The sequence below is a fragment of the Esox lucius genome, chromosome 14, assembly GCF_011004845.1.
Source record: "Esox lucius isolate fEsoLuc1 chromosome 14, fEsoLuc1.pri, whole genome shotgun sequence".
NCBI lineage: Eukaryota > Metazoa > Chordata > Actinopteri > Esociformes > Esocidae > Esox > Esox lucius.
In genome coordinates this window covers 28,323,286-28,375,824 of record NC_047582.1, presented here as the reverse complement: position 1 = coordinate 28,375,824, position 52,539 = coordinate 28,323,286, and the positions used below count along the sequence as shown (strand labels likewise).

The 52,539-nt window shown below is 41.4% G+C and overlaps 3 protein-coding genes across 23 annotated transcripts; all 3 read left to right on the top strand.

Annotated features, from left to right (window-relative positions):
* The first annotated feature begins 2,742 nt into the window (after positions 1 to 2,742).
* dpm2 (dolichyl-phosphate mannosyltransferase subunit 2, regulatory) lies at positions 2,743 to 5,537 on the top strand. The gene is made up of 4 exons (XM_010904900.3): positions 2,743 to 2,830; positions 3,413 to 3,502; positions 4,128 to 4,230; positions 4,368 to 5,537. The coding sequence occupies exons 1-4, from the start codon at positions 2,828 to 2,830 to the stop codon at positions 4,418 to 4,420; spliced, it is 249 nt and encodes an 82-aa protein (XP_010903202.1). The 5' UTR covers positions 2,743 to 2,827; the 3' UTR covers positions 4,421 to 5,537.
* Positions 5,538 to 5,846: 309 nt separating this feature from the next.
* Positions 5,847 to 14,933, top strand: pip5kl1 (phosphatidylinositol-4-phosphate 5-kinase-like 1). Of its 4 annotated transcripts, none has more exons than XM_029124929.2 (11): positions 5,847 to 5,956; positions 7,672 to 7,872; positions 9,596 to 9,646; positions 10,099 to 10,253; positions 10,631 to 10,755; positions 10,861 to 10,895; positions 10,996 to 11,051; positions 11,150 to 11,262; positions 11,496 to 11,658; positions 11,779 to 11,817; positions 12,914 to 14,933. In XM_029124929.2, exons 1-11 carry the CDS (start codon positions 5,942 to 5,944, stop codon positions 13,374 to 13,376), a joined length of 1,416 nt encoding a protein of 471 aa, XP_028980762.1. In that variant the 5' UTR covers positions 5,847 to 5,941; the 3' UTR covers positions 13,377 to 14,933. The 4 variants fall into 4 exon arrangements, with proteins under 4 accessions (XP_028980762.1, XP_034152649.1, XP_034152648.1 ...); XM_034296758.1 differs by having other exon boundaries at positions 11,496 to 11,662; positions 12,914 to 13,183; XM_029124930.2 differs by lacking the exon at positions 5,847 to 5,956 and adding an exon at positions 6,352 to 6,488.
* A 1,827-nt stretch (positions 14,934 to 16,760) lies between these two features.
* Positions 16,761 to 44,019, top strand: sh3glb2b (SH3-domain GRB2-like endophilin B2b). Of its 18 annotated transcripts, XM_013137208.4 has the most exons (15): positions 16,761 to 16,909; positions 21,105 to 21,246; positions 21,529 to 21,540; positions 25,384 to 25,512; positions 30,275 to 30,408; positions 31,774 to 31,866; positions 32,493 to 32,504; positions 33,696 to 33,758; positions 34,034 to 34,108; positions 36,882 to 36,905; positions 38,649 to 38,738; positions 39,697 to 39,797; positions 40,168 to 40,182; positions 40,936 to 41,182; positions 42,809 to 44,019. In XM_013137208.4, the coding sequence occupies exons 1-15, from the start codon at positions 16,847 to 16,849 to the stop codon at positions 42,914 to 42,916; spliced, it is 1,308 nt and encodes a 435-aa protein (XP_012992662.1). In that variant the 5' UTR covers positions 16,761 to 16,846; the 3' UTR covers positions 42,917 to 44,019. The 18 variants fall into 18 exon arrangements, with proteins under 18 accessions (XP_012992662.1, XP_012992665.1, XP_012992664.1 ...); XM_013137211.4 differs by lacking the exon at positions 40,168 to 40,182; XM_013137210.4 differs by lacking the exon at positions 21,529 to 21,540 and having other exon boundaries at positions 16,762 to 16,909.
* The last annotated feature ends 8,520 nt before the right edge of the window (positions 44,020 to 52,539 follow it).

The following is a 52,539-nucleotide window of genomic DNA, read 5'->3' as shown; positions in this document are numbered from 1 at the left end:
CCAAACATGCAGATAAAGCATTAAATCAGGAAATGTTTCAACCTTTCTGTGCCAATATCTATTGCTGAACTAAGACTGACATCTCCTTGACTTGCAAGTCCATTGCTGTCCAAAATTTCTATCCAATCCAGTGAATTGCATTGAGGCCATGGAACGTGCAGATAAGACAATCCACACATTATCCTTTCCCAGAATAAATAAAGCCGTATCAGATTCTACAGACCCTTGTGTCTAACCCCAATTAGCACGCAGTGAACACTTCGATCATTATATGTCAATATTAGCTTTATACATATAGTCACAATTAAAGTTTCCAACATTTTATTTTATATGGAATAAATAAATTAATACAATTTCTTAGATATGTTTCTGCTATAACCCGGGGAATTTATATTCTATCAGCGTCTTGTGAGCAACATTAAAGAAACACTTAAGGGTCACGAAAATTAGGACTTTTTCTAAATAAAAGAGACCAACGTATTACTTCAAAACTGAGATAAATAGAGTTTGTTAATTGTTTAAGAAAATGTACCTCTCAAAACATTGACAACAATTCAGATATGATCATATTCTCTTTCCACACTAAGTTCTCCTTCTCCACTTTAAATCGTTGTTAATATGAGAAATGCATTTTCAGAATTTTCCCAGTCTCCTCCAGTTTTAAACTTTAGGAGGACATGAGGTCCTGGTCCACACCTGCGGAGTACCTGGTTTGGGGGGCCCGTTGCTGTCCCTGTCCTTGTCCACCTGGTCATACTTTTGACCTAGTCTAAAATCAAGTAGACTCTGGATTTAGCCCAGAGAAATGTATTAATTATTCCAATTGGACTCTTAATATCTCACCCGGCACAGCCAGAAGAGTACTGATCACCCCTCTGAGCCTTGGTCCTCTCTAGGTTTCTTCCTAAAATTCGGCCTTCATAGGGAGTTTTTCCTAGCTACTGAAATTCAACACTACTGTTGTTTGCTCCTTGGGGTTTAAGGCCGGGTGTCTCCGTAAAAGCACGTTGTGACAACTGCTGTGGTAAAAAGCACTTTATAAATACATTTTATTGATTGATTGATATTTAAGAGTAATTTCGATAAAAAGTGTGTATTAAAACACGTTCCAAGGGCAAAATTCAGACAATGACAATGTAACTCAATGGATATGAAATATATATATATATATGCCCCATAAAAAAAGGCAATGTTCAGGAGAGTCTATAGAGTAAATATATGCAAAGAAATCAAGGGGCACTGTGTATTTGCAATTATTGCTGGCATTTTACTCCTCCCATCCCATTGGCCACAGTGCAAATGACTGTATATTAAATGTACACTCACCTAAAAGATTATTAGGAACACCTGTTCAATTTCTCATTAATGCAATTATCTAATCAACCAATCGCATGGCAGTTGCGTCAATGCATTTAAGGGTTTGGTCCTGGTCAAGACAATCTCCTGAACTCCAAACTGAATGTCAGAATGGGAAAGAAAGGTGATTTAAGCAATTTTGAGTGTGGCATGGTTGTTGGTGCCAGACGGGCCGGTCTGAGTATTTCACAATCTGCTCAGTTACTGGGATTTTCACGCACAACCATTTCTAGGGTTTACAAAGAATGGTATGAAAAGGGAAAAACATCCAGTATGCGGCAGTCCTGTGGGCGAAAATGCCTTGTTGATGCTAGAGGTCAGAGGAGAATGGGCCGACTGATTCAAGCTGATAGAAGAGCAACTTTGACTGAAATAACCACTCGTTACAACCGAGGTATGCAGCAAAGCATTTGTGAAGCCACAACACGCACATCCTTGAGGCAGAAGACCCCACCGGGTACCACTCATCTCCACCACAAATAGGAAAAAGAGGCTACAATTTGTACGAGCTCGCCAAAATTGGACAGTTGAAGACTGGAAGAATTTTGCCTGGTCTGATGATTCTCGATTTTTGTTGAGACATTCAGATGGTAGAGTCAGAATTTGGCGTAAACAGAATGAGAACATGGATCCATCATGCCTTGTTACCACTGTGCAGGCTGGTGGTGGTGGTGTAATGGTGTGGGGGATGTTATCTTGGCACACTTTAGGCCCCTTAGTGCCAATTGGGCATTGTTTAAATGCCACGGCCTACCTGAGCATTGTTTCTGACCATGTCCATCCCTTTATGACCACCATGTACCCATCCTCTGATGGCTACTTCCAGCAGGATAATGCACCATGTCAAAAAGCTCGAATAATTTCAAATTGGTTTCTTGAACATGACAATGAGTTCACTGTACTGAAATGGCCCCCACAGTCACCAGATCTCAACCCAATAGAGCATATTTGGGATGTGGTGGAACGGGAGCTTCGTGCCCTGGATGTGCATCCCACAAATCTCCATCAACTGCAAGATGCTATCCTATCAATATGGGCCAACATTTCTAAAGAATGCTTTCAGTGTCAATGCCACGTAGAATTAAGGTAGTTCTGAAGGCGAAAGGGGTTCAAACATAGTATTAGTATGGTGTTCCTAATAATTCTTTAGGTGAGTGTATATTGCCTATATAAAAAAAAACTATTCTATAAGCCGCAGTGAATGTATTGTAGGAATTGTTAAGCAGACTCAATAGAGTAAATATATGCAAAGAAATCAAGGGACACTGTATTTGCAATTGTTGCTGGTATTTTACGCGCAAAATCCGAAAACCGGAAGTCTTATTGTTGCTACGGAATCTCTAATGTTGCCAGCCTGACGCTACTTTATATTCACACGTATTTTATCACTTCCTGACCCGGAAGTAAATTTAGTAGTACTGGTGACGTTTGTCGGATACGCGGAAACAGCACTATTGATACTCTTTTGGAAATGGTAAGACATATTTTTCAAAGCCTGAATAAATTAAGATGTGTGATTAATCCTGCATAATAATATAATTTGAATTAATATCTATAAATCTATTTAATTAAATAGGGACTAGCTTATTAGATGTCGGTAGGGAAGCTCGATATTTAGATAGAAGAGATGCATGCTGGTTAGCTTGAAATTATGTTTGAATAGTTTAGCAAAGCGACTTTATACATTCTGATTTGTGGAACACACAACAATGCAATACTTAGGTGTTTCGTGACATGTACCAAATGAGCTACACGGGACCCTGCTAACCACATAATCTGAAACGTGTTCGAATACTAGTTACAGCCAGCAACCACACTATTTTATGTCATATACAGTTTGTTTTATTTCTTGGCCCGATTATGAAATAAAACGTTGATGCAGACTTTAGTTCTATAGCAGTAATTGTTGTAATTGTTGCTTTCGAAGCTAATCTAACGTTAGCCATGCCCATTAATGTGTTCTTAGTTGGCTAATAGAAATGTTCTAATTTTATGCGTAGTTTCATGCAGTAGTTATTTTTCCTAATCTAATACACAATATTTTGTCTTGATTTAGGCCACAGGTGCAGATCGGGCAGTTGGCATGGGCCTGGTAGGCTTCAGCCTTCTGTTGTTTTCCTACTACACAATATGGGTCGTCATACTGGTAGGTATAGCCTGGAGATCGAGCAACTGTATAGAGTGAACTCTAGAATTACTTCGACAGTGCCAATTTACTCTGCTTTCCAGCAGATTAACCATTTAGAAATTAAAGTGGGTTTTGTACATAGTCCCACCATTTTAAGGTACCAAAGCTTTTGGGAAAGTTGCCTTCGTAGCTGTTTTTAAGGGCAGGTGTGTTGGACCAGTGAGCTGTCAAGGTGTAGTGATGATTTTAGCGTTTTAATTTGGAGTTTTGTTGCTGGAATCTGTCAACATGATGACCAAAGAACTGTTATTGCCAGTCACGCTGGACATCATGAGGCAGATAAATCCGAATAAATTGATCAGACACATAACCGTAACAGGAGGCATGCCAAATCAAATGTTTGGTGCGTGAAGAAGAGATAAAAAGCCTTGGTAACAACCTCGTAGACCATAGTCTTTCTGTCATTTAAAACCCAAAGTGCTAAAATACAGAACCAAAAAAATTGTTGATGTCCAAATACTTCTGGAGTTTAGTATTTAGATCCTAGATTAAATCAAACTTGCTAATTACAAATAAAAAAATATTGAGTTGATTTTAATTCCACATGATGTTGGACTGACGTTGGATATTGTAACTTTTTCAGCCATTTGTGGACAGCGATCATGTAGTCCATCAGTATTTCCTTCCTCGGGAGTACTCTGTTATCCTACCTGGGATTGCAGCATTGATATTGCTGCTCTTGGTTGGTGAGTGTTGGAGGGAATGAACAGATCTATGACTACAATCACTGTTGTATCCATGTGCGTTCCCATCTTCATCTGCACTTTATGAACAGTACATTGTTTTCCTTTTATGAGAAACCTCAGACATTCTATCTCCTCAGGTACCTTCATTGGAGTTGTCATGTGGAAGAATCGCAAGCCTAAGGTGGCTTAAGAGAGATTGGGTCACGGAGCCACTGTCAAAGGGGTCAGAACAGTAGAACTAGCACTTATGTTACAGTAGCTTATAGAACTTGCCTGGTTCCAGCGTCTTTCCAGAATTCCATTCGGAGTAAGTCTGATCCGCTTCTTTGGGATGAAAGCTGATGAAAACATCTTATGACTGACTGACTTGGGACATGAAAAGCTGCTGTCAACCACTTTCTTTTTACTCATATCCACAACGAGCCTCAGGCTTATTTTATATGGAGTATGTATTTGGTTTTCCTGAAGATTGATGACTTGTCTAAAAATGGACATTAGCGGATTTACACGCAAGCCTTTTTACACATAGGGAAGAAATCAGAAAGTTCAGATATCGGAAATCTTACTGTCCTGGTTGTTATCAGTAAAGCAATAAACCCAATAGACTCGGCATGCATGACTGCGGTAATTGCCATATATTGTTTTTCACTTGCAGAGTACGGAGCAACCAGAAATATCATCTTTAGGCTATTGCAATGCAAATTTTTTCTTCATGTAAAATAATTGCCTGCTTAATGGAGAAACCACAGAGCAGGCTCAGCTTGTGTGAGTGCTGAGTTCCTTAACCCTTTATGACAATTTCTGCAGGGCTCTGGACATTATCAGTTATCCATTCACTGTAACTCTATTCACTGTCCACATTATACATTTCTTTATAATGTGGACAAGATGGTTTTTTTTTTGTATATCAGATTTCACCAGATTTTGGGTTGATTTTGGGCACTGTTTCAGGGTTTTCCAGTATATTATTAGTAAAATCGTCTTTAGGAATTAGTAATTCCAGTTGTTTGAATAGCAACTGTTCTCTACACAGACTGAAAAGTGTCCCAATGAACATACAGTATGTCATTGTTTGATTTCCAAGTAAATATTTTATGTCCACACACCAGTACCTGACATTGTAAATACAAATGATAGAATCTTAATAAATAATATGAAATATGTTGATGGACTAGCAACATGCTCAGTGAGCAGTTTCCTATGATAGTACATTTTCTAAAATATGTTGAACAAAACAAGGTCTGAAAATGTGGAAGGTGTATGTGTTGAAGTTCCTTCGGGTTCATAAAATAAAATGTTTTTATCGAATATTCTTGCACACTTCATTCCAGATATCAGTGTTTACAATAGGATCCATAATCAACATGCTTATAACTTCATTAAAATAATCTATATATAATATATGGGAATGCAGGCTTATACATTGATCATATTAAACGACTCCGTGGCATTAAGATACATTTGATTAAAATACATTGAGATTTTCGTGTTCTTTGAGGTGTTTCAGGCACGAGGTAATGGTTTGGGATTTCTGGTGCAGCGTTTTGTTATGGGGGTTCCGTACAGCAGTGCTGTATCACTACATCGCCGCTTGCGCGCATATATTATTGAAAGAACGGATTGCAGTGTCATTATGTCAATCGCGGAGAGGAGGAATGCGCTGATCTCGGGACCAGAACAGACACGGAACTTGAACTGAATAACGGCATCGATGAGCCAAACTGAGGCAAGCATCTTCATATTTCAATCTATTTACAATGAATGTTAGCGCATATATTGTTGGAATATTGCTTGTTTTCTGTGAGATGTTTTTGACCACATGTCTAGTTATTAGGTGTGGTAAACATGTCAGTATATTCCATGAGCGGAATAAGAGGTAGGGAACCGACAATGCGAAAGATGCATTCGAATTGTGTGCGATAAGTTACATTTAGGCAGCGTTTCATCAAATTCGAACCATTCCCACAACAGAATCAATATTCTAATGCCTCGCTGCATCTTCGCTATGGGCATGCAGTAGCAATATGTAACCGACTGTTTTTGCTGTAACTCTTATGGAAAGAGGATATTCCTATAATTGCCAATTAACCATGTCATTTTATACCCCCAATGCGCAGTGTATTTATGTATTTGCAAAAGATGGATCCACTTTATTGGCCTGCCACCCTAGAGCCCAACTGCTGTGGGTGTGGTGTAAAGTCGGTTCCCCTGGACAGGGGGTCATTATAGATCAACTCAACTGGAAAAGATACTGATTGGTAAAATATTTTATCCTTGATTTGTGGGTTTTCCCTGAATCGTCTCAACATTGCCGAACTATTGAAACTGTTATCATGCTGTAAATGCCCTGAGCAGAGTAGCCTCCTAAACAAGGACCTCATTAGTTACTGCCACTGTACTTGCGGTGTCGCATTGAGACAGCAGCAACATCAAGGCCCTATGGACTTGAAAATACATTTTCATCACCTGCTTGTTGTCAAGGAGACAGCTGGTTATCCGTAATCAACGGTGGGTTGTATTTACATACCCCACGCTAGTGAAGGAGAATGGGAATACACCAGCATTTTACAACTCTACTCCTCGAGTACCCGTAAACGCACACGTTTTGTTGATTCAATTCAACGAAATGCATTCACGGAAACACAGTGTTAGAAAGCCGTTAAGGCACGGAACTCCTAATTAGTCAAGCAAACATCATAGTCCTCTTAAAAACAGTTAAAATAACATTTTAAGCATTACCAGGTCTATGAAGAGACACCTACGTACACAATCTGGATACACCCGCCCATTAGTGCTTTAGATTTTACTGTTGTGTGTTTCTTTAGGATTTTAATGGCTGGTTTCAGGTACACAGATTAGGCCTAGTCTAGGACACCAAAAAAATCAAGCTCATTGACCTTATTTTTTTGTCCTAGACTAGGCTTAATCTGAACAATAGTAGCTGTATCAGCAAAAGCTAATGGTGAACAATATAAATCATTGAGGGCTTCACAGTTGACAGGTTCAACCAGTGTGTTTATCCGGTAACAAACATTTGTATTTTGGTGAACACTCTAAAAGTGCATTTGCGAAAACAAACTCTGGCCTGTACTCCGTCTTAGTTAACCACCTTAGTTACCCCCTGCACTCGCATGTACAAAACATAGTGACATTTTTCTTTTCCAAATACATGTGGCTGGTATGACTCTAATGTCAATCAATACGAGGCCAGTAAAAGCTTTTCACTATCTGAGGCCCATGAAGGCATTGCGCTTTAATGTTGCCGTGTTTACTTTCGGAGTGTGCCGCAGGCACCTCACGTCTCTCTTGGACACGATTGTTGTCACCCACTGATTTGCCCAACTGACTGGTTACACTTAACCGAGAGGACGTCCGCCCTGCATGATCCAATGGCTCTAACAAGCCTCCTTCGTGTGTGTGTGTGTGTCAATTCCACTCCAGATGGAGATGTCCGGCAGTCCGGCTGAGGGCCCACGGAGGACCAGGACTGTAAAAAGGAAGATGTGGGGGGGGCTGAGGCAAAAATGGAAGCTACTGGGCCTGTTTGAGATCGACCAGCAGCATGAGTTCTACAGCCTCACCTGCATGATGAAGGAAGGGCTTTCTGCGGCCGTGCAGAACGCCATCGACAACCCGGCACCGGTGAGCGAGGAACCTCGGGTCGCGTTGGCGTTACTCGTCGTATTTACACCGCGTTGCTTACATTTCTTCCAGCATGGGACGAACGCACAAAGCAAATGTGGAATATGAGACTCCATTTACATGTCCTTTGTTTGTAAGCCTCTGGGTTTAATGCCCTTGGGTGATACATGTAGGGAAGGTCCCACCCAACGTAAACACTCAGTAGATTCAGATGTTCTGCCGGCAAGCCTTCAAGGGATTGACAGTGTCATTCTTGCGGCCTTGTTGTCAGCTTGTACAGTCACTTACAGTCTGAAACTAGTCGTGTTTTAAATTAACTAAACATGAAGAAATATACAAACGCCGGTTATATACAAATTCCCAATGTTTCAGGTTTTGGTATGTGTAATGTAACTGAATTCATTTTGGATTCGCTGGTGGCGGGTAGTGGTTGTCTCTCACGCTGCCGTCACCCATGGAATTTCTCAAGAGAGCCACAAGACGTGTGAGGACTGGGGCCGGAAGTGTCTATATGACCAAAAGGGGCTTATCCAATGGAGCTGGGTACATGTCCACCTGTAGCCTGACACGGTGCAGTGCACTCCCAGTGAGAATGCTTTGCCCCCCAAAAATGGTTTGGGTAGGATGCTTCCCAACACTGTACTTAACTAATCACTGTTGGGAATGTAGCTCTCTTGCCTTCATCTGCGATCGAAGGTGTGCTTTATTAAGGGATGTGACGTAACTATTGCAGTTACTACAATTTGATTGACAGCTGTGTATTTTGCTATTATATTGCCTCTGAAAGTCATGCAATCTAAAATAATTAGCTGTCCGTCCCTTGTCCTGAAGTTACTATTCTACATTGGTAAGTAGGATTAACGTGCCCGGCCATGGAAATTAAATGCCCATCCAACACGTTTGTTCTAGTGCCAGGCTTGCCTGTTGCAACTCTTGGCTAAAGGCCCCTGACAGCAAAGCACAGGGTCATGTTCATTACACAGAAAACAGAAGAAACAGACTCAGACAGGTAGGCAATACCTGAATTTCTCCAATAAGAATCGTTAAAAATATTACGGTGCATTGTTTGTTTCCCACTTGTTACCTTGCCGTTACTTGTTGTCCGACAAACTCAGCTGTTGCCCATACAGACGAGGAAGGTGACCGAATACAGGTTAATGTTAGTGACAGGTGGGTGGATTGTGGAAAAATACAGAAATACTCTTACCTTTATATTTAAATGGACATTTTATTTGTGGGTAATCATGAGGTCTAATTTGCAGTGACCATTTTCCATTTGGTTACCGTGCTGGGCCCTATGGTGGTGAATGAAAGGTCACAAGGGAGTTGTCTCTCTCTTTCGAACAAACACACACACAGACAGACACACGTGACAATGTCAGTTCCATTGAAAAGGAGCCTGCTGACTAAGCATTGTGATAAATGTCCAATCTGTTGTCTCTTACTCATGGATTCCAACGCACGCACACACACAAACACACACACACTTCCTGTTGATCCTCCTTTTGTAGCCTGTTAGCCTATTTTAGATTGCTATTTTTATATTTGATATAAATGCTGAGAGAAGTTCCTTATTATGTTGTTCTTGTTTGAGATTTTCGGTCAAATACACATAAAATGATTGCCTTCTTTGACCTCTAAAAGCAACAGGTTTTATGTGTGATTGTAAGACTGTTTTGCATTAGTACATTGAGATATATAGTTCCTTATTTCTTCATCATAGGATGAATTATCAGAAGATGACTACAGACTGGAAGTCACTCAAATACATAAGGTAGGTCAATTTAAAGAAAATACCATACATGCCAAACATTGCAACACCAATAAGGAAATTCATCAAAAAGATCTGAACGATTACATTTTTACTCTGTTATCGGTTACCTTCAATTATTAGTAGTTTCCTGAGCTAATTAATGAACACTATTTTCCCCTCTCTCTCCCTGTCTGTCTATCTATCATCTATAATAAAGCCGTTTGTCTATGCAAATTGTTCAAAGACATTTCGGATCTTGGTCGTTTCTGACGTACCTCATGGTTACCGCATTTACCACCAAAACCTCTGATACTGTCGATTTAGGACCATAAAGGGTGAAAACCTTTAGTGTTTATGCCTTGAGACCATTTGCCCCCGAGCACCTCAAACCTGGAGGCGTTGGATTAAAAACGGGAGTCACATTTATTGGGAACTGACGCGAAAAACTAATGTGTTCCCTTGACTCGTCTTAGGACTTTGTGATGGAGACTTTTGCCGGGCCAGTGTTTGCCAGCCTGCGACGCTCTCTGGGTATGACGGAGAAAGACTACCAGGACTCACTCTCCTCCGACGGCTCGTACCTGCAGTTCATCAGCAACTCTAAAAGCAAGGCAGACTTCTTCCTCACGTGCGTCAGCGTATTCTGCTCCTGCTTTGTTGCTCCGTGTTCTGCCATGTGGGGGTGTATCTCCCCTTCACTTCACAGCAACAGACACAATGATGCGCTAAAATGCAAATGTAGAGAAGTGCCCAAGGCACTGAGCGCATGAAGGTCGTTCGATCATACGCATGCACGCACACACACAAACGCATACGAGCATGCTCAGAGAAAATTACATTACAATTCAATACCTGTGGGGGTGGGGGGGGGGGGGGGGGTAATGGTTCCTGGGATTTTCACTATTTTCACAAGCATGCTCATAGAAAATGAGGTCAAAAGTGACCTGTCCCGCCCCAAATCCACAACCCTGCCCGGGCTGATAACAGCATGTCTATCTCTTCCAGGAACGATAAGCGTTTTTTCCTGAAGACGCAGAACAAGAGAGAGGTGCATTTCCTCCTGTCCAACCTGAGAATTTACATGGAACACCTAGAGAAGTATCCCCATTCACTGCTCGTCAAATTCTTGGGTAAGTCACCGCAGTCTCATCTTAATGGGGGGGGGGGGGGGGGATAATTCTCTGAACATAGCTCCACATTTGATTGGTCGTGGTGTCCATTTGTTTGTTTCCAAGGTGTCCACAGGATCAAAATTCCTCATAGGAAAAAGGTAATAACTTATTTTTTTTTACAATATTACACATAATAGTTTTCTGTATTGTGAGATTTCTCAAGATATAATTTGAATCCGTGTCTTGTGTCTTTCACAGAAGTACTTTATTGTAATGCAGAGTGTTTTTTACCCTGATGATCGAATCAACGCCAGGTAAGTAGAAGTGAAAATGGTGTGTGGAACGGGACACCGATGGCGCTGTTTGTTCCCGGGATATAATGTATGGCTGCTTCTGTGCTCTGTGGTCGCAGGTATGACATCAAGGGCTGCGAGGTGAGCCGCTGGACTGACCCCGCCCCAGAGGGAAGCCAGGTCATCGTGGTCCTGAAGGACTTGAATTTTGAAGGCCAGTTTATCACCCTGGGTAAGAGTTTCCCGAGCCCGTCCATAGCAGACTACAGCCAAAGCCAAGGTGGCCGTCATTCATGTGCCCAGTAAAAATAAGGAAGTTACAGATACGCTGCGCCAGTGGTAGAGGGCCAGTTTGGTCACGCTGGAAATGCATGCTGGGAAAATAACAGGGCAGGTAGTACTTGCAGTTGGTAGCACGCACAATTGCGGAGGCCTAACCGCTTATGCAAATACATGTGCTTGTAGACCAGCAGCGCCCGTGGCTGCTCCGGCAAGTGGAGATCGACACGTCATTCCTGCAGAGACTCAACGTGCTGGACTACAGCCTCCTGGTGGCCCATCAACCCTTGCACCAGGACGAACGCCACCAGGGCCACTCTTTCGCCACCCTTATCATGCGCACGAAAAAGTTGGTGGGATTTATTTTTCTGTTTCTTTTAATTTTCTTTTCTTTTTTTTTTTGTTCTTTGTGTTTTATTCTTTCACGGTCTCAGACTTGCTGTAATGTCAAGATCTGTCTTGTTCCCAGGTCTTGGTCTTTCATCACAACAAAACAAATGACTTCCAGGCATGTAGTTTCCACAAATATACTGCTTGGCCGTACAGTAACATGGCTCACTCACAGATCTCTCCCTTGGTTTCTGCCTCGCCTTATAACTTCCTCAGGTGGTCATGTTGAGTTTATTGACTGTTCATCCTCCATTGAGATGGATAGAGAGCATACTTGGCACCAAGTTTGTTTTAACATGGCCAGCTCTATTGACTAAAAGAAGAATGCCATGCGATAAATCAGTCAATAACTAAAAAGGTGTAGTGGGGTTGCGCTCTAAAAGCAGTCGTAGAGTTCTCAATTCTTAATTCAGTTTGTTCTAGATTTTCAGTATTTTTCAAATATTTTATTTATTTTATCTCTGTGTTTTGAACCTAATTAACTAAGCTAAGAAACAACAACTCTATGACTCCACTACATTATTTTAATTATGGGCTGACGACACAGGTTTTTACACACCAAGAAATGGCTTGGGTAGATGCGATGGTACTCTTTCTATGATAAATCAATCAAATTTATTTTTTAAGCCCTTTAACCTCTCAAGTGACCATGCTGACTTTAATACATGTTTATCCCCTCTCCCCTTTAACCTCTCAGGTAGCCATGTTGGCTTTAATACCTCTGTTTATCACCTCTGTTTATCCCCTCTCCCCTTTAACCTCTCAGGTAGCCATGTTGGCTCTAATACCTTTGTTTATCCCCTTGCCACTTCAACCTCTCAGGTAGCCATGTTGGCTCTAATACCTTTGTTTATCCCCTTGCCACTTCAACCTCTCAGGTAGCCATGTTGGCTCTAATACCTTTGTTTATCCCCTTGCCACTTCAACCTCTCAGGTAGCCATGTTGGCTCTAATACCTTTGTTTATCCCCTTGCCACTTCAACCTCTCAGGTAGCCATGTTGGCTCTAATACCTTTGTTTATCCCCTTGCCACTTCAACCTCTCAGGTAGCCATGTTGGCTCTAATACCTTTGTTTATCCCCTTGCCACTTCAACCTCTCAGGTGGCCATGTTGGCTCTAATACCTTTGTTTATCCCCTTGCCACTTCAACCTCTCAGGTGGCCATGTTGGCTCTAATAACTCTGGTCACCGTCTCTCCTCTCCTACCCGTCAGGTCAGTGATCACTGGCTCAAGCCCCACCAATGCGGGGACACCCACGGTTCCAGGGGCAGTCCCAGAGGAAGACTCCACCCTGTTGCTGTCGGAGACAGACAACAGAACCGGAAGTCGCAGCGCCGCGGAGTCACAGCGAGGGAGCGACCTCGGCAGTGCCTTTTCAGGAAGACCCTGTACTGAGCAGCCGGCCGGCACGGTAACTGATTCGATGGAGCTGCCGGATTTCCAGGCCCAGAACCGCCGGCTGCTGCCCAACTTCAAGAACCCTCTGCATGTCATTGATGGACCAGACCAACGCTACTTTGTGGGCATCATTGACATCTTCACCGTCTACGGCTTCAAGAAGAGGCTGGAGCACTGGTGGAAGAGACTGCGGCACCCAGGAAAGGCCTTCTCCACCGTCAGCCCCCCCGCGTACTGTCTAAGGCTCTGCCAGTGGGTACGGGACCATACCAAGTAGACTCGGAAAGGGGGGTGGCAGCGTGGTTTCTCACACTGTTAGGCTGCCTGGTTATTTTCATGTTTTCAGATGTCCAGACCAAACCCAAAACAAACTTAAACCATCACATGGAAATATAAAATTACCTTCCACAGACAAACGAGTTCTTCTTTTCATATAATTTATTATTTAACAAATAAAGAGGTGCAGCATGAAAGTCAGGTGCTATAAATAGAATTTCCTAAGTATAATATATTAAAAGAAAATATATATTGAATTAATTTAAATTAGCAAATCAGTGATGAAAACCAAAATGATTTGACAGATGTGCCACCTGTTTTTTTGTTTTTGTATTTTATACATTAGACTTGTGGATTATATATATATATATATATATATATATATTGTTTTTTTACAATTTAGCTTTGCAGTGTTGATACCTGTACAATATGGTTGTCTTTTTTTTCTTATTATTTTTTATTTTTAAAGCTGACCAAGTGATATACTCACCCAATACCACTATCCATGATGGTGGTTCTGCAAGTATATACCTTATATTGTTTTCACACTTGGTCCCTTTCAGACAATTTTGGAGAACCCATTGTGGTTCCCTTATATTTTTGGTGCAGTGTGAATGCACCAAAGAGGTGGTCTGAGTTCGGTTCACTTGAAGTCCCTGGTTCGGTTCTCTTGTCTGGTGCAACGTGAACACAAGGCTTGTCAGGTTTGCTTATGAATATTCCTATACAAGGCTACTGGAGTGCCATTTTTCCTGCCTTGGCCCCTTCAGTGCCATGAAGTAAAAAAATATGGTGTGCAGGTTGGCAGTACAATTTGTTTTAGTTGTTTGTCCTGTAACGTTTTCATTATAATTAGTCTACAGCATGTTTTTTTTTAAAACAAATGCGAAGCATTCTCTTTAAAAGTTTAGTAATTACATCCATAGATGTCCAAAAACTGTTTCTGACAACATGGCTTGTCTTGTACTCTGCATTTACCCTGAAAGCAATGAGTGAATGTAGAAAACTCAGACCGCAAAAATGTTGAAGTGAACTGGCAAGAGAGCCAAAATAGTGTGAACACAATGACCACTGACACTAGAGGTCAAAGTGTGTAAACACCCATTTATTTATTTATTTATTAATTGTGCGATTATGGCAAGGTCAGCATGAAGACGTAGGTTTAAAAGTGATGACAAATGCCATTTTATAAGACTACCTGATTGTTTGGATCAATAACACTTTCTTTAAAAGGATAGTTCACAGTTGTCCGTGGACAGAAATGTATTCTATTTAACAGAATTCACTTTACTTCCTTTTTGAATGTAGCAAAATGTCAATGTATAATATAGAAAAAGAATAGGCCTTTATTTGAAGACTGGGATATGTGGTACTATTCATCACATACTTAACTCTTGTTAAGGTACTCCATCCATGCTGTAATGGTGTGGACGGCTAACTCTTGCCACCACCAATATTTTCCCGGCTCAGTTTGTTCACTCCTTCTGTGCCTGTGCCTTCTGTCTGCAATAGAAATGTGTTGAAACCTCTGCCCAATGCATAAAAAACTTTTAAGGAATACGTTGTGTGTGTTTCCTTTGTTAGGAACTCCTTTAGCTATTGCACACATAGCAGCTACTCTTTCTGGGGACCACTGGATGTGTGCACATGTGAACCAGGTCTATGTGTACATGTGGGGACCAGTAAAACCAGATACTTTTTCCCCCACAAGGTTTTTTGGGACGGTCCCACTCGGGAGCATTTTGATTTCCAGCCTTGGGGTTGGATTTAGGGTAAGATTTTAATGGGGCATAGAATTGTCAGGATTAGTGAATATTTTCTGACCTCTAATCCTGTCCATTTAGGTGGAAGTCAGGCCGTCCTTTAATACATGTAGCAGAACTAGGCAGATTTTGACATGAACATCTCATATAATGCCAGAGATCCTTTAAGCTCTGTGGTTACAGAGACAGTTTGTGTTACTGAACTCAAATGCATATTTTATTTTAAATTATTTTATTTTAATTGAATAGAACATATAATATAATGATTTTGTTCCTGTGGTAACTTCATGTAAAAATTCAGGTAATGAGTCAATTAATTTATTTTGTAAAGGTTTTTTTTCAGCAGTCTCTATGAGCTTTATAGATGAGCCCACTGAGCCTAACACCATTTATAACAATGTAAAACATTGTAGAGCCAGAAGCACATTGGATTAAACAGTAGGCCAGTCGAAGGAAAACAGCACAGTTAAGATTTAATTTATCTGGGCAGATCTAATACCACACACACTGCCCAAAGAATCAATAGTCCTTTTAAAAGCCATTTTACTGATACGTCACACTATACTCCAGGTTTGGTGGATTTACAAACCATTAGCCTACCGTTAATTAACTAATTATTATAAACTGGATGGTTCAAATCCTGAATAGTGATTGCCGAAAGCCGTGGTATATAATACTACCACTGATAAGACATTAAATAACGTTTCACTGTTCTAATTGCATTGGTAACCGGTTTGTAATAGCAACAAGGATCTTGTGTGTTTGGGGTATTGCTGTATCCGCAGGCACTCTGCAATGTGTCATGCGTAAAAACTGCTCTTAAAGATGTGGTGTTGGTCATATAGCACACCCCTTGTGTGCCTTACTATAAACAAAAGGGTATTATTCCATTGGCCATGTCAGTGGTGGCGGTCTACGAGACTATCGTGTCTATGGATGATTGAACATTAAGATGGAATTATTTGTGTACTTTTTCCTATTTCGAGTATTCGTCTGATATTTAAAATAAAAACACTTGGTTAAACTATTGTGTTCTTAGCTAGAACTAAAATGTTTTTTACAATTGGTTTACTGTATTGTACCTAACATAATAAGAACGTAGTACAATTTTTTGAGGAGGAATTGTGCAATCGGTGACTTTTGCTATTGAATGAAATATTTTTAAACCTCCCATTTTATGGATGGGTGTATAATATGATCTATATTTGTGCACAATGTATATTTGTAAAAGAACGTACAAACTTTAGTCATGAAATGTATGACATGGGGGACAAATATTCACATATGACATTTTACATACTTTATACTTCGGTAACCGTTTTAGGCTGGACAGCGCCTGTTCCACCAGTTCCCAGACATTGCGGACAGCATCTCGTGCATGGTGTGATTCGATAATTAGCCGCAAGAGGAAAAATACCTCGAGTGAAATATAAAACGGGTATAACGCGAGTTATACCATTATATATCATGGTTTTGCAATATTCATATCGCACATGTCACTATGTCAATATTGCAATTTCAATTCGATTAATTGCGAAGCCCAATGGAATCGTGACTTCTCCTAGTGCCTAGGGAGGTTGGAATTGGTGGTGCGGCTTTAAGGCCGTTTTTTTTTTTTTCGTGTACTACATCATCGCATCTGCGCGAGAGGACTCCCTTTGCAGGGGATACAAACAAGCAGATGTAGCGGTGTACACACACGGATACGATGGATTTCAATCTGAAAAAGCTTACTTCGGACGCAGGAGTCTTCTTCACCCGTGCAGTCCAGGTATTTAGCAAGTGTATTAGTTGAAATGCCATGAGGATTTGAGATTGTTGTGCTCTGACCGATGTGCGTAGGCTCAGGCTGAAATTATTTTATTCCAAAGCTTTTGGAATCTAATGAATCGTCCTACCCATCGTCCTAACGCCACAAACACAAAACAAAAGCAATTACCTCAACCCTATCAATTAATAGACAATTGCTGAAGTACCCCCCCCCCCCCCCCCCCCCCCGTCATTGTAAGCCGATAATACTGGTTAAGCCCGTCTCCATTATTTATGTCTGTACTCGACCGCGGCGCCGAAAGGTGCATGTGACTGTCAACAGGATACTGAGCGGCGATTCCTAACAGCTACGCTGGATCCGTATGGCTGGCTACTAGACACATGTCTGTTGTGCATTTCTATGCTAATGTCACTGTAATACTTTAATTACCTTTGTATTCTGTAGCTTATACCAGGGGGTCTTACAGTGCCCATTATGGTCCATCGGGCAGCCCCCCGACGTTATGGGCCGAGAGACTCAATTGGATAAACGATGTTTAATATAGTGATTCTTATTGTTTGTTTGTCCATGTACCCAGAGTTGGAAAATGTGATATCATCAACCCCGTTCCATACATTTGTGCCCTAGGGATTTTTTTTTACACGAATTTCTTGATATAAGGCGTTGCCCACTTAAACAGTAGATTCATATATAATTAAAAAGATTACCAGTTATCCGTACACTTTTTCAGACTGTTCAGGTCAACATAAATATGACCTTTGACCTAAAGATTAATTATCCATAAAAGGCGCAGCATTTATGTCACTGATCTCGCAGTTAGCTGCGTCACTGTGGACCAGGGTTATAGAATCCTGTGTACGGAGTAACCGGGGGTTCCCGCGGAAGGGTTTTGGAATTGGCCAGCGACATCGTTTTGGAGGGGGTGTAGAATATGCCTGCCTTACCTCGTTGTGCTCTGGCAACTCCAGGTAGCGGCTTAGGTGCTCAGTTGACATATGGCGCTTTTCCACTGCTTGGTACCGACTCAACTCTACTAAACGGCTGGAGAGTACGCTGCTTCCGTCATGTAAGGATCCTAATGTTTTGGTTGAACGAGCAGCGTGATGCAAACCAGAACCGCATCCGATGTTCCTCGGAAGATTTTTTTAAATTGACTGTCCCCGGTCCGCTGGTAATTGCAGACCAGGGCCATAATAGCGGACCAGAGCCTTAATCAGAAATTGGAGAAAAATTGGCTGCAAATATAAATGTTTAAATTTGTTTACCGAGTGGTTTTACAAGGTCGTTTAAATTAACTTTTCAAATTATATGAAATAATTATCAACTTTGAAAACACCAGCAATAGCTGTTAAACAATTGCCCGTATTGTTCCACTGATATTATAATGTTAGTAGAATGACCATGTAATTCAATTTAAGTTCAACACGGGGTAAAAAGTATTTGTTGATTCCTGGCCATTCACATTTTAACCCTTTTTCTATAATGGCCATCAAACAACTTAGCAGGGTGTTAGTGAGCCATTTCCCATGTCCATGACCATACAATAATTTTAGTTTGCCTAAACATATTGTAAAATATTAATAGTAATGTGGAATACATGTAAACACATGAACCAGGAATGAACCCAAAAATCTTCAGACATGTAAAATGGGGATGTGAATAATCATAAATATGAGCTGATTTAAAGAAATATACAATGGTATCTGCACCCGGATGGTGTCCATTTGTCATCATGCCACAACTGCCTTTTTATTTAAATGAAACTGTAATCTACAGCGCTCAAACTCAACTCCGGACCCTGAAGCGAGTTCCTTATATATTATATAATATATTATTTTAAATAACTTCATTATTAAAACTAATATTTTTGCTTTACTGGAAAAGGAACTGGTGAAAACTAGAGAGGTTTTGCTGAAATAAATCAAACCCTTGCTGCAGCACAACACATGCACTAAAGGTAGCGTCTTGAGACTCTAGACCACCCCAAGTTACAGCTTTGTTGTTTTTATTAGATAGGAACTTCATTTACATGTACATTTGCTTTTCCAAGCATTTGGATGCTTTGATTAAAACCACACTGAATGGAAACTTGACGTTGCACTAGATCACCTGAACTAGATTAATGTTATTATATAATTTCTTATTTGTTGGTATTATTTTATTTGTTGGTATTAATTTGTTTGCCAAATGCAACATGGTACAATGGAATACTTAGGGAAAAACATGTGGACATAGACTAGCGCGGGAGCACATGAGAACACGTCTGCCCTGAAAGCTAACCTCAAATATCAGACTCTCCCTAACTATTGGATCCAAAGGCTACCATTGCTGTACTGCTATAACCAAATGTACAACTCTAGGGACAGAGAATGAAAGATCACAGAGACCCCCCCCCAACCCCAGGCTCATGGACTAATAACATTTGAATGGATTGACCATTCCCCCCTGTCACTCAAGTAATACCATTAGGCCTGTCCAAGACCGCCGGGGGTTTAATGCCTTTCTCAGTACTTCTCTTATCTTGTACGGTGGCTTTTAAGAAGACATTGACACTGTTCCCTGCTTCAGGTGTGATACATTGCAATAGGGCTTGAATGTCTACCAATGAACTGAGTCGTCTACAGTGAAAATACAGTGGTCAAACAAGTCCACACTGTACAGCTTCTGGTAAAGCCAGTGCTTGACAGGGCATGGTGGGATGACGTTACGTCTCCGTCAGGTAACAACAATCCAGTAATTGTCATGTGTTGGTTTACATGTGAATAATCTTGCACTGTCATGACCATTTTTATCTAGTTACATGTGATCTGTGCATTTTAACCCTGTTTTTAGTCTTTTGTTAGCGTTCCCATGTATTTTTTTAGGTTTAATATTATCGCAGCAAATGTGAAGGGTGTGTGAACTGTCACTAGTGACTGCAGACCACTTTGAAAATGTTGTCAGTCATATTTTCTCATCATATATGAATGCAGACAACTTTTGATAGGACTCTCTGTGGATCATTTGTGACTTTTCATGGGACATGCTGGCACATGCTGGCACGCAGAGCCTGAGGTTTAATGCCACAGCTGCACTGCGACCCAGTGTCTCAGACCGCTGCGCCACATGGGAGGGATGCCACCTGGTTCACGCATACCGTAACCCCCTTATTGGCCTATTGCCTCATGGAGCCAATGTCGTTGAACCGGCTCAAACACTGTTCTTTTCAACCGCCACCGTCAAGGTGAATTCAATTTTTTTTGTGTGGATGCAGAACGTAAACAGCATGGCGTTTTTTGCAAAACCTAAGAAGCTTGAAACTCAAGTTGGTCCCATGACACCTACGCTGTAAGATTGTGGAGCAAATCTGGGCAAAATGCACAGATGCTCTCTGTGGGCTACCGTTGCCGATTTTATTCTGCTGAAATATTTGCTCTGGGCAACTGCAAAATACTGCCTGTGGGATTTTTAAGTAGAATTCAGTGTCCAGTGAGGTGTTGGCAGACCAAAATAGCTACCTAAAATTTTAATTTTAACAAGCAGCAGTGTTATCCTGATAACAGTATTCATAACGTACTTATAGTAGCATAAGCCTTTTTCTGTGTCAAATCGTAGGTTCTCCATATTAGTGATGGTGATTCAACCAGTGAGGAAACATATTTTCAGTCCCCACCATTTACCTCATTTGACTGCATCATGTGACCCAAGAACAGGGAAATATGTTCAAACATTCAGAATCCCTGAAAATAGTTTTGGATTGCCATTGCCAGTCATTTTCATTGTAAAAGATCTTCGTTTTATCCCAAGCCTGGTAGTTTTTTTCAAAATAAGAAATCATACTTTGTAAATCTAGTTCTGTGACTGATGTCAAACCAGCAAACTACATTACAGTATGTCATAAGTGAAAATAAAGCTGTGTTCTGCCCCTCCCTCCCTCCCTCCCTCCACCCACCCACCCACCAACCCACCCACAGACACTACGTGGCAGTGGGGCTTAGTTTCTCAGCGTAGCGTAGCTTAGCTTCATGTAGTTAGAGAGGTCAGGGTTACAGGGCGTTAGCACTGCAACTATAAGCAGTTATAAACGGTCCATTCACTGATACCTTTTAAGAGAGAACAGATTTTGCTGGTCCTAATTTGTTTCAGTGGGCTATCATTTATAGAGCTACCCAAACATGAGGATTATATGTTTGTCCTTCCCTTTTTTGTTTCTGAGTTCACCGAAGAGAAGTTGGGCTCTGCAGAGAAGACTGAGCTCGATGCCCACTTGGAGAACCTGATTGCCCGCGCCGACTGCACCAAGAACTGGACCGAGAAGATCTTCAGGCAAACCGAGGTCCTTCTTCAGCCCAACCCAAGTAAGGCCCAGTTCAAACAAAACCAGCCGACGGGATCCCAGAGCTTTTTGTGCAGTCCTGCCAAATCCTATGGTCATGCCAAACAACACAGTACAAACATAGCTGGAACCAAGCTCAAAGCAGCTTTCACGGTGGCACCATTCTGTTTGGGGCCACTGTTGACCAGCTGGTATTTCTTTCTGACTCGGTTGTGCCCACAAACCTGTGTCTACATTCTGGTTCCTTTTTGAAAGAAATATGTTAGGAAACTAACCGTTGACTTTTTGACCCTCCATGCTACAGTTGACCACACTGGTAAGTCTGTCTCCACCTCCGGTAGTATTACTCGTAGCAGTAGTACTAGTGGTAGTTATTATAATAATAGTAGTAGTTCTGTGCTTTGGGCTTCCCATACCCATAAGACTGCCTTAAGTGTCCATTAGAACATGTGGGCTGATTCCATTTAGTGCTCAAACCTCTGAGGGACTAAAATGGAACCAGGCCCAAGTACTCCCTTGATTCATGGTTGAAAACAGCTAGTTGCACCAATGGGGTCCACCATTGTTTTTTTTTTTTTGCTTGACTAACAGTGTAGTTTGCATACACAAAGAATAGTGTAAGTAATGTCAAATTCAGTTGAAGTGTTGCATGAATATGTGTAGTGCAGGGCCAATGTACCCTGGTCAGAAGATACGAATAGTGCAGGGCCAATATACTCTGGTCAGAAGATACGAATAGTGCAGGGCCAATATACTCTGGTCAGAAGATACGAATAGTGCAGGGCCAATATACTCTGGTCAGAAGATACGAATAGTGCAGGGCCAATATACTCTGGTCAGAAGATACGAATAGTGCAGGGTCAATATACCCTGGTCAGAAGATACGAATAGTGCAGGGCCAATATACTCTGGTCAGAAGATACGAATAGTGCAGGGCCAATATACCCTGGTCAGAAGATACGAATAGTGCAGGGTCAATGTACTCTGGTCAGAAGATACGAATAGTGCAGGGTCAATATACCCTGGTCAGAAGATACGAATAGTGCAGGGCCAATATACTCTGGTCAGAAGATACGAATAGTGCAGGGCCAATATACCCTGGTCAGAAGATACGAATAGTGCAGGGTCAATATACTCTGGTCAGAAGATACGAATAGTGCAGGGTCAATATACCCTGGTCAGAAGATACGAATAGTGCAGGGCCAATATACTCTGGTCAGAAGATATGAATAGTGCAGGGTCAATATACTCTGGTCAGAAGATACGAATAGTGCAGGGCCCTTGTACATATCTGAGGAACTTCATCAGCATCAGCATCGTCATCATCAAGAAGCCCATACACAAAGCAGTGTGTCATGGTGTTTGTGTACTGGTTCATGTGATCGTGTGTCTGTGTGTTTCTACATGTCTTGTAAAAGTGTTTGTGAGGTACAGTGAAGTCTCTGCCAAGTGCCTGTAAGAGCCCCCAGCTAAATGACCATGCAAAAGTATTTTTCTTTTGATTAAAAAATAGGAATTGTTTCTCTGGTGAGGATTCCGCAGAGGAATCTGGAAAGGATCCAGTGAACTGCCAGGCCCTCTTTTAAGCCCTGCATCGAGAGTCTTTTACTGCAGTGCATTGATCTCTGATCAATGGTTAGTGCTTTTTTACTTGCCAGTGGCAAGAGGGCAAAGTCATGCCAAGGTTAGCAACTACATAAAACACAATGGAATAGACACAGTCACTTGATGCTACATAAGAAAATATCTTATTGTTTTTTCAGGGTAGCACTGTCTGTTAAGCTGCAGGCATGGCATTGTTGTGAATTGTCTCTGAACGTCATTGTCCTCTTCATGGTGGTGTATCCTGAATAGGTACTAACAAGTAGAAGAATGCGGGATCCTCCTTTGCATGTTTGGGCATTACTCCAATGCGCTTTGCCCCCCCCCAACATGATCCCAATTTGGTTGGTCTACACTGGACCAGATCAGATCTGTACCAATCATAGAAGTTTTGGTTTGACAAGTATGGACACCACAGCTCAGTGTAGTAGTTCACTGAGTAGAGTTTACTATGGTATATTTCGGTATTGTACTTAGCTCAACCTTAGTGTACTGAACTGTACTGTACATAACTTTGCTGTAGAGGTTTTCTGGTCTCCAGAATTTATCTTAAATTCCAATATAACAATCATAGTACCAGGTTTTTATTTCAAAATTGGGACGCTGTGTTAAATGGAAATAAAAACAGAATACAAAAGGACAAAGCCGAAAAACTTAAATTGGACATTAAAAACATGAAAACGTGAAAGGCATTGTCGTTAACCACTACGCCATTGAACTGTTAGACATCATTAACTAGCATTAAACTGAGTAACATTTCTTATTAAGTTTACCTCCACCAGAAATAGTATCTATGAACTGTATGACTTTTGCCACTGGCCGTTTTGAAAGCTTATTAGTTAGTAATATGTTGCTAGACGCCATTATATTGTGTTAAACTGAGTAACATTTCTTATTAAGTTTACCTCCACCACAAATAGCATCTGTGAACTTTATGGCTTTTACCACTTGCCGTTTTAACAGCTTATTAGCCATTCATTAATAAAATTGATACAATAACTACTGTATCAATATAGGTGACGATAACTGACTTTTTTGTCAAGTGAAAAGACAAGAGAATTGTGTAGCCAGTGATGGGTTTCTCTATCTTGAACAAATCCTGAGACATAATTCGAAAATCCACCAGGAATTGTTGCAATATAGTGAACAGTTTAATTTTAGGCTTCCCATAATGTACCTATTCATGGTTGTAGCCAGCAAGGTTTTTGTCTATCCTGAACAAATCCTCTTTTGCAACTGGTCATTTTAACAGCTAATTAGCCATTTGTGAATGACATAGATACAGTATCTATCAATATAGGTAACGATAACTAGTGATGGCCATTCGAGGCCATTAGCGTTATTGTAGCAGCAGGATTATACTGGCAGCACTCAGATTTTCTTTATCACAATAAAAGCCATAATTCAGTCCCAACTTATTTACAATAACTGAATTGACTTTGATCTGAGGTTGTCCAGATACAATCTGAAATATTAACGAGACAAGGGATAGACAATATCATTTTGGATTTCATAGGTTTTTAACATGTTCACACAGACCGAAGATCCATGGTCACGGACCATGGTCTGACATGAGATTGTATCTTGGGTAATTGGATTTGTTCAGGCTATATCTGTGAAGAACTCTGCTGTGCCGTCCGAACTTGTGAAACAGACATGGCCATGTGCTAACAGGCTCTCATTCCCACTATAAAATTGTCATGTTCTTTTATTAATCATGGCCAAATCATATTTCTTAGTGCTTTATTTCAGTACTAACAACAGTTAACAGTTGAGATTTTCTTTCGTGCCACAACAGCATTAGTGTTTGGTTTTGGAGTCACAGCTTTCCGGAAATTTTTATGTATTATTATTTATTTATTTTTACCCCATTGTGGCTTTATGAGACACATTCAATCTTACAGTTCGAAGATTGTCCCAGAAATACAGTTTTACAGAGAATGTTATTTTAATATGCTAATTTGTACATTTGTTACAAGGTAGTCCTCTTTGGATTTGTTATCTGGAGCACTGCATCTATTTATTGACATGGTCAACTAATTACATTATCTTTTACATTAAGGGATTGTCACCAATTGCAGCTTTGCATACGCCGCCTCCAAAATAGATGTTACCTGGCTAGAACTAAATTGCGGTTTCTGTTCTCTGAAAGACATGTTAGAACAAAGGATTGATATTGTTCCAATAAAGCTCTAATATCTACAAACACGTACATAAAATTAAGATTTGGTTATATAAATTGCAGGTGTGTGACTGCATGACTTTGCTCAAGATCTGCACCATTGTAGATAAAAGTTGTCAAGTTCTTTTTTTGTTGTTGGTCCCATACGTATGTGTGTTTTGTTTCATAATCAGTTATACTGTGTTACATTAAATATGGAACATTTGGAATGGTTATTGCAGAGTGGAAAAGTGGCTTTGGGGTATGGTTTTAAATATATCTCATCAAAAATGGAACAGAGTAATTGACATACAACTGCTTTTGCCAACTTTGATAATTAGTCTGTAAATGTGTATCACTTGCTGTCTTGTGTCAACTATCTCTGCCTTTACACAGGTGCACGTATAGAAGAGTTCTTCTATGAGAAGTTAGACAAGAAGATCCCATCTAGGATCACTAATGGAGAACTGCTGGGACAATATATGATGGACGCTGCTAAGGACTTCGGGCCCGGGACCCCATATGGTAGGTGGAACTGGGGGAAGTGTGTTGCTTTTATTTCCCTTACATTTAGAGATGAGACTGTCATAGAATTTGAATGTCGCTAACCACAAAAGCTATCTCAAATGTATCCACTATTAACTACATTACCTTGCTTGTGTAGTCAGTAAAACTTAGTATAAAACAGGATGCTGCCAACAAACTAATTATCACACTCTGGAATGCTTCTATCAGTAGCTAGCCAGCCAGTTTATTAGCCAGTTTCATTTTAGTTTCAATCTGTTCTACTGAAATTACTGTGCTGCCTGTTCTGCTGCCACTCTTTAAAGTTGTTAATTTACTGTTCCCTCTAATTCAACTGCTTCTTTGCTTTTCTGAGCCAAAGTTACAATGCAGGCTTGAAATTTTAACACATTTTGAACTGCCAACAGAGGTAACTGTGAACATTTTGTGATTTAAAGTGTTGTCTAGTTGGCCCTTTTGTCACATGTTGATAGGTTGATGTAATGCTATATTGTCTTGTCACCAGACAACCCTCTCAATGCTATATAATATAGAACACTACAGTAGCGACATGCTCATTATTCAGGAAGGAAGTTGATCAACATTAAAAAGGATATTGTGGTTTCTATGCTCCAGTCATTCTTTCTTGCCTGACACCTATTTCACTCAAATGACAATAGATCTTTCTCTGTTCTCCCAGTAACCAATCATGATTGTTTTCTTGGGGTATGTGCCCCCTTTCCAGTGTGTATGTGCTGGCAAATATTTTCTTGGAGTAGTCTGATGAGAGCTAGAATGTATTGGTGGGACCTGTACCAAAGGACAGCTCGATCTTTGTCTCTGAGCCTGACTGATTCGTCCCTGCTCTTCCTTAATGTGACTTGATGGTCCATAATTAATGATGACATTGAGTCCTTCAAAATCCATCCACATGCCTTGAGCTGGTTTGGCTACACGTGTTCTTATAGATTTTTGGAGCGTGTGTGCTAAATTAACCTGTTCCCTAAGATTCTTTGGCTTTTACTGGGAACCAACGGTTACTTCCAAATGTCACTGTAAACAGGTCCTCTAAATGCATTCACATTATATCACTGCCTAATCAATGTTGGCTCTCTAATTTATTTAGAAAATGCAGGAATGATCTACATCCTAAAACGTGGGCGTTATCTTTTTAAAATACATTTGCCACGGAATCTGTGTGTACTGGATCTTCAGGCATTCAGAATAAACTTTTAACTAGAGAGTTTGTTTTACTATGCCCCAACAGTCACTGGCCAGGAATTTCTCTTCATTGTTTGTCCGTCTGAGAGTCTTTCCAGGAACAGTTGTGCTCTTGGCGTTGCAGATGCTGTAAAGAGATGTGTTTCCTGATCCTCTCCACTCTGGTATGAGTCCGGAAAGATGCCAAAGACAGTACATGTTTCTTTAGCCCATGGGGTCATGATGGCTAATAGTTGTTCAAAAGAAAACTGAAATCTCTGTCTTTGCAACAATGGGGCTTGGTGGGTGTTGGATGTTGCATAATCTTACATAACATTGTAATCTGCTAATTGTTATCCAATAGTCCTTTTTATTTGGATATCCAGATCCTATGTAGTTTTCGAAATCTTGGTGTGCTGTCTAGTTGCTGTGGGCAATTGGCACTAAAACAAACATGGCATTACTCTATTGAAAGGCCATCTGACTCCAACAGCTGACCATTTTATAAAAAACAAACAAACAACAACTTCATTTCAGGCCGACTATATTTCAGTTGCATGCTGGTTCACACAACATCTGAATAATCAACTAACTTGTGATATAGCCAGTCGTGTGATGGTCTTTTTTTAAAACATCTTTTAATAACATCTGTGCTATTTATAAGGTTTAACAGACAAAAACAGAAATCATGAAGGCAACTACTCGGTTCAACTTGATAAGAATTATGCTTCTATCTTAAAGCTGTGTTTCGGGACGCTTTGGCAATGCTTTGGCAATGGGAGTCTGCCAGCGTGGAGACGTTCAGGTAGATGTTGTAACTACCTAGATCCATGGTAGTTGGACAATAAAAGGACATTCTTTTGATGACACGATTTGCGGAAAGTTTAACAAACCGTATACTTTTTCATAACGGTATACTGCAGATGGATGTGTTAATATCAACTAACGTGTGCTTTTTGGCAATCCAGAGTGTAGGTAATCGTTTTAAATGTGGGATGATGTGTAAAAGTGGGTCTTCCCCTACATGCAGACACCAGAATACAGAGCTATGAAGCGTTACTACCTGATTTCTCGATTTCAAAGGAACCTGTGGAAAGTTAGTTTACCCACTGATGGAGCATGTGCTTGCACCGAATGGATAGGAGTTTAGTGATTTGTTTCTGGAGCTGGATTACCCCTTTAAGGACGTTCCCTTATCAGTCAGTCACCTCAGTTGTTAGCCTTCAGTGGAACGGTTAATCAGGCCGATAATGTAGATTCCTTCCAGGTCAGTGTACACTGTAAACTCCTCCTGGGTATTAAGTTGGAGGGTGTAAGAAAGAACCGGGTTCTGCTGTACGGGGGCTTGTCAATCTGTTGTACAGTGCCTTCAGACTAGTTTCTCCACATTAAGACTATAACAACAAAATTATTTATTTAAAAGCAATGTTTTACCTTCAGTCTACCTCATACTGTTGAAGCGAAAACACTTTTATAAATTTGTGGCAATTTATTAGAAATACATATTTACAAAACACCCCTAGCTCTTAACCTGACAGATGACACAGGTGTTGGCAAGAGACAATTTATATTTTTCCCTGGTCCCTTACTGTTTATATATTTTAGGATTATTTAACACTTAAAAGGTTTCAAGAAAGGTTTGAAAAGGTTTGTGTTGAGGGAATCACATTGAAAATTAATCAGAGTATAATAATCGCAGTAGCAATATTATAATTATAATGAAAGATTACATAACTTTTCATTGTTCCTGTAGACTGAAGTGTAAAAAAAAAATGCAATCCTTAACATTATAGTTGAAATTACAGAATCTGTCATTAGGAACGGGCACGGTCAAAAGACTACATTGATTCTCCTTGAAGTTATAGCCATGTGATTGTGTGTTTCCTTAAATTGCTTGTGCAGCCATACGTGCAACGGAATGTATTGTTTTATTACAGTAGTAAACATTTTCTGTATCTTCGTTCAACAAAATGTAGTTCAGCAGTTAGTCATCCCCACAAGCTAACGTACTATGCATTCCCTACCCACGCTGCAAAAAAATGTGGTCAAGGGAACAAGACAGTTTAACAATTTTTGAGGAGATATTCGCTTGAAATAAGTGAAATAATCAGCCAATTGCACAAGACAAATTAAATGATATTAAAAGCATATTTTCTAAAACCAAGCGGTATATTCTGGCTTATATACCTTATTTTGAGGATGTTTCGATTTTTTTTAACCTGAAAACAAGTTAAATATACTTTTAAGACAGATATATTTTGCAGTGCGCCCCTCGCGGGAGAACGAATAAGTCAAGGCTGCACACAAAGGGAAGACTACTGCTGCCTAGCTAAAACACATCGCTATTGTAGCTAAACAGAAATCTACCTTGGCAGGTCTGTTTTATCTGTTTTTTTTCTTGAGTTACTTGAATCATGACAGCCCTTATTAACTTTAACACTCCAAATTGAGTTCAGACGTGTCCTGTTTCCTTTGGTCATCCTGGAGAGGTCTCTAAAACGTGACTGGAGACTTGTGTATAGTTTGACGATTTTTTTTTTCTCTGTATGCTTTTAAAAGTAACTGTATTACACAACAAAATGTGTAGAAAGTGAACGGTCTGAATAGTTTCCAATGGCGTTGTGTATCTACAATATTTCCGGTGGCCCCTGATGTTACAGTGATTACCCAGATTACATATGGTGCATTCCCAGCTCAGAATTTTGTCAAACTGACCATTAAATAGGTCATCAACAGAACTGCCAGAGACTACAAGAATGCAGTTCTCAACAGTAAACGGCATTCCCTTCTGTTTTTTTCCTACATCACTGGATATAGCAATCTGATTCCCAATGTAAAATCTGAAAGGTTTGGAGCATGGCTAATGTGACTCGCGCCGTTTAAGAACGCTCAACTTCTGTGGAGAAGTCAGGTGTTACTGAAATGAGCTCAACCTGAACATGATGTGATCATTTGTGCAGTGAAGTGTCATCTCGATGTACATTTCAGGGATTTTCTCCAGACAACCTCAGCAATGGGTGGACACACTGCGTATTATCCCGCTGTATATTTTCTTAAGAATGGCCAGTGTATCAAACCACTGTTAAGCAGCTTTTAACTATTATCTTTTGCCAATAGACTGTCAGCTGTTTTGATGAGGTATACCGTAGCTATGACGATGCCTGGGGCTTTTCCAGACCCTTACCTCAGACAGTTATTGCTGTGATATCTGAAATGTGTGTGTGTGTGGCCAAAGATGTTCAGCTGCAGTTTCTTCCTGCATGAAGACAGATTATCCATCCGTCCTTGAGAGTGGCAGTAAAGTGTGGCTAGAAGCGGAAAGAGATGCTGGGTTGTGTGGGAGGGTTGATCTGTTGAGTGGCTACTGAACGGGATATGTTTTCTTCCTGGCCAGGGTGGTGACTGTCTGGACTGGTATCCACGTCTGTCCCTTTGACTGTGTCAGTGACTGGGCTGCTCTTCTGATCCGATTTGCTGGGCTCAGTTCCCTTCCTGCCTGTTAATTAAAGAAAGTCATAGAATTACTGAATGTCTCCTACACAGAACGGAATGGAAATTGAGAGGAATTGTTTGTGTTTAACAGGCAGCACACTGATCACAGTGGGGGAGTACCAGAAAAGACTGGGAGGGGCGGAACGGGAGTTCCTCCAGACTTCGGCCATCAACTTCCTCACTCCTTTACGCAACTTTCTGGAGGGAGACTGGAGAACCATATCTGTGAGTAAATTGTCCAATGAGCCACTTAAGTGGTGCATTGCCAGATAAATGTCAGAGGGCAAATTGGAGCTAATATCAAGTCTATATACAGTGGATATAAAAATTTTACACACCCCTGTTAAAATGCCAGGTTCTTGTGATGTAAAAGAATGAGACAAAGAGAAATCAAGGCAGAACATTTTCCACTTTTAATATGACCCATAATGTGAACAATTCAATTGAAAAACAAACAGAAATATTTGAGGGGGAAAATGAAAAATAAAAACCTTACAATAACCTGGTTGCATAAGTGTGCATACCCTCTTATAACTGGGGATGTGGCTGTGTTCAGAATTAACCAATCACATTCAAACACATGTTAAATAGTAGTCATTACACACCTGCCATCATTTAAAGTGACTCTGATTAATCACAAATAAAGTTCAGCTGTTCTAGTAGGATTTTCCTGACACTTTAGTTGCATCTCAGAGCAAAAGCTGTGGTCCGTAGAGAGCTTCCAAAGGATGTGTTAGGGTCTGATGAAACCAAGGTTGAACTTTTTGGCCATAATTCCAAGAGGTATGTTTGGCGTAAAAACAACACTGTACATCACCCAAAGAACACCATACCCACAGTGAACCATGGTGGTGGCAGCATCATGCTTAGGGGCTGTTTTTCTTCAGCTGGAACTGGGGTCTTAGGGTCAAGGTAATTATGAACAATTCCAAATACCAAGCATTTTTGGCACAAAACCTTAAGGTGTCTGTTAGAAAGCTGAAGATGAAGAGGAAGTTCACCTTTCAGCACGGCAATGACCCAAAGCACACATCCAAATCCACAAAAGCATGGTTTCAACAGAAGAAGACTAACGTTTTGGAATGGCCCAGTCGGAGCCCAGACCTGAAATCAATTGAACATCTGTGGGGTGATCTGAAGAGGGCTGTTCACAGGAGATGTCCTTGCAGTCTGACAGATTTGGAGCGCTTTTGCAAAGGAGAGTGGGAAAATATTGCCACTTCAATATGTGCCATGCTCCTACCCAAAAAGACTGAGTGCTGTAATAAAATCAAAAGGTGCTTCCACAAATTATTAGTTTAAGGGTGTGCACACTTATGCAACCAGGTTATTGTAAAGTTTAAATTTTTCATTTTTCTACCTCAGTTTGATTTTCCATTGAATTGTTCACATTATGGGTCACATTATCGGACAAAGTTATGACATGATTTTTCTTTGTCTCATTCTTTTACATCACAAGAACCTGGCATTTTAACAGGGGTATGTAGACCTTTTTTATATCCACTGTATGTAACATAAATGTAGAGAAATTATGTTCTGGGTTTGGCAAACCGCGGCCACCATTTCATTGTGACTCTTTCTCCTGTTCAGAAAGAGAGGCGTCTCCTGGAGAATCGGCGGCTGGACCTGGACATATGTAAAGCACGAGTAAAGAAAGCCAAGCAAGCGGAAGCTAAGGCAGCGGTGAGTCTTCCTACTGCGTCTCCTCAGACTACCGTCTAATCACTGGCTGCCGGGCTTGGGTTGGAATCAGGCCTGACATGGGAACATATTAAGTCATTCTCAGAGAAAATAGTATGGCCAAGTACATCAAAATTATTTTGGTCCTCTTTCCTTAATTTGCTTCCCTCTCTGTTGATATGTTATTTGACCGTTAACTGGGCCCTCAAAACAAAGCCTTGCTATTAACATTTACAACTGTATCTCCCAGTCTCTGTAAGCTTCTGATTTTGTCATTCTGCCACAAACACCCTGGTTGATGTGTGGATAGTTGAGCAACAGAGTTCACCTCACCATATGTATTGCTTGACCTTTCACAAGCTTTCTTATGAACTGCAACTAGGACATCAACAGAAATGTACCGACCAGTAAAAACAGCTGCAGTAATAGAAATGGCTTTAGGGGCAGGCTGGGATTGGTGGTTGGTGGTGCCCACCCTTTACTAAGCAATCCTTGCATGGGGCCCAACAATTATCTCTTAATGGACTAGAATCTCTCTCGCCCTCCTCCCTTTAGTTTTGCATTTTGAAGGCAACAGTGCCGTCTACTGACTAACTTTGGACTAACATGTTTCTCTGTTATTTGTGCAGTGTGAGGGGGACGTGAGTATTGACCAGTGTGTTATGCTTTCAGCGAATCTCGCTTGCCTCTTTTTTTCCAATGTTTATTTTTGTCACTGAGTGCTGTTGGAAGTGTCCTCCCTCCTCTCTTCTTTCAGATCCTCCACGCACCACAATGAAATGGCAAAGAGTTAATTGGGTTTTGTCAATTAATTCATCTTAAATTCATAGCAGACAAATAAACATTTTAATTAATTAATCAGACCAAACCGAATGCTCTGGGTGGTAAACTCATCGTTGGGGGACCTGGAAGCTCATTTAGGAGCCTGGGGACCCTTAAAAACCAAGCTCCACTGTCCCTCAGTCAGAAGGCCTGCGTGCTCCCGCACCATGGGAGTGACTGGCAGCATCCAGCCCATCTGCTGTTCACGCCGCGGGTTCAGAGGTCAGGTTTGAACTGGACACTTCAAAAACCAAAATGTCTACCGCCGTTGTAATAATACCTGAAAATTGGACCAGACCTTAAATACCTGCATGGCGCTTAATGCAAATGAATATTTGTCTTAATCTCTCCAGGAGGTAGTATTTAATCCTCCTCACTGCCTTTCATATTACTCAACAGGTGGGTTGCTAATACGATCCACAAGGCTTCTAATCATTATTCGGGAACGTCGTGTAACCAAAGTCTGCTACTTGCACGGCTACTCGCTGCTCCTCATCCTGAGCTCATATCCGCAAAACGCACCCGAGTGGGAGTGACGACCTAGGACCCGTCCATGCAATCCTATTCATTATGATCTGGCATGTTCCTAAATCAGCACTTCTATTCCGAAGCGCTTTGTGAATTGCGGAGGCCCCTGACGGAGGCCTGTCATGCCCTATAGTTGTCAGAGCCGGCTGGGCCTTTAGAGCGGAGTGATCCTGCTCTTGGGAGTGTCTGTGTGTTTGCTCATGATCACATTCTGCATGCTGGGCCACCATCCGCCTGTATAGAGGACAGTGGGTCCCCCGTCCCGCGAACTGCCGCTCTTCCTCTCTGTCCCCGAGTCCCCTGTTGGAACTGAACTTGTGCTTTGTCTGTCATCTTGTTATTTTTTTTCCCTCCCTTGTTTGTCTTTTTTCTCTTGCTTCCTGATTTAATTCTTGTTCTTATTCGACGGGCCTTGTGTTGACGCTGCCTGCATTGATGCGATGCATGACTGTGTGACTCTGTTCCCCCTCCTCTGCCTGTAGGCTGCACCCGATTTTCAGGAGACTAGGCCTCGAAATTATGTTCTGTCTGCGAGCGCATCTGCGGTAAGACGCCCACAGACCAAGAAGACCCATCTAGAGAGATGCGTGCACACAAATACACACTGGCTATTCCACACTGACGCACACAAATGCGCACATTCTTGTTTCTTTGAGTTTAGTGCCCCTCATGGCCTACGACATAGGGCTGGCTAACGTTGAAAATATTTCCGGTCCGACAACTTTGAGACCGTTAGAAAGTGTGTGTCCCCCCTAATCTGACTCCAGGGGTCAGTAGAGTGATGTATTCTCTCTTCTCCTCCGGTCCCTAACCCAAACAGCTGAGCAGTGGCGGCTGGGATAGTTGGGATCTTGAAGAGTCCAAAGAGATGGCCAATGTGTTGGACCAGAGAAAGGTGTATACTCTTTAGAATGTCTGAACACAACTAGACTGGAGGATAAATGATTCCCCCCACACTGGTAGAACAAATGGTGCTAAATAGAACCAAAGAGGGTTCCATGGCTGGCCTTGTACAGAACAGTATGGCTCATTTGACAACACGTGGCTGTGGGTTTTATTCCCACATACATGAATTGGGTTTTATTGCCATTATGTACTGTTTGGCTATATAGAACCACAATGAAGCACCTTTTCTGTTCAGCGGTGTAGTTAGTTACTACCTGAATTGTACTGTGGTAGCCTGTGGTAGCTTGTCTACCTCTCTCCTGGGCCTTAGGGTTAGTATTTATTGTGACGCCACTGCCCCGCCACCCTCCCCACGCACCAGACATAGGTGTGAGTTTCCCAATGAATCTGGTTCTGGAAGTAAATCTATACCCCAAGGAAAAATTCGTTTGACTATTTGCTTTATTGGGGAGGGCGTTTACATTGGAAACAGGTTGCATGCTCTAAGAAGAGTTTTGATGGGTTAATCTACCCTAATCCCTCACATTAATCATAAACTCTCACCTTAGCTCCTATTTAGATTTTTGTCCATAGTTTGGTGACTTCAGGGCTTTGCCCAATTCATTGAACAAACCAATAACATAGTTTCTACATTATGAAAAGCATTGCCTCCAGACTAAGATTCATGAAGGGAAAATATTATCTGAATTAAATGAACAATAGTCTGAATTAAAATATGAAGGTGAGCTGAACCAGGTGCCAGAATTGCAGATTTGTGCCTGGTCATGCTCATGACTCTTCTGTTTGTTTTTGTCAGTTATGTCATAGTTTTGTTTCTCCGTGTGTCTGTCTGTCTAGGCAGTTTTTGATGTTGTTGGCAAACTTGATGGCTGTGTTTGTAGTAGGCCAGTGTGTTGCTGCTGTAGAAAGTAAATACAATTTTATTTCCCTCATGACCTAATGAATGTGTAGAACAATGTGTAAAGGTTGAAAAACTTTTACATCCCAATACGTGTGTGTATGTGTGTTTGTTGTGTGCGAATCAATATTATTACAAGAATCAAGATTATTATTATTACAAGAATCAATAATGCTATTCCTAGGCACACCTGCTAAGGACCCCGGGGTGAGGTATCCTGTCGGTTTCATTGACCCTTTAAGAAAACCATAGAAATGTATTCTATTTCTATACATAGAACTTCTCCCAGGGGTTGTCAGAAAAACTGTGTTCTCAATCATTTTGACTATTCCCACAGAAAAATAATTGGTTAAAGTCAGCTTGAATAATGTACAGCCATAACATTATGACCACTGACAGGGGAAGTGAATAACATTGATAATCTCGTGATCATGGCACCTGTCAGTGGGTGGGATATATTAGGCAGCTGGTGAACATTCTGTCCTCAAAGTTGATGTGTTAGAAGCAGGAAAAATGGGCAAGCAACTGGGTCAGAGCATTTCCAAAACTGCAGCCCTTGTGGGGTGTTCCCCGTCTGCAGTGGTCAGTACCTATCAAAGGTGGTCCAAGGAAGGAAAAGCAATGAACCGGTGACAGGGTCATGGGTGGCCAAGGCTCATTGATGCACGTGGGGAGCGAAGGCTGACCTGTGTGGTCCGATCCAACAGAGGAGCTACTGTAGCTCAAATTGCTGAAAAGGTTAATGCTGGTACTGATAGGAAGGTGTCAGAACACACAGTGCATCACAGTATGTTGCATATGGGGCAGCAAAGCCACAGACCAGTCAGGGTGCCCATGCTGTCCCCGTCCACTGCCGAAAGCGCCTACAATGGGCACGTGAGCATCAGAACTGGACAACGGAGCAATGGAAGAAGGTGGACTGGTCTGATGAGTCATGTTTCCTTTTACATCACGTGGATGGCCGGGTGCGTGTGCGTCGCTTACCTGGGGAACAAATGGCACCAGGATGCACTATGGGAAGGAGGCAAGCCGGCGGAGGCAGTGTGATGCTTTGGGCAATGTTCTGCTGGGAAACCTTGGGTCCTGCCATTCATGTGGATGTTACTTTGACATGTACCACCTATCTGAGCATTGTTGCAGACCATGTGCACCCTTTCATGGCAACGGTATTCCCTGATGGCATTGGCCTCTTTCAGCAAGATAATGCGCCCTGCCACAAAGCAGGAATGGTTTGAGGAACACAACAACGAATTTAAGTTGTTTACTTTTTTGAAATTCCCCAGATCTCAATCCAATCAAGCATCTGTGGGATGTGCTGGACAAACATGTCCAAACCACGGGGACCCCACCACGCAACTTACAGGACTTAAAGGATCTGCTGCTAACGTTTTGGTGCCAGATACCCCAGCAAACCTTCCGAGGTCTAGTGGAGTCCATGCCTCGACGGGTCAGGGCTGTTTTGGCGGCAAAAGTGGGAACTACACAATATTAGGAAGGTGGTCATAATGTTACGGCTGATTGGTGTATAATTACTAACTGTTAACAGGGCTATTGCAGTTGGTCTGCTGGTAAGGGTAGCTTGAAATCTGCCGAAAACTTTTGGGATTTTCAATGACGAGACAGGGCTGTTGACATACATGGATATATTACGAAATACAAACAAATGGGGGATTATTTTTAATTGCACGGCTAATCTATTATATATTGGTAGTGAGGGCGTGTGGTTTGGAATGGGAAATCAAAGACATGCGGTTAAGTGATCAGTACATATTTACTGGATCTGGTGATGATGTAGTGGTTTCCAAGCTGTCATTTGTGTGATGTTTTCCTTTGATCTTTGATCTTTTCATGCTGCTTATTCCAGCTATGGAGTGAAGAAGTGGACAAAGTAAGTATTTATTATGGAGTGTGGTGTTCAGTAACACAGCCTGAGGTGTACAGTCATTTTAATGGCAAAGGTTTTGGAAAATGAATTGAAATTCCAAATGGGTTAAAACATGTCTCCAGACTTAAGACACCTGTGACTCTTGCATTCGCTCTCTCTTTCTACAACTCTCTCTAGCTTGAACTCTCAATCTGGATATGGTTTTCTATGTCTTCCTACATCTTTCTGTCCCTCTTTATCTTCCTGTATTTCTCTCAAGTGTATGTGAGAGAGGATAATGAGTTTCCGTCATGTGATTGATCATCACATCAGTAATATCTTCATGAAATATCAGGAATTCACCTATGCAAGGTTTTTGAATCTAAGTCCAACATTACCTCGCTAGCTTTTGGTGTCACGTGATGGGCTGCGTACACTATACCAGTGGCACTGGCCTGGCCATGCTCAGCCGCCCTGATCTGAGTGCAAACCTGCTAGCAAGGGACAGTCGTGAAAAAGTAATTAAATGTGTTTTTGTGAAAGGACTGTCTTTTGTTCACAAACGAGAGCTCCTTTGAATGTTTTTAACCAGGATGTCTATCTTCTATATGCTCCCAAAGAAGAATTTCACAACTTTAACTGACTTTTTTGCCAGACAAAAATTGAAGATAAAAAAACTATAAAAATTTGCTCTGGACAGATGAGTCGAAGTGTGAATCAGGCTGTACATTGATGAAAGCCCTCGATTTATGACACAGTTGAAGCAAAGAAGTAGATTCCCAATTGATGTAAGAGACTGATAGACCATTACAAGGATCAGCTATGTGAAGTTATTTCTGCCAAAAGGGGCAACACTGCACTATAAAATGACATACATTTGTAAAATGTATAGATTTTGATATGTGTAATTGAGTGCCAAGTATAATATTTCACTGTTATTGCAAACAGGTTTGCCTTCATAGTCAATAGTGTTGAAGTGATGATTACATATTGAAATGCCTAAATACACTACTGGTCAAAAGTTATAGAACACCCCCATTTTTCCAGATTTTATTGAACTTTAAGCAGCTCAAGTACAGTGAAGAACCTGAAATGGTACCAAGAAAAGTGGTAAACTACCAGAGGTATAAAAAAAGTTTAGATTACCAAAATTTTAAATAATGTATAGTTCAGAGTTAAATTTAAAAAAGCTTTTTTAGGGAACAAGTAATGGGTTCACTACTCAGTTATGCAGCAATGGAAGTAAAATAAGCCTTGAAAGTTGATGCTAACAATTCCTACAGTTATCCCAACTTAAGTTGATTACTTACAAACCCTTTGTCTATATAAAAGCATTGTTGGAAACCCTTATTTGGACAGTATTGTACTGCAGGAAGTAGATTATTGTTATAATAATGGGAAGAAAAAAGCAATTAACAAAGGAAAACAGACCATTATAACCGTTAAAAGTGTAGGTCTTTAGAAAAGTTCCTACACCATTACACTATTCCATCACCATCTGGTAAATGTGTGGAAGCAATTGAGCAAAAGCTGTTGTGTGGATTCATGAAGAAAGCCTGAAATTACAGGGTGACTCTGGGGCTTTTCCAACTCCATTGTGTGTGTGTCTGTCTGTCTGTGTCGTTCGGTCGGTTGTGTATGTTGGTCGTGTATTACTGTCTGTCAGCTGTGTATTTCTGTCCATGTTTGTTTGTACAGTCGAGCATCTTTGTGGGTATAATGTCGTTGTTCATTATGTCTGTCCTGTGCTCTCTCCTTCTGCTATAGGCGGAGCAGGAGCTGCGCGTGGCTCAGACAGAGTTTGACAGACAGGCCGAGGTCACCAGGCTGCTCCTGGAGGGCATCAGCAGTACACATGTGAGACCAGGGAAGACACACACACACACACTACTGCAGGGGTGTACACTCAACTATGGACCTCAAAGCCACTTTTTTTATTGCAACTGTCTAATCAGGGACTAAATTAGTAAAGGGACACCGGGTAGGTGCAATTATTGATGGGGTAGAACAGAAAACCAGCAGGCTCCAGACCTCGTAGGGTAAGAGTTAAGTACCCCTCTTTAAGACAATTTGCAGCCTCAGCAGTCATGTCTGGAGTAGGCGTTAAAAAAAATTAAGTCCCAACATGCTTTCCTACATTAAAATGACGGATGCCTTTAAAGGCGCTGCCCATGGATGAGAAATCAGATGTCTCACCAGATGTGCACATGTAAATGATTTAATAAAGATTTCCCATCCGCGTGATGGAGGGAGTCAGTAGAGTGGGATGGGACTTGAGGACATGTTGCTGATGTGTAAGCATTATTTAAACATCTGAAACTAATTTAACTCACCGCAGTTTCCTGTTCCCAAAATGAAAACTTTACAAACTTAGTGGGCTACTTTTCGGTTGATCCTTTCCTAAAGTTTAAAGGTGCATTCGGCTTCACAAGCCTTCCAACCTTCCAATGGCTTGTTGACCGTCTGGGTTTAATTCTAGAATTGGCTAAAGTCCTCGAGTAGGTTAGCTTAGCATCCATGTGACACAAAATGTCAGTCATGAAACGTTGACAGAACGTGACTTCCAGTGAATGGATTCTGTTGTTATTTAAACACATTCTACATGTAACATTCATACGGTACCTCACAGGGGCGTTGTAATATGTTTCTCCTCTCATTTACCGATGTGATTCATGTTGCCGCTTATCTATAATATCTCTGGCTGCTCCCGCCCGATGAACTGAAAAATAATCACCTGGTCCTTCCGTAAACCATAGCCACGTCCTTAATTCCAGGCCTTTTCTTTGCTTCACCCTGCCCTCTTGTTCCCTGGCAGGTCAATCACCTGCGCTGTCTGCATGAGTTTGTGGAGGCCCAGGTCACATACTATGCGCAGTGTCACCAGTACATGCAGGAGCTGCAGAAAGAACTGAGCAGGTAAGCATTCTACTAGTGAGGTACATTCACAAGAAATTCTGTTATTCCCTAATCCGCTACAGAGGCGTAGGGACTGGGGGGGGCCTGTTCCACCCACATGAGAGCACTCTGATTGAGCAGCAGCTTTGAAAGTTTTGACATGATTTCTATGATTTGAGGGCTTTCTGCCCACACAAATTTCACCCAGCCACACATTTCTGCCTACACATCTGATCTACTAGTGAAGTACATTTGCTGAAATCCCTTTTTTGCCTTATCGGTTTCCAGTTAAAACAAAAATACATTTGAAACCTCTGAAGTGGCTCTGCTTTTGTAGTGTGGTATGAAACAGTCTTCAAAATCTGTCTTTTTTTTCTTATCCTGCTGCCAGTGCTAACAGTGATACGTAAGTAACAAAAATAATAGTCAAAACCTAGACCCTGAATACTTGACACTTTCTAAGTATAGGGTAGGGATGAAAAACACTTCTAGGCTTTATCATTGCATCATCAAATGTTGTTACACTACCCCTTTAGATCTATAGCAGTGTTACACTGCCCCTTTAGATCTATAGCAGTGTTACACTGCCCCTTTAGAACTATAGCAGTGTTACACTGCCCCTTTAGATATATAGCAGTGTTACACTGCCCCTTTAGAACTATAGCAGTGTTACACTGCCCCTTTAGAACTATAGCAGTGTTACACTACCCCTTTAGAACTATAGCAGTGTTACACTACCCCTTTAGAACTATAGCAGTGTTACACTACCCCTTTAGAACTATAGCAGTGTTACACTACCCCTTTAGAACTATAGCAGTGTTACACTGCCCCTTTAGAACTATAGCAGTGTTACACTACCCCTTTAGAACTATAGCAGTGTTACACTACCCCTTTAGAACTATAGCAGTGTTACAGTATTGGTTTTGAACAACAGCAGCATTACACTATCTTTTCAGAACTATAGCAGTGTTAAAAAAACCTTTCAGAACTATAGCAGATACACAACTCTTTCAGAACAATAGAAGTGTTACAATATCTCTTCAAAACTATAGCAGTGTTACACTACCCCATTAAGAACTATAGCAGTGATACACTACCACTTCAGAACTGTAGCAGTGTTAACTTTTTTATCTTTTCTCTCCCGTAACCCGACCCTTAGGTATCCAAACTCCTTTTCTTCGAATGCCCACCCCTCCACCACCTGCCCCTCGCCTGTCTCCTCTTCCACCCTTCCAGGGGCCGCACCCCCAGGCCTCATCACCTCAGGCCCTAACAGCACCCGGGAGCCTGCTGGCCCACTGAAAATCCAGGATGTGCAGCCGCCTGCCACAGGCCACCGCAAGGCCAAGGTCCTGTATGACTATGACGCCCACGATGCCAGCGAGCTGTCCCTACTTGCAGATGAGGTATAGCAGCTCCCAGGGTTCACCACCTGCTATAGGGCAATACTTGCAACACACTGTATGTTCGTTGACTCATACATTTTGTGCCACAAGCAAGCAAGTTTATTTATATAGCAAGATTCTCTTGGTCTTTTTGGGACACCAAGCCTTTGATCCTGGCTATATTTTTTTGGATGATAGAATGCTGTTTTTTGTGACTGCTTTGATATGACTGTTACATTTGTGGTCTGAGTCTGTTAGAACACCAAGATTACGCACTTGATCCCTGGTTTTAAGGGCCAGAGAATCCAGCTCTTTTTTAATCCTTGTTCTTTTATTTTTGTTGCCAAACACAATAATCTCACAAGCATGGCAGTCAAAATGCTAAATAGCTAGAGCGTGTTACATAGAGCATCCCATTGTCTGGTATTCTAAAAGAGTTTAGACTGTTTATTTTAAGTGTAAATAATAGTAAATATGCTTATAATAATTATATTTAAATATTTTAGACAAATCATGAATCTATGCACAATACCCGATAATGACAAAAGGTTTTTAGATATGTGGGATAATTTGATGATGATGATGATAAAAATAAAACTTAGTTTGGAGTTCCCCTGTGGTAAATGTATTTAATTAATTTATAATGATTTGTAAAGGCACACACCTGTCTATAGAATGTCCCTAAGTTGACAGGGCATGTCAGAGCAACAACCAAGCCATGAGGTCAAAGGAATTGTCTGTTGAGCTCCCAGACAGGATTGCGTCAAGGCACAGGTCTAGGGAAAGGTACCAAAACATTTATGCAGCATTTAAGTTCCCCAAGAACACAGTGGCCTCCATCTTTCTTCAATGGAAGATGTTTGGAACCAAAAACACTCTTCCTAGGTCTGACCTACTGGCCAAACTGAGCAATCGGGGGAGAAGGACCTTGGTCATGGAGGTGACCGAGAAGGATGGTCACTTTGACAGAACTCCAGTGTTCCTATGTGTAGAAGGGAGAACTTTCCAGAAGGACAACCATCTCTGCAGCAGTCCTCCCGTCTGGCCTTTATGGTATAGTGGCCAGACGGAAACCACTTCTCTGTTTAAGACACAGTCCACTTGGCATTTTGCCGAAAAGGTGCCTAAATTAGCGATGGTATTAACCAGGTGATGAGTGGTATCTTGTTTCTACCACACGGTTGGCTTTCATGCCCAAGAGTTTTTATTAGTTTTGTTGGACAGCTAGCTCTAGGAGAGGTATATAGAGTGTTCCTTAAACTCTGTTTGTCCGAACATGCGCTGTGAAATGTGGGACATTGCTTGTATGTGCCTTTATAAATCATGTTCCATCAATTGAATTTGCCACAGATTAAAGGCAATTTTAGTTCTAGAGACAAGGATGATCAAACGACACACAATCCATCTAAGCTGTATTTGAAGTTTCATGGCAAAGGACATTAATATTTATGTACATTTTTCATTTTAAATAAATTATGTTTTTGTTTTGCCGTTATGGTGTATTGTGTGTAGATTGATTGCAAAAATAGATTCAATCAATTATGTATTAAGTCCATAAAACAATTAATGTGGAGAAAGTGAAGGGGTCTGAATATTTTCCAAAGGCACTGTATACCGGTCTGATCGGTTGCCGTTCTGTTGTTTCAGCTCATCACTGTCTACACAGTGCCTGGCATGGACCCTGACTGGCTGGTGGGAGAGAGAGGGAACCAGAAGGGCAAGGTGCCAGTCACCTACCTGGAGCTGCTGAGCTAGGTGGACCCACCAAGGAGCGTGTGTGCACACACGCGCACACACGTACACTGCACACATGCCTCTGATCTAGTTTCTTGTGGTGCATGACACTCTCACGCATATACAACTCCTTAGGGCATCAGAAGGGGGAACAGAAAAAAATGCTGTGAATAATGTCTACGAGCTCCGTAATGTCTCCTAAATAGAAAAGGTCATCCTTGTTTACTATGTTTTCTATTTAAGACAATTTAGTAATAGCTAGTCATCACAATATAAAAGTATTACAACCATCAGTGATTTTCCTAATGACAAATAGTTGTTGATTATGTTCACGCAACCCAAGTGACTCAAAATAGTTTTCTGAATGGATCCTAACCCTTAGCTCTTACATCAACAGTAAAAGTAATATGGTGACTCAGATGACATTTAGATCTTAATCATTTAGCAGACGATAATGTCATCATTTTTTGGATGGCTGTTCTTACCACAAGGAGACTGAGATACTGCAGTTTTGCACTTGATTGAGAAACAGCATTTCCTCATGTCTGAGTCACAACTGAGTCTCACAAGCAGATCATTCAAGGCTAAGAGTTCAGTTTTTATTTAAACTGTGGTTACATTCCATTTTTGTACTATATTTACGTGGCTTACATTTCTCACATAAGATTACTGTAATGTTTGTGAGTGTTCCCCTGTCTTATGCCCTATTTGTGAGAAGGACAAAAACATGGTAACTTTATTGAACTAACAAAGGTTATTGCATCAAAATATTGAGTTGATCTCAGAAGCGTTTTTGATGTGTGTGACATTATTTATTTTTTGTTTCGGAATGTTCTCTCTGGTTGCTAAAAACTGAGTGTGATTCAAGGATGTGGAATTTGGGAGGTGTTCAGCAGGCTACCAGCTTAATGTTGTCTTTTAAAGTTGTTGATGTTTTGAAATGGGTGTATTTGTATGTAATAAGTTCTGATCTTTTGGTTTCCTTTTCTCAATGATCTCCCCATCCTAATTTGTTATTGGTCTGTACAAAAGGCCTGTCCCTTTACCAATGATAACTGTATGATTGGAATTAAAATGAATGACCGCTTGTTTCAACTGATTAAAATGAGCAGTGGATAATCAGACTCATCACATGCCATCATTTATTGCAAAACTTGTGCATTACAAAATCAGTTTTTGTAAATAGCAGAAATAGACTGTAGGAAGAATGGGGGTGGTTCCTCCCTGCTGCAGCTGTCCCCCGCGGAAAGGCTTTGCTCAATACGTTGTGTAACGGACATACAAAGACACTACAGTCTGGCGCCCTCGCGGTTACTCATGGCCAGTGAAAGATAATGGAAACGCAACTCATTTGAGTAGCACTCTGGCTTTGTGGTATGGTAAGTGACCACCCAGACCTGGAACGTGGAACGAAATAAAACTGTACACCTCGGGAATAAATAAAACCTCATCAAATGGCAGACTTCATCAAGTTACCGTACTGCTTTTTAGGGATAGGTTGAATGAAACCGAAGCTCTGAAGCACGGTTCCGTTTTCATAGTTAATGTTTGGATGCAGTGTACCAGAAACTCGTTAAGTACCATACGACGTAACCAAAGACGTTCGAAGCTTCGGACGTCACACCTTCGAGTTCCAACCTGTGCGGTTTTCGGGAATAGCTGTTTTGAAACATGTCGATGCATCAATCAAAAAGCAGTATTTGGTAGAGCTCGCCCTACCAGCTTAGATGGGTGATAGTGATAGATTCAATAACGTTTCAGAACCAGAAGGGCAAGGTGCCAGTCACCTACCTGGAGCGGCTGAGCTAGATGGACCCACCAAGGAGCGTGCGCGCACACGTACACTGCACACATGCCTCTGATCTAGTTTATTGTGGTGCATAACATTCTCACGCATATGCAAAATGAAATTTTTAAATAGCTAAAGGAGTACAACTCCTTAGGGCATCAGAAGTGGGAACAGAAAAAATGCTGTCAATAATGTGTACGAGCTATCTACGAGTCTCCTAAATAGAAAAAGGAATCCTTGTTTACTATGTTTCCTATTTAAGACAGTTGAGTCATAGCTAGTCATCACAATATAAAAGTATTAAATCCATCAGTGATTTTCCTAATGACAAATAGTTGTTGATAATGCTCACGCAACCCAATTAAGTAACTCAAAACAGTTTTCTGAATGGACCCTTGACCCTTGCTCTTACATCAACAGTAAAAGTAATACGGTGACTCAGCTGACATTTAGATTTTACTAGTTCAGCAGATGCTAATGTCATCATGCTTTGGATGGCTGTTGTGACCACAAGGTGACTGAGATACTGTAGTTTTGCACTTGATTGAGAAACAGTATTTCTTCATGTCTTAGTCACGACTGAGTCTCACAAGCAGATCATTCTAGGCTGAGAGTTCAGTTTTTATTTGAACTGTGGTTACAATAAAAATGTTTACTATATTTAGAACTGACCACCCAGACCTTTCAAACGGCAGACGTCATCAAGTTAGGGTACTGCTTTTTAGGGACAGGGTGAATTAAACCGAAGCTCCGAAGCACGGTTCTGTTTTCATAGTTAATGTTTGGATGCAGTGTACCAGAAGCTCGTTAGAAACACCACATAACCAAAGATGTTCGAAGCTTCGGACGTCACACCTTGGAGTTCCAACCTGTGCGGTTGTCGATGCATCAATCAAAAAGCAGTATTTGGTAGAGCTCGCCCTACCAGCTTAGATGGGTGATATTGATAGACTCAATGACGTTTCAGTTTCAAGTTTGTCTGACGCACAGAATAACACAGCGTCATCCTGTAAAATGAAATTCTTGTGACATGGCATCTGACATCAATGTAGTAAGAATTAAGCCAAATATATATAACGAAAAAAATACTCCTCCTTGAACTGCCACCTTAACGTGGTGGAGGGGTTTGAGTACCCGAGTGACCCTAGGAGCTATGTTGTCTGGGGCTATATGCCCCTGGTAGGGTCTCCCAAGGCAAACAGGTCCTGGGCGACGGGTCAGACTAAGAGCGGTTCAAAACACCCCTTAATGATGATTTTTTTTTTGAGTTCCGTGACGTCGCCCGGGATGGCGCAGCCGGGGCCCCACCCTGGAGCCAGGCCCGGGGTTGGGGCTCGCATGCGAGTGCCTGGTGGCCGGGCCTTTCCCCATGGGGCCCGGTCGGGCATAGCCCGAAGGAGCGACGTGGGGCTGCCTTCCCGTGGGCTCACCACCCACAGGAGGGACCATAAGGGGTCGGTGCGGAGAGGATCGGGCGGCAGTCGAAGGCAGGGGCCTCGACAACCCGATCCCTGGACACGGAAACTAGCTCTAGGGACGTGGAACGTCACCTCGCTGGCGGGGAAGGAGCGTGAGATTGTGCGTGAGGTTGAGAGGTTCCGACTAGAGGTAGTCAGGATCACCTCTACGCACGGCTTGGGCTCTGGAACCACAGTCCTTGAGAGAGGATGGACTCTTCACCACTCTGGAGTTGCCCATGGTGAGAGGCGGCGGGCTGGTGTGGGTTTGCTTATAGCTCCCCAGCTCTGCCGCCATGTGTTGGAGTTTACCCCGGTGAATGAGAGGGTTGTCTGAAGTCCCCCAGTAGAACGATGGAGTCCCCAGTCGGAGCACTTTCCAGCACCCCTCCCAGAGACTCCAAGAAGGTCGGGTACTCTGCACTGCCGTTTGGCCCGTAGGCACAAACAACAGTGAGAGACCTATCCCCAACCCGTAGGCGCAGGGAAACGACCCTCTCGTTCCCCGGGGTAAACTCCAACACATGGCAGCAGAGCTGGGGAGATCTTGATCTGCAACACAACCAGGAGGAATTTGGACAGGGACAGCAACGGGTCTTTCAAACCACCTACTCCGCAGGTGTGGGCCAGGATCTCATGTCCTCCTAAGTTCACAACTGGAAGAGACTGGGACATTTCTGAAAATTGATTCCACATGGAGGTGCATGCCCTGATGCTCCGGTTGCATTTACCGGACGGCAGCAGTGTGAACAGACCATAGCCTGGGTGGCTGTGGTCTATGATGATGTTCCATGCTCTCCTCAGGCATCGTGTATGGTAGAGGCCTTGCACGGAGGGGAGATAGCAGCCGATGAAGCGTTCCACAGACTTTTCCACTATCTGGAGGGGCTTGCAGTCAGCAGTGTAGCGTGTTAGATTCTGTCCAAGTTTGATCCATGAACAAAATAAATGCAATCGGAAGTAAGGGGAGATCCATCTTTATTCAGCATGAGTCTATAATGTTGACCTTCCATTTCTCATTTAAATCTCTCTCCAATGATTACAAAGTGGACACAGATATCAAAATATCTGTCAATTTAGGAAAACTATTGATTGTTAAGAATGAAGCTAGATTCCCATCAAATGTCCTGTATTTCTAGTCTTCAGTCTTCTCTGTCTTGCATCAGTGATGTAAAGTTCCAATATCAGCTATTGCAGTCAGTGTGATGTGGACCCACCAAATTGCCTGGTTGTTCTAACAAGTAAGTGTAGGTACGTAGTGGAGTAGTGAGTTTCCAAAACTTCACTAATTCAAGATTAACACCACAACAGTGTCTTCTACTGTGATGGGACCATGTGACCTTTCCAGTCAACTGGCCCATGGTATTCTGACCTGTAGTATGTGTCCTTCAGGACTCTCCTCTCATCTTGCTGTCAATGATTCATCTGGAAATGGGATGTGAAGCCAAGTGATCCGACCCTGGCATAGTTCTGCCATGTGATTGGTCAGGAGGATTCGGAACAGATTCAACCAGTGTAGTTGTAGAAATCCTTCTTGAACATGTTGCTGGTACTCACACACTCAGTTGTCTGTGTCCAGTCAGTGACGTGATGTATCATCAGAAAAGGGGGTTGTGATGTCCAGATCTGTTGAAAGTATAACCGCAAAACAACGATTAGTGTGGTTCAACAGTCCATCTGACTTTCATCCACTGGGTATTGTTCCGTCAACTTCCAACAATGAAGACAATAGATCAGTCCTGAAAACTTGTGGATCTCAGAAGTTCCATAGACAAGTTTCAAAAGTCCATGTCAAATTTCCTTTTCCATCTAGAATGGGCTTGGTTGATGTTTCATTCAATGTGCTGTATTTATGCTGGATAGCACCTAGCAGTAGAATGAGATTCCGTTGTCTGATCAGACTTGACTTTGCTTAACCAAATCAAAAATGGTAAGATCTAATATATTCCACCATTAAAATGTTAGACCTTACAAATAAACAAATTAAAACAAATCCTAAGAATGGAAGATGTAAAACATAACAGATGCCAATGCTCTGTTATAACTATGCAAACAGAAAAAAACTGTTTTTTCATGTAACTCCTAATAAATACCAATTAAATTTGCTTTGAGCCCTAATCTCAACTCTTTCCAATCATAATCAGTTATCAAATCATACATCCCCCCTGCTTTCACTTCATAAAGTCAATGGAAAGTGACACCATGAGTGAAAGCAGAATCACGGCGAATCAGGCCACAGGAGGCGCCATCCTGAACCTACACTGGCCATCATTTTGGGATGGACATGTAAAAATAAAGAATTGGTAATAGGGATGGATCTAGAATCAATTAGTTATGGAATTTCATACTGTATATTCATCAAAACAACAAAGTGGAAATGTTATAAACACAAACATTCACTAACACAATCAAAGACATCAATGTGCAACACAGTCTTGTGCGAAGGAATTATAAACCATATAACCCACTGACACATTTGTCTTACAGAGCTAAACAGCTCTCAACATTTTTTAATTGGTTATCATGCGTTTATAATATCCTGAAATTTCTTGGCACATGCCTAACTAAATAGGTTTGCCCACTAGGGGATATGCTGAGCAACTAAATTGTAGGAGAAAAACTCCAGCCCAAGTTCCAGTGGTACATCTACTGCAACCAGCAGGGCGATTGTATTAGCATATCTACAGCACCCAAATTTAGCATTTTTAAAGGCAACGACCAAACTACCTTGTGACAAACAATGTCTTAATTAACCTTCTATATTTAAGTAAAATTCTCCAAATTTGATTCATTTTCATTCCAAATAGTGTCAGTCAGCCAAAAACTAAATCACAACTTATATTTTGACCCCATCTATCATCAACAATGGAGGATGACTTTTGGTCTCCACCCTCACTGTAGTCCATACATTCCTATATTAAAGCTATTGAGTGGAAAATAACCACAGTTGAGACCAGTCTTAACACTCAATTTTAACCCTTAGTAATAGGCTGCCCTGATTTAATGGGAGAGGTTGTTTGGGGTCATCCTAGGGGTCTGCCCTCCTTCCTGGAGCCCCTTGACTTTTCCCACTTATAGTTAGCCATGAATAAAGGCAAAATTGATTATTTAAAATGTTTATGAAATTTAGGTTTCTATGTATTAAAAATCTATACATGGTCCTCAGACTGTCAGTAGTACCATATGTTATTCTCTCAACCTAGCCAATATCCTTTAAATGAAGGTTCAGATTTATTGTCTTACTCATCTTTAGTATTGTGTGCAGTTTGTAAAAATATGCTTGCCATATCTATACAATTATTTAACATTATTGTGGACATTCCAAAACATTGATAAAAATTATGACTAAACCGAAAACAGACCAGACCACCCAAGTAAGCCTATGTCTTCTAACACAGGGCAGTGTGTGGGGGAATTGGCTCAAGCACTCCTCCCCTCTGTGCTGCTCTTAGAACCCAGGATGAGTCTATTTTTGTCAGTCAACCTATTTAGAACTGAGTATCTAACTTCTGTTCTTTAAAACACATATGTCATCTCAGTAAATACAGAACAAATTAAACTGTTCCTAATTAACCAAAGCCAATTCAGCATTCATAATAAAATATACAATTTTATTGTAGGGGATAAACTCGCTTTTGGCAGTTTTCACCCTTTTTGTCCTAATTTCACATGAGACTGTAATCTCAATCTTTTGTCTAAAACCAATTTATAACATATATTAGAACCAAATTTAGTGCACTTGGAAAGCCATGTGTCTATTTAAAAAAAGTATTACCCTATGTGTATTGTTTCCCTCTCACCAGTTGTCCTGTGACAAGGCAGAGAGAGAGAGACAACACACATGCATTCCAACTTGTAAAGACCTATGGGCCCTACTGAAATCACACATGACAAAACAAAACAGGCTGTTTCTTGAATGACTATTAAAATATGCAATTTACCACCATGCTTTCAAATTACATGTAATATTCAGTCAAAAACACATGGTCATTATCAAGGGAAGTTTGAGAACTCTTAATCAATGATTATATAAGCTCACGTCTGTTCAAGGTATCGCCAGGAAATCCTCCGTCTTTGATTCCTGGATTCCATACAGAATGTCTCATGTTTGAACTGTCTGTCCATCCTGTCTTTTTCCTTCGGTTCTTCTTCTTCATGCGACTGCTGTCCTCTCTCTGCCATCTTAACTTTCCTTTGTCCCTTCTCTTGGTTTGTACCACACTCTCCATCTGTCCATATACAACTTCCTCTGAATCAATCTTGTTTAGCCGGAAAACGTTATTTTTCAACATTTGTTCAGCTGACGCCCGAACACATTCTTTCTCCTTCAAAGGTCTTTCAAGACCATCTTTGAAGAATTTATCATTCCATTCTTGAATTTCTTCCCATATTTTCTGTATATCAAAAAAATTCCAAAGATCTTCTTCTGGAACAATGGCATGTTTTTGAATTATCTCTATGTCTATTTTCAAACTCTTTTTACTGTCATCAGCCAATAGATCCGCCATTTTCTAAATTACAACGGGAGGGCTGCAGTCCCTGTATTTACCACGTTGTTTTTAACTTAAAGACGTAATTTTCCCCTTACTTGTACAAGATTTAATTTACTACATACGCGTCTACCTGCTATTCAAATAACAAGGACTTCTAGATGTATACCGAAGCTTTGCACTAAACAGTGGCCTATATTAGGACTTTACACATGTGTCACTTACTACTCAGTCTAGTAAGTACTTCCCATCACAACAAGGAAGATTTAGCAAGGACTTCTATATGGCTTAACGAAGATTTATCTTCTTCTGTGGAATCTCTGGACTAAGACTAAGAACACATCTTTCAGTGTCAACGTAAGTCTTACGTCTTCACCACAGGTTTCCATTGCCTAAAAAAGCGATATTTCTAGGTATTCTTGTTCCAGATGTGTTAATGTGGATACTCATGCTGATTTAACTGACTTGTTCTTTTAGAGTGTTTTGATTCACCAATCAGAGTGCAGATCCATCTATCCGTAGTCACGGCACCATACTGTTAGATTCTGTCCAAGTTTGATCCATGAACAAAATAAATGCAATCGGAAGTCAGGGGAGATCCATCTTTATTCAGCATGAGTCTATGATGTTGACCTTCCATTTCTCATTTCAATCTCTCTCCAATGATTACAAAGTGGACACAGTATTTATGCCCAAGCACATCCCCTCCAATATCTGTCTGTCTTCCAATCACATACGTGTATTCTACATCCTAACCTTACATGGCCTAATAGTGTCCCCTCTTAAGTTTCTTGGCTCCACAGCTTATCACGTTGTGTGAGGCCCCTCATTAGTAGATACCAACTGTTTGTGATACGGTACCTCATATAGCACAAGATAACGAACCACTCCTCTAACAAGAGAATAGAACTAAAATACATGCATATCATCAGGTAAAGACAGGTTTCCTCACAATGGTATGTGCCAACCTACGGTCCATGGATCTATTCATAAGGTCTATGACAGTCAGATGGAAAACTCCTATCAGGAGGTATGGACAGGATGTGTGGAAATCATCAGAAATGGGGCATCACATTTCCTACCTAATGTCCTTCGTACAGAGATCATTAATACTCTCATAAATTGTGTAATTCAGCTACTTTTCATGCCCAATATCTATCAAGCGGCTGCCGTGCCAGGCAGTAATGCAGCCTGAGAGGATGTTTTCAATGGTGCATCTGTTGAAGTTTGTTCAGAGCTTTTACAGACATGCCAAACCTCTTGAGTCTCCTCAGGAATTATAGTTGTTTTGGGCAGTTTTCACTGGCGAGTTTACTTGTTTGGACCACGTGATGAACACAGAGAAACTTGAAATCGGAGACTCTCTCCGCTTCAGCTCCATCGATATGTATGGGTGCATGACTCTGCCGCTTCCTGAAGTCCACAATCATCTCTTTAGTATTGCAGATGTTGCGAGAGAGGTTGTTGTTCTGGCACCATGTAGCCAGGTTCCTTACCTCCTCTCTGTAAGCGGTTTCATCATTGTTGGAGTGAAGACCCAGGATGGTTGTGTGGTCCGCACACTTTAGGATGGTTTTGGAGCTGTGTGTGGAGACGCAGTCACGCATGAACAAGGAGTACAAGAGGGGATTGAGTATCCAGCTCTGACCAGCTGCTTAAAGCACTTAATGACAAGGGAGGTCGGTGCTACAGGGTCGGGGCGATGGTGGTCTGTTTGATGCAGGAAGGGACTGCACACCGACACAGGGAGAGGTTGAATGTGGAGGTGAAAACTGGTCGGCGCACCCCCTGAGGACACAGCCTGGAATGCCATCTGGCCCTGGTGACTTCCGAGGGGTTCACTTTTTTAAAAGCTCTGAGCCGTGGTTAGGGACAGAGTGCAGTCGTCCCGGTCTTCAGCAAGCCCCA

Bases quoted from the DNA above. Each gene is read 5' to 3' on its own strand.
- dpm2 (XM_010904900.3), top strand. The intron at 3,503-4,127 runs GTAGGTATAGCC...TAACTTTTTCAG, and splicing joins CAATATGGGTCGTCATACTG to CCATTTGTGGACAGCGATCA. The intron at 4,231-4,367 runs GTGAGTGTTGGA...CTATCTCCTCAG, and splicing joins GATATTGCTGCTCTTGGTTG to GTACCTTCATTGGAGTTGTC.
- sh3glb2b (XM_013137208.4), top strand. From the start codon at position 16,847: ATGGATTTCAATCTGAAAAAGCTTACTTCGGACGCAGGAGTCTTCTTC. The intron at 30,409-31,773 runs GTGAGTAAATTG...TCTCCTGTTCAG, and splicing joins GAGACTGGAGAACCATATCT to AAAGAGAGGCGTCTCCTGGA. The intron at 34,109-36,881 runs GTGTATACTCTT...TGCTTATTCCAG, and splicing joins ATGTGTTGGACCAGAGAAAG to CTATGGAGTGAAGAAGTGGA.
- pip5kl1 (XM_029124929.2), top strand. The intron at 11,052-11,149 runs GTAAGTAGAAGT...CTGTGGTCGCAG, and splicing joins GATGATCGAATCAACGCCAG to GTATGACATCAAGGGCTGCG. The intron at 11,818-12,913 runs GCATGTAGTTTC...CCTACCCGTCAG, and splicing joins ACAAAACAAATGACTTCCAG to GTCAGTGATCACTGGCTCAA.